The sequence below is a fragment of the Ranitomeya variabilis genome, chromosome 2 (assembly GCF_051348905.1).
Source record: "Ranitomeya variabilis isolate aRanVar5 chromosome 2, aRanVar5.hap1, whole genome shotgun sequence".
NCBI classification, from domain to species: Eukaryota; Metazoa; Chordata; class Amphibia; order Anura; family Dendrobatidae; genus Ranitomeya; species Ranitomeya variabilis.
In genome coordinates this window covers 303,853,592-303,925,680 of record NC_135233.1, presented here as the reverse complement: position 1 = coordinate 303,925,680, position 72,089 = coordinate 303,853,592, and the positions used below count along the sequence as shown (strand labels likewise).

Below are 72,089 nucleotides of genomic sequence, written 5' to 3'. Positions count from 1 at the left end.
CCAGCCCATTTTATTATGTTAGGCCTTCGAAGCCTGTCTGCGGTCCCTCCTTCCACTAGGCCTCCACTCACCTGACCACTGCTGCCTGTGTACCCCTGGAACCTTTGTTACAGTGCCTACAGCCAGCCCATTTTATTATGTTAGGCCTTCGAAGCCTGTCTGCGGTCCCTCCTTCCACTAGGCCTCCACTCACCTGACCACTGCTGCCCGTGTACCCCTGGAACCTATGTTACAGTGCCTACAGCCAGCCCATTTTAATATGTTAGGCCTTCGAAGCCTGTCTGCGGTCCCTCCTTCCACTAGGCCTCCACTCACCTGACCACTGCTGCCCGTGTACCCCTGGAACCTATGTTACAGTGCCTACAGCCAGCCCATTTTAATATGTTAGGCCTTCGAAGCCTGTCTGCGGTCCCTCCTTCCACTAGGCCTCCACTGACCAGACCACTGCTGCCCGTGTACCCCTGGAACCTATGTTACAGTGCCTACAGCCAGCCCATTTTATTATGTTAGGCCTTCGAAGCCTGTCTGCGGTCCCTCCTTCCACTAGGCCTCCACTGACCAGACCACTGCTGCCCGTGTACCCCTGGAACCTATGTTACAGTGCCTACAGCCAGCCCATTTTAATATGTTAGGCCTTCGAAGCCTGTCTGCGGTCCCTCCTTCCACTAGGCCTCCACTGACCAGACCACTGCTGCCCGTGTACCCCTGGAACCTATTTTACAGTGCATAGAGCCTATTTTTTTATTTTATTTAATATTAATAAAGCCATGATGGACTACGCTGTACCACGCTATGAGCTACCCAGTTGACAATTATTTTGCGAGAAAAGCCATCCCACCCCTCCACCAGCATGTTAAAGACCACATTGTCCTTTCATTCTGTCAATCTGTGAGTCCAAAGGTACACCTGACAACAGACACATGGAGCGGTAGGCATGGCCACGGAAGGTTACGTGTCCTTTGTGGCGCAATGGGTTAATGTATTGGATGCATGGTCCACACAGGGGACAGCCTGGTAAGTCTGTCTGCAGTCCCTAATTCAAGTTGTCCTCAACTGAATAAAGCTGAGCTTCTACCTTCTGGCTCTGATTAACTGCTGTTTTTTAAAAAATTGGTGTTTCCGGCCTACTAACGGTGTCTGCCCCTGCCTGGTGTTGTCCTCAACTGAATAAAGCTGAGCTTCTACCTTCTGGCTCTGATTAACTGCTGTTTTTTTAAAAATTGGTGTTTCCGGCCTACTAACGGTGTCTGCCCCTGCCTGGTGTTGTCCTCAACTGAATAAAGCTGAGCTTCTACCTTCTGGCTCTGATTAACTGCTGTTTTTTAAAAAATTGGTGTTTCCGGCCTACTAACGGAGTCTGCCCCTGCCTGGTGTTGTCCTCAACTGAATAAAGCTGAGCTTCTACCTTCTGGCTCTGATTAACTGCTGTTTTTTAAAAAATTGGTGGTTCCGGCCTACTAACGGTGTCTGCCCCTGCCTGGTGTTGTCCTCAACTGAATAAAGCTGAGCTTCTACCTTCTGGCTCTGATTAACTGCTGTTTTTTAAAAAATTGGTGGTTCCGGCCTACTAACGGTGTCTGCCCCTGCCTGGTGTTGTCCTCAACTGAATAAAGCTGAGCTTCTACCTTCTGGCTCTGATTAACTGCTGTTTTTTAAAAAATTGGTGGTTCCGGCCTACTATCGGTGTCTGCCCCTGCCTGGTGTTGTCCTCAACTGAATAAAGCTGAGCTTCTACCTTCTGGCTCTGATTAACTGCTGTTTTTTAAAAAATTGGTGTTTCCGGCCTACTAACGGAGTCTGCCCCTGCCTGGTGTTGTCCTCAACTGAATAAAGCTGAGCTTCTACCTTCTGGCTCTGATTAACTGCTGTTTTTTAAAAAATTGGTGGTTCCGGCCTACTAACGGTGTCTGCCCCTGCCTGGTGTTGTCCTCAACTGAATAAAGCTGAGCTTCTACCTTCTGGCTCTGATTAACTGCTGTTTTTTAAAAAATTGGTGGTTCCGGCCTACTAACGGTGTCTGCCCCTGCCTGGTGTTGTCCTCAACTGAATAAAGCTGAGCTTCTACCTTCTGGCTCTGATTAACTGCTGTTTTTTAAAAAATTGGTGTTTCCGGCCTACTAACGGTGTCTGCCCCTGCCTGGTGTTGTCCTCAACTGAATAAAGCTGAGCTTCTACCTTCTGGCTCTGATTAACTGCTGTTTTTTAAAAAATTGGTGGTTCCGGCCTACTATCGGTGTCTGCCCCTGCCTGGTGTTGTCCTCAACTGAATAAAGCTGAGCTTCTACCTTCTGGCTCTGATTAACTGCTGTTTTTTAAAAAATTGGTGTTTCCGGCCTACTAACGGTGTCTGCCCCTGCCTGGTGTTGTCCTCAACTGAATAAAGCTGAGCTTCTACCTTCTGGCTCTGATTAACTGCTGTTTTTTAAAAAATTGGTGTTTCCGGCCTACTAACGGAGTCTGCCCCTGCCTGGTGTTGTCCTCAACTGAATAAAGCTGAGCTTCTACCTTCTGGCTCTGATTAACTGCTGTTTTTTAAAAAATTGGTGTTTCCGGCCTACTAACGGTGTCTGCCCCTGCCTGGTGTTGTCCTCAACTGAATAAAGCTGAGCTTCTACCTTCTGGCTCTGATTAACTGCTGTTTTTTTAAAAATTGGTGGTTCCGGCCTACTAACGGTGTCTGCCCCTGCCTGGTGTTGTCCTCAACTGAATAAAGCTGAGCTTCTACCTTCTGGCTCTGATTAACTGCTGTTTTTTAAAAAATTGGTGGTTCCGGCCTACTAACGGTGTCTGCCCCTGCCTGGTGTTGTCCTCAACTGAATAAAGCTGAGCTTCTACCTTCTGGCTTTCGGCCTATACTATCAGATATTAAACTGCATTTGGCCTACTAGTGTGGTTGGGCCCTTGAAACAGTGTCTTCTGCTCTTGGGTTTGCTACTCCACTGAACAAAGCAATGCCGCCTGTTTAGTCCTGTTACCAATTTTGAACTGCATTTAGCCTACTTTATTCTTTGCCCCTATATCTGTTTCCTCCTCATCCTGCCCATTGCCCAGCCACTGATAGATGAGTCTGCTGGTACATTGACCTAAACCACTACATTCCCCTTGCACTCTACACAGCCAGAATCTGACCCTGCTGAAAGTAAGGTTCCCCTTCCCGCATGTTATACCACCTTACACAGGGACAAAGAGGAAGGTGCAGATGAAAGTGCAGGTTCCTTCATCACGTGGGGGGGGGGGGCATACTCGTTGGCGACGTCACTGGCACAGGGCCCCTCAGAGTACGCAAAAGTGTCGCTGCTGGTGGGAGGCGCCCCCGCCATGCAAACACACCGCCGTACTTTGAGGGGCCCTGTGCCAGTGCCAATGCGAACGAGTGGGCCCCCCCTGCTTGCTCAGGATCACAGCACTTGCAACGTTGAAATACTTACCTCTCCCTGCTCCACCGCCGTGACGTAGTCCACGTTTCCTGGGCCCACTAAAGCCTTGAACCAGCCCTACCCCCCACAACTTTTGCCAAATGACCCCCAATTTCCTATACCCAACTATTATTATAAAGTTAATTAAGATTGACAAGCTTCAGAAACAAGAATGGATGTTTTTGGCATTAAAATGGGCACTGTAGGTGTTTTCCTGGCCTCCACTCACTGCCGACTATGCTTCCCCATTGACTTGCATTGGGTTTCATGTTTCGGTCGATCCCCGACTTTTAGCGATAATCGGCCGACTGCACTCGACTCGACTCTGGACAAAGTCGGGTTTCACAAAACCTGACTCGATCTTAAAAAAATGAAAGTCGCTCAACCCTACTGCACAGTACCACTCCCCCTGTATATATACACTGCACAGTACCACTCCCCCTGTATATATACACTGCACAGTACCACTCCTCCTGTATATATACACTGCACAGTACCACTCCCCCTGTATATATACACTGCACAGTACCACTCCCCCTGTATATATACACTGCACAGTACCACTCCTCCTGTATATATACACTGCACAGTACCACTCCTCCTGTGTATATATCTACTGCACAGTACCACTCCTCCTGTCCTGTATATATACACTGCACAGTACCACTCCTCCTGTATATATACTCTGCACAGTACCACTCCCCCTGTATATATACACTGCACAGTACCACTCCTCCTGTATATATACACTGCACAGTACCACTCCTCCTGTCCTGTATATGTACACTGCATAGTACAACGTCTCCTGTCCTGTATATATACACTGCACAGTACCACTCCTCCTGTATATATACACTGCACAGTACCACTCCTCCTGTCCTATATATACACTGCACAGTACCACTCCTCCTGTCCTGTATATATACACTGCACAGAACCACTCTTCCTGTCCTGTATCTATACACTGCACAGTACCACTCCTCCTGTCCTGTATATACACTGCACAGTACCACTCCCCCTGTGTATATACACTGCACAGTACCACTCCTCTTGTATATATACACTGCACAGTACCACTCCTCCTGTCCTGTATATATACACTGCAGAATTTACAATAGCTATCACTCATGTAAGAAGTGAAATCTGTACTATACCTATATTTATCTGCTGTATCTGTGCATCATGAATCGTGGTATGCGTTAAAGGGGGGCCCACTGAGAATCTTTCGCCCGGGGCCCTCAAAAACCTGGAGCCGGTCCTGATTTACATGCTGTAAATTTTTAATCTGCACCAAATCTGTAAGTCACAAATAAGCAACGTGTGCATGAGATTTCAGGAATATCATTCACTTTGCTGACATCAGGAAACTATTCAGGTGTTGCGACATCTGTACTGAAAACACGCAGCAAAAATGCAACATGTGTACAGAGCCTTAGGATCTTCCTCTATGAGCCACAACAGTAAATTACAAACAAACCTTATCTCCGGCTCGTGTGGACCCCCACATGTCTATATATTAAATGGATTGACAATCGTTTGAATGGCCATGATTTATCACCCCCTTTGGCATTCTGCAGGGGAAGTTACATGATTAGCAGGTGTTTTCTTTCGCCAGATGTATGGCCAGGCTCGGACTGGCCCACCGGAGAACCCTCCGGTGGGCCCAGGCATTGACACCTGCTGGCATACTGGCGAGCAGCTGCCTAGGGCCCCACTGCTCCAGGGGCCCCCAGCCAGTGGCTATGGGGCCCCTGAGTCAAGGGGGCCGGCCCTGTGCCAGCATAGCAGCAGTTGGAGACAGGATCCTGTCCCCGCTGCTAAAGCAAAATGAATATTCACAGCCACAGGCTGTAGCTAACACTGCCCGCATGTAAAGCCGCACCACACACACGCACAAAGCACTGCGCACACATACACATACATGCAGGCACATAGACTCACACAGAGCAGCTCACCTCCCGACATCCTGCTTCCTGTCTGAGACAGCCCAGCTGGATGACGTCATCATCCAGCATGCTGGCTCAGTCAGAAAGCTTCCAGCGAGGAAGAGGCTGCTGGGATGAGCTGCTGCTGCGGGGAGGTGAGCTGTGCTGTGTGCCTGCGTGTGCGTGTGTATCTGCATGTGTGTACCTGCATGTGTGTGCCTGAGTGTGTGTGAGTGTGTGTGTGCCTGCGTGTGTGTGTGTGATGAGCTGCGGTGAGGTGTGTGTGTGTGGTGGTGAAGGACAATGATATTGGTGGGGGAGACGATGGAGGTGATGGACAATGATGGTGGTGGGGGAGACAATGATGAGGTGATGGGCAATGATGGTGGTGGGGGGAGACAATGATGGAGGTGATGGGCAATGATGGTGGGGAGGCAATGATGGAGGTGATGTGCAATGATGGTGGTGGGGGAGGCAATGATGGTGGTGATAGGCAATGGAGGTGATAGGCAATGATGGTGGGGAGGCAATGATGGAGGTGATGGGCAATGATGGTGGTGGGGGGAGGCAATGATGGAGGTGATGGGCAATGATGGTGGGGAGGCAATGATGGAGGTGATGGGCAATGATGGTGGTGGGGGAGGCAATGATGGTGGTGATAGGCAATGGAGGTGATAGGAAATGATGGTGGGGAGGCAATGATGGAGGTGATGGGCAATGATGGTGGTGGGGGGAGGCAATGATGGAGGTGATGGGCAATGATGGTGGTGGGGGAGGCAATGATGGTGGTGATAGGCAATGGAGGTGATAGGCAATGATGGTGGGGAGGCAATGATGGAGGTGATGGGCAATGATGGTGGTGGGGGGAGACAATGATGGAGGTGATGGGCATTGATGGTGGGGAGGCAATGATGGAGGTGATGGGCAATGATGGTGGTGGGGGAGGCAATGATGGTGGTGATAGGCAATGGAGGTGATAGGCAATGATGGTGGGGAGGCAATGATGGAGGTGATGGGCAATGATGGTGGTGGGGGAGGCAATGATGGAGGTGATAGGCAATGATGGTGGGGAGGCAATGATGGTGGTGATAGGCAATGGAGGTGATAGGCAGTGATGGTGGGGAGGCAATGATGGTGGCGATGGGCAATAATGGTGGTGGGGGAGGCAATGATGGAGATGATGGGCAATGGTGGTGGTGGGAAGCAATGATGGAGGTGATGAAATGGGCAATGATGGTGGTGGGGGAGGCAATGATGGAGGTGATGGGCAATGATGGTGGTGGGGGAGGCAATGATGGAGGTGATGATGGAGGTGATGAAATGGACAATGATGGTGGGGAGGAGACAATGATGCAGGTGGTGGAATGGGCAGTGATGGAGGTGGTGGGGAAGAATGATAAGGTGGAGGGGAGAATTCAATGATGGAGGTGGTGATGAGGACAATGATGAAGGTGGAGAGGGGCTGCATTATACTTTATGAGGGGGCTACATTATATTCTGTGGGGGGACTGCATTATTCTCAGGGGACTACACTACATTATATTATGGGGGGCTACATCATACTATATGAGGGGGCTACCGTATACTCTATGGGGAGCTGCATTATATTCTGTGGTGGAGCTGCATTCACTCAGGGGACTACATTATATTCTGTGGTGGGCTGCATTATACTATATGAGGGGGGCTGCATTATACCCTATGAGGGTGCTACATTATATTCTATGGTGGGGACTGCGTTATACCTGAGGGGGTTGCATTATATTTTGTGGGGTGCTGCATTATATTCTATGAGAGGGGACTGCATTATATTTTATGAGGGGGCTACATTATATTCTGTGAGGGGGCTACCCCAACCCTTGCTACATAATTAAGACATGAACTACCTTATATTATACCCTGATATTCGCGCTTTTTACTGCACAATTGGTGGTCTTGTATCTACTTCTATGTGGCTACATAGTGGGCCCCAAGAACGATTTTCTCTGGTGGGCCCAAGGTGCTCCAGTCCAACGCTGTATATGGCACATGGCTTCATTCGATAATGGCGTTGTCTTCAAGAAACATCTCTTTATGGAATTTGAGCCTACACGTTAATAGAAAAAAGACCTGTTTTTATTGATTTTCAAACTCCTATTAATATATCTACTTTGCAAACAGCCTATATAATTGTGACTATGTTAATGTGGCTATATAGGCAGCATAACATATTTCTCCCTCATATAAATACATTTTTTAAATTGAAATGGTTTAGAAAATCAGCTATTCTGGCATCTGACCAAAGTCAAGAAGATTACTGTATTCACAGATAGAATAGTTTCAAGTATTGTAAGATGCCTTTTTAAAATTGCAAATCTTTCAGCAAAACAAGAGCCAATGAAGATGGATAAAACCTTCTGTCTCTGGGATGTGTATAAATCTCAGACTCTTCCTCTCAAGTCTTATGAAATATTAAGCAGCTCTTTAAACTTCTAAGCCTTTACGACAATAGTTGTTTGCACAGAGCTAAAATAGATTATCATTCTCAGCCATTAGCTGCAAAATCAATACCTAGAGCTTAACATACAGTGTACTTAGTGCTTTCAATGAGAGAGCCAAATCAAACCACTAAGGGGCAGGAAATGTTATGGGTCTTTCAATTGCAAGCTCCTTAGATCCATGTTGACAAAATGCACTTATTTACAGTTATACAGGCAAATTGGACATAAAATCACACAGAACCCCAAAAATGGGCTGGACAAAATTGTTGGCACAGTCAGCTTAATATTTTGTTGCAGGGCCGGCGTCACCACCTGGCGCACTCGGGCAACTGATGAGGCTCGAAGCAAGCAGGGTGACCCACTTGCCATCGGGGACACCGGCATGCTATGGGGCCCATGATTAGCGGGGTCCAATGCCAGTGTGGGCGCTGCCACCACCCCTCCCCATCCTGCTTTGAACTGTATGAAATAATTACCTCTCCTTGATCCTCTGGAGCTCCGGTCTCTTCTGCGTCTTCTGACTCTGTGATGTCACTACAGCTGAGCACTGCAGGGATCAGAAGATGCTGAAGAGACCAAAGCTACAGCCAGCAAGGAACGAGAAGATATTAGTATTTGGTTATTTAATTTTTATGTATGCAGCATTATATGGGGCCCAGTATACTGTATGGAGTAATATATGGGGCCTATTATTCTGTATGGAGCATTATATGGGGCCCATTATTCTTTATGGAGCATTATATAGGGCACATTATTCTATATGGAGCAATATGTGGGGTGTTGTGAACTCTATTTTTGGGCTCCCTCTAGTGGTCACAAGCGGTACTGTTTAGTGTTGTCTTTCTGCAGGTTGCAGCATCAGATGGTTCGTTATCCTGGTTGGTTTCCTATTTAGCTCACCTGGATACTCAGTTCCTTGCCTGCTATCAATGTATTCAGTGCTCTTCAGATTCCTTGTGTCTACCTTGCTCCCAGTCTCTCCAAGACAAGCTAAGTTTTTGTTTGATCATTTTTTGACTATCAGCGTTCATTATGTTTTTAGTCCAGCTCGCTAAAATGTGATTTCCTTGCTTGTTGGTTGCTCTAGGGGACTGAGTTTCTCCCCCCACACCGTTAGTTGGTGTGGGGGTTCTTGAAATCTCAGAGTGGATATTTTGTAAGGGTTTTTTACTGACCGCATAGATTCCCTTTTCTATTTTCTGCTATCTAGTATTAGTGGGCCTCTTTTGTTGAATCTGCTTTCACCCCTGTGTTTGTGCCTTCCTCTTACGTCACCGTTATTATTTGTTGGGGGCCTCTATATCTTTGGGGATTATTTCTCTGGAGGCAAGAGAGGTCTTTCTTTCTCTCTAGGGGTAGTTAGTTCCTCAGGCTGGCTCGAGACGTCTAGGATTTTTAGGCACGTTCACCGGCTACTTCTAGTGTGTTTGGATAGGTTCAGATTTGCGGTCAGTCCAGTTTGCCACCTCCCTAGAGCTTGTCCTATGTTTGTTACTTAGCTGGAGTAATTTGTGATCCTCAACCACTAAGGATCATAACAGTATAGCAGGCCAAAAAGTGTTTAATGCATCGCAGAAGTGGGATAAAAAGAAGACCTGAGTACATTTTTTTTTTTTATCCCTCCCGCTTTTCCTTTGCTGCAGTCTGTTTAGCTTCTTTCATCCCCTTGAACTCTGGGTGGTTTTGAGCTCAGCTGCAGACATGAATGTTCAGACTCTGACTTCTAGTGTGGATCATCTTACTGCACGGGTGCAAAGTATTCAGGATTTTGTTATTCATAGCCCTATGTCAGAACCAAAGATACCCATTCCTGAGTTGTTTTCTGGAGATAGATCTAGGTTTCTAAATTTTAAGAATAATTGTAAGTTATTTCTATCTCTAAGACCTCGTTCCTCTGGTGATTCCGCTCAGCAAGTTAAAATTGTTATCTCCTTGTTGCGTGGCGACCCTCAAGATTGGGCTTTCTCTCTGGCGCCAGGAGATCCTGCATTGCTTAATGTAGATGCATTTTTTCTGGCTCTTGGACTGCTTTATGAGGAGCCTAATCTTGAGAATCAGGCAGAAAAAGTGTTGTTGGCTATCTCTCAAGGTCAGGATGAAGCAGAGGTGTATTGTCAAAAATTTCGGAAATGGTCGGTGCTTACTCAATGGAATGAGTGTGCCCTGGCTGCAAATTTCAGAGAAGGTCTTTCTGAGGCCGTTAAGAATGTTATGGTGGGGTTTCCCACCCCTACAAGTCTGAGTGATTCTATGGCTTTAGCCATTCAGGTTGATCGGCGTTTGCGGGAGCGCAAATCTGCTCATCCTTTGGCGGTATTTTCTGGACAGAGACCTGAGTCTATGCAATGTGACCGAACTCTGACCAGAATTGAGCGACAAAGTCATAGACGTCAAAATGGGTTGTGTTTTTACTGTGGTGATTCTACTCATGTTATCTCAGCATGCTCTAAACGCTTAAAAAAAAATCGCTAAACCTGTCACCATTGGTACTATACAGCCTAAATTTATTTTGTCTGTTACTTTGATTTGTTCTTTGTCGTCCTACCCGGTTATGGCTTTTGTGGATTCGGGTGCTGCCCTGAATCTGATGGATTTGTCGTTTGCCAGGCGCTGTGGTTTTGTCCTGGAGCCTTTGGAATTTCCTATTCCTCTGAGGGGAATTGATGCTACGCCATTGGCTGAGAATAAGCCTCAGTATTGGACACAAATGACCATGTGCATGACTCCCGTACATCAGGAGGTGATTCGCTTTCTTGTTCTGCATAATTTGCATGATGTTGTCGTTTTGGGTCTGCCATGGCTGCAAGCTCATAATCCAGTTTTAGATTGGAAAGCTATGTCTGTGTCAAGTTGGGGTTGTCAGGGAATTCATGGCGATACTCCGTTGGTGTCTATTGCTTCTTCCACTCCTTCTGAGGTCCCTGAGTTTTTGTCTGACTACCAGGATGTATTTTATGAGCCCAGGTCCAGTGCCCTGCCCCCTCATAGGGATTGTGACTGTGCTATAAATTTAATTCCTGGTAGTAAATTCCCTAAGGGACGACTTTTTAATTTGTCTATACCAGAGCATGCCGCGATGCGGAGTTATATAAAGGAGTCTTTGGAGAAGGGACATATTCGCCCATCCTCTTCCCCTCTTGGTGCAGGATTTTTTTTTGTGGCCAAGAAGGACGGTTCTTTGAGACCTTGTATAGATTATCGTCTTCTGAATAAAATTACAGTCAAATTTCAGTATCCTTTGCCACTATTGTCTGATTTGTTTGCTCGGATTAAGGGTGCCAGTTGGTTCACCAAGATAGATCTCCGTGGTGCGTATAACCTTGTGCGCATTAAGCAGGGAGATGAATGGAAAACAGCATTTAATACGCCCGAAGGCCATTTTGAGTACTTAGTGATGCCTTTTGGACTCTCTAATGCTCCTTCTGTGTTTCAGTCCTTCATGCATGACATCTTCCGAGAATATCTGGATAAATTTATGATTGTTTATCTGGATGGCATTTTGGTCTTTTCTGATGATTGTGAGTCCCATGTGAAGCAGGTCAGGATGGTGTTTCAGGTCCTGCGTGCTAATGCTTTATTTGTGAAGGGCTCAAAATGCCTCTTCGGAGTACAGAAGGTCTCCTTTTTGGGTTTTATTTTTTCTCCTTCTACTGTGGAGATGGACCCAGTCAAGGTCCAGGCTATTCATGACTGGACTCAGCCCACGTCTGTTAAGAGTCTTCAGAAGTTCTTGGGTTTTGCTAATTTTTACCGTCGTTTCATCGCTAATTTTTCTAGCGTGGTTAAACCTTTGACGGATTTGACCAAGAAGGGTTCTGATGTGACTAATTGGTCTCCTGCGGCCGTGGAGGCCTTTCGGGAGCTGAAGCACCGGTTTTCTTCAGCTCCAGTCTTATGTCAGCCAGATGTCTCTCTCCCCTTCCAGGTCGAGATTGATGCTTCTGAGATTGGAGCAGGGGCTGTTTTGTCGCAGGGAAGCTCTGAGGGCTCTGTGATGAAGCCATGTGCTTTCTTTTCAAGAAAGTTTTCGCCTGCCGAGCGGAATTATGATGTTGGTAATCGGGAGTTGTTGGCTATGAAGTGGGCATTTGAGGAGTGGCGACATTGGCTCGAGGGAGCTAAACATCGTGTGGTGGTCTTGACTGATCACAAAAATCTGATTTACCTTGAATCTGCCAAGCGCCTGAATCCTAGACAGGCTCGTTGGTCGTTGTTTTTCTCCCGTTTCAACTTCGTGGTCTCATACCTGCCTGGTTCGAAGAACGTGAAAGCTGATGCACTTTCTAGGAGTTTTGTGCCTGACTCTCCGGGAGTTTCTGAGCCGGCTGGTATTCTCAGAGAGGGAGTGATTTTGTCTGCCATTTCCCCAGATTTGCGACGGGTGCTGCAGAAATTTCAGGCGGATAGACCTGACCGTTGTCCACCAGAGAGACTGTTTGTCCTGGATAGATGGACCAGCAGGGTTATTTCCGAGGTTCATTCTTCGGTGTTGGCGGGTCATCCTGGGATTTTTGGTACCAGAGATTTGGTGGCTAGGTCCTTCTGGTGGCCTTCCTTGTCGCGGGATGTGCGTTCCTTTGTGCAGTCTTGTGGGATTTGTGCTCGGGCTAAGCCTTGCTGTTCTCGTGCCAGCGGTTTGCTTTTGCCTTTGCCTGTTCTGAAAAGGCCTTGAACGCACATTTCCATGGATTTTATTTCGGATCTTCCAGTATCTCAGAAAATGTCTGTCATCTGGATGGTGTGTGATCGTTTTTCCAAGATGGTCCATTTGGTGCCCTTGCCTAAGTTGCCTTCTTCCTCCGATTTGGTTCCTCTATTTTTCAGAATGTGGTTCGCTTGCACGGCATTCCTGAAAATATTGTGTCTGATAGAGGATCCCAGTTTGTGTCCAGGTTTTGGCGGACTTTTTGTGCTAAGATGGGCATTGATTTGTCTTTTTCGTCGGCCTTCCATCCTCAGACTAATCAGACGTTGGAAACTTATTTGAGATGTTTTGTTTCTGCTGATCAGGATGATTGGGTGACTTTTTTGCCTTTGGCCGAGTTTGCCCTTAATAATCGGGCTAGTTCTGCTACTTTGGTTTCGCCTTTTTTCTGCAATTCTGGTTTCCATCCTCGTTTTTCCTCGGGTCAGGTTAAGCCGTCTGACTGTCCTGGGGTGGATTCTGTGGTGGATAGGTTGCAGCAGATTTGGAACCATGTGGTGGACAATTTGAGGTTGTCACAGGAGAAGGCTCAGCGCTTTGCCAACCGCCGCCGCGGTGTGGGTCCCCGACTTCGTGTTGGGGATTTGGTGTGGCTGTCTTCTCGGTATGTTCATATGAAGGTCTCCTCTCCTAAATTCAAGCCTCGCTTCATCGGTCCTTATAAGATCTTGGAAATCCTTAACCCGGTGTCTTTTCGTTTGGATCTCCCAGCATCGTTTGCCATTCATAATGTGTTCCATAGGTCTTTGTTGCGGAGGTATGTGGTACCTGTGGTTCCTTCTGTTGAGCCTCCTGCTCCGGTGCTGGTCGAGGGCGAATTGGAGTACGTGGTGGAGAAGATTTTGGATTCTCGTATCTCTAGACGGAGGCTTCAGTATTTGGTTAAGTGGAAGGGCTATGGTCAAGAGGATAATTCCTGGGTTGTCGCCTCTGATGTTCATGCGGCCGATTTGGTTTGTGCCTTCCACGCGGCTCATCCTGATCGCCCTGGGGTCTTGATGAGGGTTCGGTGACCCCTCCTCAAGGGGGGGGGTACTGTTGTGAACTCTATTTTTGGGCTCCCTCTAGTGGTCACAAGCGGTACTGTGTAGTGTTGTCTTTCTGCAGGTTGCAGCATCAGCTGGTTCGTTATCCTGGTTGGTTTCCTATTTAGCTCACCTGGATACTCAGTTCTTTGCCTGCTATCAATGTATTCAGTGCTCTTCAGATTCCTTGTGTCTACCTTGCTCCCAGTCTCTCCAAGACAAGCTAAGTTTTTGTTTGATCATTTTTTGACTATCAGCGTTCATTATGTTTTTAGTCCAGCTCGCTAAAATGTGATTTCCTCGCTTGTTGGTTGCTCTAGGGGACTGAGTTTCTCCCCCCACACCGTTAGTTGGTGTGGGGGTTCTTGAAATCTCAGAGTGGATATTTTGTAAGGGTTTTTTACTGACCGCATAGACTCCCTTTTCTATTTTCTGCTATCTAGTATTAGTAGGCCTCTTTTGCTGAATCTGCTTTCACCCCTGTGTTTGTGCCTTCCTCTTACTTCACCGTTATTATTTGTTGGGGGCCTCTATATCTTTGGGGATTATTTCTCTGGAGGCAAGAGAGGTCTTTCTTTCTCTCTAGGGGTAGTTAGTTCCTCAGGCTGGCTCGAGACGTCTAGGATTTTTAGGCACGTTCACCGGCTACTTCTAGTGTGTTTGGATAGGTTCAGATTTGCGGTCAGTCCAGTTTGCCACCTCCCTAGAGCTTGTCCTATGTTTGTTACTTAGCTGGAGTAATTTGTGATCCTCAACCACTAAGGATCATAACAGTGGGGCCCATTATTCTGTATAAAACATTATATGGAGGCCATTATTCTCTATGGAGCATTATATAGGGCCAATTATTCTATATGGAGCAATATATTTTATATAGAGCAATATATGGGGTCAATTATCCTATATGGAGCAATATATGGGGCTCATTATACTGTATAAAGCGCTATATGTGGCCCATTATACTGAATATTCTATCTCCCGGGGACCACAAAAACCTGGAGTCGACGCTGTTTGGTTCCACACCCTTTAGAATAAATAAGGGAAATCTATTGCTTCCTATAACCATCAACACGCTTTTTACACCTCTCAACTGGAGTTTTGGACAACCTTTCTTTTGCTATCTGCTCCAGGTCTGTCATATTTGAAGGGTGCCTTGTCCCAACAGCAATTTTATTGCATTGTGTCTAGCTGTTTAGTCTAGTTCCAGTCTCCAGCTCCAGAATTGTCTTACCCAGACTGTTCTCACTTATCTCCGGATAGTTTCTTAGAATCTCCCAGGACTTCTATTACCACGATCTATTCCATGCTCGTGCACCTCCTGTCACTGGATTCCAGCAGTGCTACACCCATATCATAACATCTCCAGCTCTTTGTTTCCATCCATTTCTTGGTACTTCTTGAAGTATGTTTGGGGTTATTGTCCTTCTGGAAGACCTATGACACAAACCTAGCTTTCTGACACTGGTCACTAAATTGCAACTCAAAATCTTTTGGTAATCTTCAGATTTCATGATGCCTTGAACACAGTCCAGGCACCCAGTGCCATAGGTAGTAAAACAGCCCCAAAACATCTTTGAACCTCCACCATATTTGACTGTAGGTACTGTGTTGTGTTCTTTCCTTTGTAGACATCATTCCATTTTTGGTAAATAGTAGAATGATATGCTTTAACAAAAAGCTATATCTTAGTTTTATCTGTCTACAAGATGCTTTCTCAAAAGGATTTAGGCTTACTTAATACTTAAGACTTAATAATGGAAAACCACTTTGAAGCAAAATCTTTAATCAGAAAATGAGCCATTGTTTAAATCAGGTTTTTATATTAAATGTATTTTTTTACATTTATTACAATGTTTTTTCATTGTTAGATATATATGTTGTGTTTATATATTTATTCAGAACTTCTTACTAGATGCGATACTCCAAGGAAAATGTTATGATAATTCTTATCGCGAAATATGATTTATTGAATTGTCCTCAAAGTAAGTAATAATCAATTTTCTCTGGTCAGCTAATTAGATTAGTTGAGATTTATATGACCCTTCTTTTCCAGGATCCTGTGTGGAGGCTTTGAGTCAGATACTTTATCCATGCATGTTAGGCTATGTGCACACGTCCGGAATTGCAGCCGAATTTTCCGCAGCAATTCAGCAACTGTGATGGGGGTAAAACACATGGGGAATTAGCATGCATTTGCAGCGCCCCAGAGTCCTGGTCGTTGCAGTACTATGGCTCCGCCACTAAGGGGAGCTATGGTACGTCTGATGGCACTGAAGGAGTTCATCTGACCAGGTATCACAGACACCAATACATTTCACCGTCGGGCCTCCAGGGGGAGCTAAGGGTTCTATTCATTAGGCCACTCCTCACATACTGGTAAAACTGGGGGTCAGGCAGGAAGTTAGGACAGAAAGCTGACTGGGTTGGAACCAGGCAACACCTTGTGGCAGAGGGTGTTGTGGGAGAAGATTCAGTAGGGTCCCTGTCAGGGGTGGGATCCTGACAGAGGCCTGGCAACTTGAGCGAACGTAACGGGACCGTGCCTGCTCAGTATAGCGGCGGTGCCCAAGGAGGGATTGGAAGCGAGATAGATTGTGCTGAGTGAGAAACGAGATCAAAGCAAGAAGGAGAATACCAGTAGGAGTCGTGCTGTGAGACCGAGGCAACATCCTACTGAGGCGCACAACCGGCGGCCGGAACGCCGAGGGAGTATTACAATATTCAGCTTCAGGCAATACTCTAAACCAACGGCAGGACAGTCAGTCTAAGGCGGGCTGTCTCACCTACATCACCTATGCAGTCTTGGGGGGCAACTTGTGGAGAGGGGCGACTCTAGGGTCCCGGAAGAGCTCCGAGCCTACCCGTCATACGGGTGCCGTCCTAACCGTAACATCAGGGAGGGACGGAGGATTAGCAGAACATCATCTAATCGAGTTGTGAGGGAACTTAAGAAACGGACACAACAGTTGTGGGGACTTTCCGTAAGCACAGCAGGGAAGGACCGCAACACCTAGCGCTAGAAGGAAGGCACAGATTTCCACCTGTTAAGAGAACTCTGGAAGTGCCATTGGACCGGCCGGACTTGCGCAGCCTTGTTATCTGGATTCCGGACTGAAGACCCAGAGATCTCCAGTAAAGAGGTAAAGAGACTGCAACCTGGTGTCCTCGTTATTTACTACAACCTACACTGCACCGCAACACCACTATCCACATCTATCATTATACTGTGCGCCCCTCAGGAGGGTCACGGACCGGGGCCTAGCCACCGTGACAACCCCAGAGCAGAGACTCAGAGGCCCGGTACCGGGTACCCCTCGGCCCTGCGGCAGTGGGGGCGCTGCACATTTTCCCGCTAAACACTAGCGTTTTAAAAGGGTAATTAGCTTGCAGAATGCTAGCGTTTTCCAAGCGATCTGTAGCATTGCTTGGAAAACTGATTGACAGGTTGGTCACACTTGTCAAACATAGTGTTGTTAGTCCTGCCTATGCCGCATCAATAGTAAAAAGATCTAATGTTAAAAATAATAATAAAAATAATGTCATGATATTCTCACCTTCCAGCTGCCCCCACCGTCTTCCTGCTTCTCGCGATGCTCCCGTTCCCAATAATGCCTAGCGGCAATGACCTCAGATGACGTAGCGGTTCCCCGCAATTCCGCACAAGGAATGAACATGCTACGTTTTTTTCCGGAATGCGATTCCGCTGCGGAAAAAAACGCAACATGTGCACAAAAATTGTGGATTGCATTCTAATAATAGGATGCTTAATGTATGCATTTTTTTTGCGGTTTTATTGCGTTTTTATAGCGAAAAACTGCGAAAAATCCTGAACGCGTGCACATAGCCTTAAGGTACCGTCACATTAAGCGACGCTGCAGCGATATAGACAACGATGCCAATCGCTGCAGCATCGCTGTTTCATCGTTGTGTGGTCGCTGGAGAGCTGTCACACAGACAGCTCTCCAGCGACCAACGATGCCGAAGTCTCCGGGTAACCAGGGTAAACATCGGGTTACTAAGCGCAGGGCCGCGCTTAGTAACCCGATGTTTACCCTGGTTACCAGTGTAAATGTAAAAAAACCCAAACACTACATACTTACATTTCGGTGCCTGTCGCGTCCCCCGGCGTCAGCTTCCCTGCACTGTGTAAGCGCCGGCCCTAAGCACAGCGGTGACGTCACCGCTGTGCTTTTCTTTTATGGCCGGCACTGACACATTCAGTGCAGGAAGCTCTGAGCAGCAGCGCGGACGTCGGGGGACGTGACAGACATCAGAAGGTGAGTATGTAGTGTTTTTTTTTACTTTTACAATGGTAACCAGGGTAAATATCGGGTTACTAAGCGCGGCCCTGCGCTTAGTAACCCGATATTTACCCTGGTTACCATTGTAAAACATTGCTGGCATCGTTGCTTTTGCTGTCAAACACAACGATACACGCCGATCTGACGACCAAATAAAGTTCTGGACTTTCAGCAACGACCAGCGATATCACAGCGGGATCCAGATCGCTGCTGCGTGTCAAACACAACGATATCACTATCCAGGACGCTGCAATGTCATGGATCGCTAGCGATATCGTTTAGTGTGACGGTACCTTTAGTGTCTGAACTCCGGATCCAGCTGCAGCCGAAACACGTCAGCCTCTGTGTATAGACCCCTTAAGTGAAGAGATCACCCTCTATATATTATGTGGTGATATAAATATGTCCTGGTCTCATCACCTGTATCTATGCTACCATGCATGCCCTGAGCTAAGTGCACTGAAATATCTTGTGCAAATGTCAGCAAAACCTTCCATTGGGGTAACGCAATGTACTCAGTATAGAGTTGAGAGTAATTTGAATTTGATTTGACTTCATTAACATTTAACATTCATATCACAATCTGTATTAAAAATCAAATATAGACATCTTGCAATTTTCACACTGACTACTAGGGCTTATTTACACTCATACTTCCAATAATTTCAAGAAATCCAGATATACATTATCCACAAAGATAACACAACAGTAGGTGATGCCACAGCTGACCCTGCTTCCCCTACCTTCTAATTGACCTTTGCACACATTCATTAGACAATGGAAAATAAGAGATAGGGTCAGGAATCTGTTATTGTATCTATGCACATTAGTTGTTTCCTAAAACTAACAGGAAGTTAGAGCCAAAAAGCCCCAGTGGCCAATGTGAAAATTGCAAGATTTCATTTTTTTTATTCTGGTGATATGTAAAAAAAATTAAATATTTTAAAAAATACATTTAGCACAAGAACCTGATTTAAACAAAATGTCTTTCTCATGATACAGTAATTTTCCCTTAAAAGCCTTGATGATGAATTGGTGTCTTATTATTTACCTGATAGTACAAGTAGTGGGAATCACAGTGGGGGATCTAGCAATGGGTACTTTTTGCTTATGCTAATAGGTGATACATTTTGAATGAGGGTTCATTTACACTTGTAAAACACATCAGAAGATAATATCCTTTTTAGCCTATTTAGTCCTACTATGTGACTGCAGACTTGTGAATCCTCACATCCTGTGTATTACTCACTGTGTGGTTGTTTCTCTGATGCCGGCAGTGGGAGTGGGCAGTCATGTGAACACAAGAATGCAATATGAATATTTTCGGCCACATTGTGACTAGACGTGCATGGTCTCAAGCGATGGGAACAGTCTAGTCGGAATGTGACCAGGAGCATTCTATAAGCAATGGAGAATCCTCACAGCGCACAAGGTGCACAATGTGAGGATTCAGAAGTACGTAGAGTGAATGCTGACGTGTAGCTTAAAACCAGACAACCCTTTTAAAGGTTATCCATCTTGGTACGCATACAATAATGGATTCAAAATATCCTGCTGCGTTTTCATTATGGGGGCTTTTTCCCCTCTAAGCATTGCTATACGGCTGTAGCATACAGTATATTGGGACTATGTATGCATGGTCGGTAAATGCAGATTTGGAGGCAAAGTCTGCAAGGAAGGTGCAGGATTATTGGCTAAGCTTTATTACAAGGTTCTGATGATAGAATCACTCCTTAATGTTTATTACCTGCAATAAGGAAGGCCGATTCCTTGGGGTGAATATTCATTACTGTCTGATGCACCTTCTAAAATTATATTTGTAGCTTACTGGATTCTGTGATAATAAACTCCACCTCTCTGTGTAAAGTGAATTGACTGCTTCAGGAAAACTCGCCAGAAGATCCTGAAGTGCCCAGGAAGCCACAGTCCTTCTATCTGTGTGGTAAGAACAGAACATTCCTTCACCTTCATTAATTCTTCTAGACTTTATTCAGCATGCTTATTGCAATCATATAAAACCAACTCATTCTTGTGGGCACGAATAACCTGGAATACCCTACATTGAAAAAACTCTCTGATATATAATTTACATAAATGGTGCAAAATGTAATTTTGACATTTAAAATCTATGTATTCCTTCGAGGTCAATGTAAATGCAATTACCATTATGGTCTATACTGCATTAATATGTGATGTCCTTAGACAGCAAACCCAGGGGGAGCTTTGGGTTAAAATAGAAATTAACTAATGGTTTCGGATGAATTTTTTACTAGTAGCTTAAATGCTTCTTTAATGTTTGCTCAATGAACTAAATCTTATTTTAATAGTGTAAAATCATTAGAATTCTCATTCGAGTCCTCCGGTATGATAATTGTTATTTTATTAACTTCTCATCATATAAAAATGTGAGTGTGGAGTTGGAGTCACTTGGGTTCTGCATTTTAAGGATACATGCATTAGTAAGAGATCATTCCGGGTTTACGTTTATTATTTTATATTTTAAATATATGTATACACTTAAATAATATTTACATTTTATGTAAAACAAATAAAGTTACTTTTGTGTTTCAGGCATCTTTGAGGTGAGTGTGCGCAGAGGATTTAAGCAATGCTCCAAATTGGAGACACTTGACCAATATTAAGGAATTGTATAACTACAGCAGCAATCCCCTATTAAAATGAATTATCGCAACGGCTTCATTTACAAGTGGGTGCAGCCTTGTAATAATCCTGCAGTGCTGCAAGGGATGTTGGAATGGAGAGCTGTTACATAATTCTCTGATACTGTGCCCCCAAAGCAAGCATTTATTTCTATATGCGAACGTTAGTCTCATTACCAGGAGTTTCTACATTGGTAATGAGGGTTCTGGCTGAGTCAACCTTGGACGCACAAAGATTATTAAGGAAACAATTCTTGCAAACATTAATAGACGTATTTTGATACTATTTTGCTTTATTTTCATTTAGTAGTTTGGATCATGTTTCATCTTGCCAAAGTATTTGATACTTTCTTAGTAGTCAGTTTTGAGTACAGTAAAGTCATATAGACTAGAAAGATTGCCCAATAAAGTATTTTTTATACAAAGTAAGTTCCTTTAGAGGGAATATGTCAGCAGGTTTTCTATGTAATCTTACAGTACCATGAGATATGGACAGAGACCCTGATTCCAGTGATGTATCACTTAGTTTACTGGGTGCAGCAGTTGTGATAAAGTCACAGTTTTCTCTGCTGCAGATCTCGGTTGTTGAGCTGTGTATAACTCTGACACACCACAGCTCTCTGTGTACATTGTATAGTGACACAGAGCTGCTAATCAGTGCTGGGGGCGTGGCTGGACTAGGAGGCACGATGTCAGTTGTCCTGCAGTGATAATCTCCTGCTGATAAAATACTGATTGTATTGAAACAACAAAACACAGCCCAGTGAGTGACACATCCCTGTAATCGGGCCTCTGCTCCTACATTATGGAGCTCTTAGATTATATAGCAAAAACCTGCTGACAGATTCCCTTTAATAACACATCTAATAATTGGTTTCATGTGAATCTGCATTTGTGACCATGAACTGTCAACTTGCAACCCTGGTGACATCCATTAGGGTATATACAAAAGAGAATGTCTTATAGAATGTCTTGTGTTATAGAAATAGAAGGAAAATCTCTTCTGTTTTCTGTTTGTGCCAATAAACCCATCATTGAGTGATTGGGTTATGCCATGGCTTGCAGAAGAGAACAGTAGCATGGCGCTCTAGTCATGTATGCCCACTTAACTATTTTGTTGTATTGTATTGGCGGTCTCTGTGCAGACTACAGACCCTTAGACCACGTGCACACGCTGCAGATTACTCTGCTGATTTTTCTGGAATGATTTTGGTAAATCCGCAGGTAAACTGCGCTGAGGATTACCTGCGGAATTACCGTGGATTTACCGCGATTTTTTTGCGGATTTTGTGTAGGTTCCACCTGCGGTTTTACACCTGCGGATTCCTATTGAGGAGCAGGTGTAAACCACTGCGGAATCCGCACAAAGAATTGACATGCTGCGGAATAAATAACGCTATGTTTCCGCGCGGTATTTTCCGCAGCATGAGCACTGCAGATTTGGTTTTCCATAGGTTTACATGGTACTGTACAACGCATGGAAAGCTGCGGATCCGCAGCAAAATCCGCAATGTGTGCACATACCCTTAGACTATACATCAGCTGCCTTTCTTCCTTTTATCACATGGGAGCCAGGGTGTAAAAGTTAGATAAAACTATTTTCTCTTATTTTCGACACATAGATAAATGACTTTCAGATATATCCGATGCCATTTAACTTAGTAAAATTTAACTTGTCAGATATTTGTTTCTGATGTTAAATCATCAATGCAAGGCATCTAAAGAAAATGTACATAAAGTGAAGATCTATAGCTGCAGAATTGTCCAGAGAATTGTCCAGAGCACATTGTAGTGTTACTGAACCATTGGTAAGGCCGGGGACACACTTAACGTATAAAAAAACGGTCCGTTTTTCACGGCCGAGAATCGCACAAATGTTTCAAAAACAGTGATCCGTGTGCAGTGCGAGGATGCGATTTCCTCGCATCAAATGATCCGTGTGACATCCGTGTGACATCCGTATGGCATCCGTACTGCGAGATTTTCGCGCAGGCTTGCAAAACCGACATCTAATGGATTTATGTGCTCAAATGTTCGGGAAAACATATATACAGTATATATATATATATATAGATATGTCATTGAGACACATATATATATATTCTGTATTTATATTTCATTCAGCGCGATATCTGTGAAAAGTCGGTAATTCAATTGCCGGCTTTGCATTTCTCCTTCACAAACCCGACAGGATATGAGACATGGTTTACATACAGTAAACCATCTCATATCCCCTTTTTTTTGCATATTCCACACTACTAATGTTAGTAGTGTGTATGTGCAAAATTTGGCCGCTGTAGCTGCTCAAATAAAGGGTTAAATGGCGGAAAAAATTGTCGTGGGCTCCCGCGCAATTTTCTCCGCCAGAATGGTAAAGCCAGTGACTGAGGGCAGATATTAATAGCCAGGAGAGGGTCCATGGTTATTGGCCCCCCCCCGTGGCTAAAAACATCTGCCCCCACCAGATGGATTACTTCGTGGGACGTGACAGTTCATCAGAGAGGGTATGTATCTTGTGTGTTTATTGTTTTGCCAAGCGAGGGTCTGAAAATGGAATGAGAGAGCAATAAAATATTAAAACAACCGCTGTTTATTTCATTAAAATACTTTTAAATCATGTGTGTGTGTGTTTTTTAACACTTTCAAACAATTGGATTAATAATGGATAGGTGTCATAATTGACGCCTCTCCATTATTAATCTGGCTTAATGTCACCTTACAATAGCAAGGTGGCATTAACCCTTCATTACCCCATATCCCACTGCTACACGGGAGTGGGAAGAGAGTGGCCAAGTGCCAGAATAGGCGCATCTTCCAGATGTGCCTTTTCTGGGGTGGCTGGGGGCAGATGTTTTTAGCCACGGGGGGGCCAATAACCATGGACCCTCTCCTGGCTATTAATATCTGCCCTCAGTCACTGGCTTTACTACTCTGGCGGAGAAAATTGCGCGGGAGCCCACGCCAATTTTTTCCGCCATTTAACCCTTTATTTGAGCAGCTACAGCGGCCAAATTTTGCACATACACACTACTAACATTAGTAGTGTGGAATATGCAAAAAAAATGGGGATATGAGATGGTTTACTGTATGAAAACCATGTCTCATATCCTGTCGGGTTTGTGAAGGAGAAATGCAAAGCCGGCAATTGAATTACCGGCTTTTCTATAGAACACCGCTGCGTATTTCTCGCAATGCACACGCATGCTCCGTGTGTAATCCGATTTTTTCTCGCACCATAGACTTTCATTGGCGAGTCTCGGCCGAGATACGCTGACAATCGCAGCCTGATGCGAGTTCCCTCGGATCCGAAATACGGTGGAGAAAATATCGGATGATGGGAGCTGCACCATAGATTAACATTGGGCCGAGTGCTATGCGATTTTTTATCGCATAGCACTCGTCCGTATTACGGTCTAGTGTGACCCCGGCCTAAGAAACATAAAAATAGTGACAACTATTATACATGAAGGTGAACAGATGACAAGAAATAGTTATTAAATGGCCATCAAGCTCTGAATATGTCTCTTTTGTAACCTTCTGAATGTTACAGAGGATAAAGACAATTGTAGGTAAGGGATGTGCTAATATTCAGTGCTATTACCACACCTAAGTTGATGAGGACAACAAAAGCCGACCCGGGTGTGGTAATAAGTTTCCTTCCAGTTCCCATACCTCCTTTGTTGATGAAGTAACTTGAAACAGAATTAATGACTCTGTGTCTGATTTGCTTTGTAGTAGACATAACTTTGTACGGCTTAGTTGCCATATTTCAGTTTTCTGTTCCATCACGGAAACAGAAAACTGAAATTGAACTACAATATAATGGACTCTGACCCACAATAGGGTCTGTTGGGTTCCATTACAGAGTCCATTAATTACTTTGACACTTCCGACGGAATCTGCCGTGGAGCCTCCGGCGCAAATGTGAATTCAGCCTCATTCTTGTAAATACGAACACGAGAATACCAATATGTCAGGTAAGTAGGCGTCACATTCTGTGCTGAATGTGTCTTCTATACCCTTCCCGTAGTAGTAGTGGTAGAGTTTTGTTTCCTGATATAAGCTCCACATTTCCTGCATAGGCATAGAGGCAAAATATAGCATATTGGCCACACGCCCCTAGAAGAAGTTGCATGCTGAAATCCATTTAAAGGGATTGTGCGGCTTGGGACAAAAGTCTCTGCCACTGACTTTCTGCCACTGTTCACACTAGGTAGGTTTTAACATTAGAGAGTGTAGTTACTGTCCCAGTTGGGTATACCTTGTTGCGATGGGACAGCTTTATGCTTTTTATGATCCAAAACAGTGTTTACTAAATACCCTGTGTTATTTAATGCAGTTGCTTTTGTACTTATTTATTTTCATTAGGGTATATGCACACATTGTCTTTTTTTTGGTCTTGTTTGGGACAAAAGTCTGCAGTCAATTCCATTGCTTAAGCATGACACTTAAAGTAACAAGCTTGGCTATATGTAGTCTCTACTATGCTTGGCGGCTTACTGCATGCAATACTTATTTTTCAGTTAAAAGTGTTTGTCTAAGCATGAACCAAAAGTCTGCAGACATTCCATGTGACTGCAGAGTCCTGAATTGTGACTGCACGTGGTGCGTATGCTGCTACTATTCCCCGGTATTCAGCATGTGGGTAGGCAGCAGCTCATGACTGATTGTACGTAATTTGCGGTCACAAGCAGACTAGACTCATCCAGGTCTCTCCATTCACGCCTATTGAGAGAATCCAAGCACATCTAGTCTGCACATTACTGCAAGTATACAAATTGGATACATGCTCTCACATGACCTCCAGCTATCATGGGAAATACCAGTAAATCATGACAGCATGTGTATGTAACACCCCAGGGGACCGGTTGTTACAGTGCTGTTGTCTTCCTTTCGGGGAGGGCGATATCATGCTTGGAGGCAATGGGAATTTCATTTTACCAGTTAAGGCACTCACATGCAACTCATTTCAAATCTAGGCCAGGAGGGGGAGCTCAGGACCTGGATTCAGGGGAGCTTCCCTGAGCTATATGTATCCTGACCTGGAGGAGAAGTTAGCCAGTCTGAGAGAGACAGTGGACAAGTTCAGTTGGAGAGAGACACTGAGACGGAAGGACATCTGGAACAGACGAAGAGGCCTGGCAGCCACGTGGGAGCTGCAGCCTCTGGAAAGAGCGATAACCTGAAGGGTTGAATATGGTGGAGCTACAGAGGGAAGGAGCAGAGGAGAGACAAACAGGGCTCAGAGGGGAACTGTGACTGGGCACCCTCAGAGCCACAGCGCAGAAACCGGGAATCGGGAGCCCGAGGCTACGGGGAGCTGCAAGCCCCATAGCAGAACCGGAGGGCACAGAACTACACGTAAATTGCCCAAATTTAGCCTGTGGTACAGCAGCATTCTGGAGCCTGGAGTCACCATGCAGAGACCCCAGAAGGAACTGCTCAAGCTGCCTACCATACACGTACATGTCCCAGGACAGGGGAAAGAATCAGGACCTTGTTAGGACACTTCAGGCAGCAAGGGACTTATAGCGAGCGCAAAGTGGAAGGCTCCAACCTGACTTGCCAAGGGGATTTCACTTGTTTCCGGGCTGCCTGAACTCCTTCTGTACCTGTTGCCGGTACCCTGGACTGAGGCCTGGTACATCTTCAGTAAACCAGGTAAAGACTGCAATGGTGTCCTTTACTCATTGACTGGCATACACCATCATCGCCATACACCTTGGGAGCCCTGGGGACCCCGCTTCACCTGTGGAAAGCGTCACCATCATTGCTGCAACAACATCCCCCAGAGGGCCCCTTTAAAGCAGCGTCGGTCCCCCTGTTGACCGAACTCCACAGGTGGCATCACGACAGACTTTATCACAATTCCCTTTAAAGACCGTTCCCCTTTAATTGAGTCCCAGGGCCACGGACCGGGTCACAGCCACGTGACATCGTCTTTAACAGCAATCGGACCCTGTGCCGAGTACCCCGCTGCCCTGATGTCACATAGAATGTCTGCAGACTTCTGTCTCGAGCTGGTACAACCTCTTCAACTCAAAAATAAGATAGTATTCAGTAAACTCCCAAGCACAGGAGTGTCTACATGCACCACGCTTGTTGATTTTAATGTTATCTCTATGCAGTGGAAGATTAAATTATAAAAAAAATGGCTCCTATTGCTAATGAGATGGAAAAGCGTCATGGTCTTAAAAAAATTGAAGATTTGCTTTAAGCTATCCAAGTAAATTACATAACTGCTGGACACGAGGATCAAAGAGCATTGTGAATTTTTTATATTTCACTGGAGGTATGCTTTTTTATTATTTCAGATCTTTAAACAAAGTATAATATATGGCAAAGATAACCTGCAGTAAAATTGAATAAAAAATAACCAAAACTGTAATTACTTGTGAAAACTCAAGAGAAGAATGTAAGAAATCTGGGCTATAAAGTGAGGGATGTTTAAGTTTATTCTAGAAGAGCTGGCTTTTGGGTAATAAGGGATATGGGCTGTTGACTTCCTAAGAACAGCATTTTTGGGACCTCTGCATTATATCATAGCATTGCTAACCATTTCTAACTCTTGGAATTATAAAAGGACTTTTAACGACATTTTGATCCAACGTAATCATTGCAAGAGGAAGTAAGACATTTCCCTGCGGTAACGCCAAACGACACATGGTGACTCCCCTCGGAGTATAATAAAGAGTATACAGTATATTAGTCTGACTGCTCCTATAGAGACTGCACCTGCAGCTAATGCTCCTCTGTGTGACTAAGCAGTCATTTAACCCATTGTCCTTATATTTCTCCTCAACAGGAAGAGTCTGTTCGTGATTACAATAAAACAGTTCACAGTAGAGCGCTGGGGAGAAGATCCACCACCAAAGTCTCCAAGATTGCGATGAAGTGACAACAATCAGGTGGTGAAGAATAGATATCATAAGTTCTTTATAACTTTCAAATTCTTCAAGATCCGACATTCAGATGAAGAAACAAAAAAGTGGAAGAGAAGATTGTTGTGTAACACTAGGAACAAGCAAAGACAAATGATTGCAGATCAAGTTCTCTAACAATGCCAACTCTTGTTCTAAGGATCTGAAATTCTGTGAATGATGGCAAGCAGTCTGACACTACTTGGTGCCCTCTGGGCGCTTCTGTCTTTTCTATCGGCTGCTGCCAGCTGCACCAGTTTCTTCATGCCTTATTGGCTGTATGGCTTCCAAATGGGAAAACCAGTTTCATTCAGCACTTTCCGGCGCTGTACTTATCCTGCTCAAGCTGATGAGAAGAGCTTGGTGATGGTGGAAGAATGTGGAAGATATGCCAGCTTTAGCGCCATTCCAAGTCTGTCATGGCAGATCTGCACCCTTGTGACGGGCATTGGTTGCGCTTTACTCCTTTTAGTGTCTTTAGCTGCCATCCTTGGCTGTTGTATCGGGGATCTCATCTCCAGAATGACTGGTAGAGTCCAAGGAGCTATACAGTTTATTGGAGGTAAGTAAACTGCCTACTGTATATACATGGGGCAATTCTCTCTATTGATTTAATAAATGCCAAGACTAATATTTATGCAGCATAAACTTAATATTTATGTATTGTAGATGTAGGGCTGAGTATAGGCATAATAATATGGGGGGTGCAAAACATGCAGGTTCAATAATTACAAAAATAGTTAAGAACACACAGTTAAAAAAAGACCTGAACCAAATACTAACTGAAAAAAATGATGGAAACTTACATTAGGACTACGTTCACATGCAGCATTTTTGTCAGATTTCAGAAATCTCATGTACAAGCTTCTTTTTTTTCAGATTGAATTTGAGAACTGCAGCATTTTTTAGATATGCAGTATGTCAATTCTTTCAGTGTTTTTGCAGCATTTTTTCACCATAGAAAGCAATGAGAAAGTGTAAAAAAATTTTTGCACAAAAATGCAACAATCAGGTTTTGCTCCACTTTTTGATGCATTTTTGGTGAATAAAACTACATCTATTAGGCTGTGTGCACACGTTGCAGATTTGGATGCAGAATTTTCTGCACAAAATCTGCATCTCCTGGCAGAATCCGCAGCTGCGTTTTTGATGCGTTTTTTGTGTGGTTTTGATGCGTTTTTTGCGCGGATTTTCTACAGTTTTTACCACTGCGGATTTCTATTAATGGAGGGGTGCAGAAACGCTGCAGAAACACACAAAAGAAGTGACATGCACTTCTTTGAAATCTGCAGCGTTTCTGTGCGGATTTTTCTGAGCCATGTGCACAGCTTTTTTTTTCACATTGATTTACATTGTACTGTAAATCACAGTGCAGTTCTGCAGCGTTTCTGCAGCAGAAAAAAACGCTGCAGTTCTGCACTAAATCTGCACCAAATCTGCATCGTGTGCACATAGCTTTAAACATGTACTGTAAATAAATCACACATATAGTTCACACCCAATAAGAGCAGCTAAAAAAAAAAGAGTTCAAAATACCCAACATAACCACAGCAAAACCTGCATTTTGAACACAGCATTTTTCCTGCCAAAACAGCAGGTTTCAGCTGCAGAAAAAAGCACTGCAAAAATGCGGAGTTACAAGTTTCATTCATTTGGTGAATTTTCCCATAGAACAAATCCAGCGTGTATTCGTGGTGGACTCGATATCAGATGTCCAAGGCTGATCTTTAGATTTCTGCTGCAGATTTGAATGAGGCAAATTCTACTTCTTCCTAAAGGACCAGGTCACTTTTCGAAGTGCCTTTTTCCGTTCTGCTGCATATAAATTGGCCGCACTGCAGATTTTACATTGAAAACAATCAGAGGTAGTTTGGGGCACTTTGGATGCAGATTTAAAATTTCAAATACCAAAAAACACTGTGAGTATACCATTATTTTATGCATAATTGGGCCCATCAATATAGATCAGTTGTGCAGAAAATTAGAAAGGATGTGGAGCGCCCCCAGATGCAGGGCCGCGGGGTACTCGGTACCGGGCCTCTCTGTCTCAGTTCTGGGGTTGTCACGGTGGCTAGACCCGGTCCGTGACCCTGCTAAGGGGCGTCCAATGAAAGGTGTAGATGGTGGTGCGTGGTGCAGTTCGCAGTGAATAACGAGGACACAGGGTTGCAGTCTCTTTACCTCTTTACTGAAGGCTTCAAGATCCTCAATCCGGAGTACGGTTAACAGGGCTGTCGTCTGAGACCGGCCGGTCCGATGGCACCTCCAGAGTTCCCTTTGCAGGTGGAAATCTGTGCCTTCCTTCTAGCGCCTGTGTGTTGTAGTCCTTCCCTGCTGAGCACCATGGGATAGTCCTCACAACTGTTGTGTCTGTTTCTGATGTCCTTTCCCACAACTTATGTCTATTCTGATGTTCTTCTCCGTCCCCCAGATGATATGGATAGGACGCACCCGTATGACGGGTAGGCCTGGAGTTCTTCCGGGATCCTAGTGATGCCCCTCTCCCACAGTTGCCCCCTATGTCTGCTTAGGTGATTTAGGTGAGACAGCCAACCTATAATTAACTGTCCTGCCGTTGGCTTGAAGTAATGCTTGGAGCCCAATACTTCCTCGGCGTTCCGGCCACCGGCTACGCGCCTCAGTAGGATGTTGCCTCGATCTTACAGCACGACTCCTACTGGTGTTATCTCCTTTTTGCTATGATCTCGTTTCTCACTCATCACAATAAACCCCGCTTCTTGTCCTTTCTTGAGATACCTGTTGTGAACTCTATTTTTGGGCTCCCTCTAGTGGTCACGGGCGGTACTGTGTAGTGTTGTCTTCTGCAGGTTGGCTGCATCAGCTGGTTCGTTATCCTTGGTTCGTTTCCTATTTCACTCACCTGGATACTCAGTTCCTTGCCTGCTATGAATGTTTTCAGTGCTCTTCAGATTCCTTGTGATTACCTTGCTCCCAGCCTCTCCAAGACAAGCTAAGTTTTTGTCCGTTCATTTTTTGATTATCAGCATTCATCATGTTTCTTGTCCAGCTTGCTAAGATGGGATCTCCTCGCTTGCTGGTTGCTCTAGGGGACTGAGTTTCTCCCCCCACACCGTTAGTTGGTGCGGGGGTTCTTGAAATCTCAGTGTGGATATTTTGTTAGGGTTTTTTACTGACCGCACAGACCCCTTACTATTTTCTGCTATCTAGTATTAGTAGGCCTCATTTGCTGAATCTGTTTTCACCCCTGTGTATGTGCCTTCCTCTTACCTCACCATTATTATTTGTTGGGGGCTTCTATATCTTTGGGGATTATTTCTCTGGAGGCAAGAGAGGTCTTTCTTTCTCTCTAGGGGTAGTTAGTTCCTCAGGCTGGCTCGAGACGTCTAGGATTTTTTAGGCACGTTCACCGGCTACTTCTAGTGTGTTTGGATAGGTTCAGATTTGCGGTTAGTCCAGTTTGCCACCTCCCTAGAGCTTGTCCTATGTTTGTTACTTAGCTGGAGTAATTCGTGATCCTCAACCACTAAGGATCATAACAGTATAGCAGGCCAAAAAAAGTGTTTAATGCATCGCAGAAGTGGGATAAAAAAAAGACCTGAGTACATTTTTTTTTTTTTTTCCTGCTTTTCCTTTGCTGCAGTCTGTTTAGTTTCTTTCATCCCCTTGAACTCTGGGTGGTTTTGAGCTTAGCTGCAGACATGAATATTCAGACTCTGACTTCTAGTGTGGATCATCTTACTGCACGGGTGCAAAGTATTCAGGATTTTGTTATTCATAGCCCTATGTCAGAACCAAAGATACCCATTCCTGAGTTGTTTTCTGGAAATAGATCTAGGTTTCAGAATTTTAAAAATAATTGTAAGTTATTTCTGTCTCTGAGACCTCGTTCCTCTGGTGATTCCGCTCAGCAAGTTAAAATTGTTATCTCCTTGTTGCGCGGCGACCCTCAAGATTGGGCCTTCTCTCTGGCGCCAGGAGATCCTGCATTGCTTAATGTAGATGCATTTTTTCTGGCTCTTGGACTGCTTTATGAAGAGCCTAATCTTGAGAATCAGGCAGAAAAAGCGTTGCTGGCTATCTCTCAAGGTCTGGATGAAGCAGAGGTGTATTGTCAAAAATTTCGGAAATGGTCGGTGCTTACTCAATGGAATGAGTGTGCCCTGGCTGCAAATTTCAGAGAAGGTCTTTCTGAGGCCGTTAAGAATGTTATGGTGGGGTTTCCCACCCCTACAAGTCTGAGTGATTCTATGGCTTTAGCCATTCAGGTTGATCGGCGTTTGCGGGAGCGCGAATCTGTTCATCCTTTGGCGGTATTTTCTGAACAGAGACCTGAGTCTATGCAATGTGACCGAACTCTGACCAGAATTGAGCGACAAAGTCATAGACGTCAAAATGGGTTGTGCTTTTACTGTGGTGATTCTACTCATGTTATCTCAGCATGCTCTAAACGTTTAAAAAAAATCGCTAAACCTGTCACCATTGGTACGATACAGCCTAAATTTATTTTGTCTGTTACTTTGATTTGTTCTTTGTCGTACTACCCGGTTCTGGCTTTTGTGGATTCGGGTGCTGCCCTGAATCTGATGGATTTGTCGTTTGCCATGCGCTGTGGTTTTGTCCTGGAGCCTTTGGAATTTCCTATTCCTCTGAGGGAAATTGATGCTACGCCATTGGCTGAGAATAAGCCTCAGTATTGGACGCAAATGACCATGTCCATGACTCCCGTACATCAGGAGGTGATTCGTATTCTCGTTCTGCATAATTTGCATGATGTTGTCGTTTTGGGTCTGCCATGGCTGCAGGCTCATAATCCAGTTTTAGATTGGAAAGCTATGTCTGTGTCAAGTTGGGGTTGTCAGGGAATTCATGGCGATACTCCGTTGGTGTCTATTGCTTCTTCCACTCCTTCTGAGGTCCCTGAGTTTTTGTCTGACTACCAGGATGTATTTAATGAGCCCAGGTCCAGTGCCCTGCCCCCTCATAGGGATTATGACTGTGCTATAAATTTAATTCCTGGTAGTAAATTCCCTAAGGGACAACTTTTTAATTTGTCTATACCAGAGCATGCCGCGATGCGGAGTTATATAAAGGAGTCTTTGGAGAAGGGACATATTCGCCCATCCTCTTCCCCTCTTGGTGCAGGATTTTTTTTTGTGGCCAAGAAGGACGGTTCTTTGAGACCTTGTATAGATTATCGTCTTCTGAATAAAATCACAGTCAAATTTCAGTATCCTTTGCCACTATTGTCTGATTTGTTTGCTCGGATTAAGGGTGCCAGTTGGTTCACTAAGATAGATCTCCGTGGTGCGTATAACCTTGTGTGCATTAAGCAGGGAGATGAATGGAAAACAGCATTTAATACGCCCGAAGGCCATTTTGAGTACTTAGTGATGCCTTTTGGACTCTCTAATGCTCCTTCTGTGTTTCAGTCCTTCATGCATGACATCTTCCGAGAATATCTGGATAAATTTATGATTGTTTATCTGGATGACATTTTAGTCTTTTCTGATGATTGGGAGTCCCATGTGAAGCAGGTCAGGATGGTGTTTCAGGTCCTGCGTGCTAATGCTTTATTTGTGAAGGGCTCAAAATGCCTCTTCGGAGTACAGAAGGTCTCCTTTTTGGGTTTTATTTTTTCTCCTTCTACTGTGGAGATGGACCCAGTCAAGGTCCAGGCTATTCATGACTGGACTCAGCCTACGTCTGTTAAGAGTCTTCAGAAGTTCTTGGGTTTTGCTCATTTTTACCGTCGTTTCATCGCTAATTTTTCTAGCGTGGTTAAACCTTTGACGGATTTGACCAAGAAGGGTTCTGATGTGACTAATTGGTCTCCTGCGTCCGTGGAGGCCTTTCGGGAACTGAAGCACCGGTTTTCTTCAGCTCCAGTCTTATGTCAGCCAGATGTCTCTCTCCCCTTCCAGGTCGAGGTTGATGCTTCTGAGATTGGAGCAGGGGCTGTTTTGTCGCAGAGAAGCTCTGATGGCTCTGTGATGAAGCCATGTGCTTTCTTTTCAAGAAAGTTTTCGCCTGCCGAGCGGAATTATGATGTTGGTAATCGGGAGTTGTTGGCTATGAAGTGGGCATTTGAGGAGTGGTGATATTGGCTCGAAGGAGCTAAACATCGTGTGGTGGTCTTGACTGATCACAAAAACCTGATTTACCTCGAATCTGCCAAGCGCCTGAATCCTAGACAGGCTCGTTGGTCGCTGTTTTTCTCCCGTTTCAACTTTGTGGTCTCATACCTGCCTGGTTCGAAGAACGTGAAGGCTGATGCACTTTCTAGGAGTTTTGTGCCTGACTCTCCGGGAGTTTCTGAGCCGGCTGGTATTCTCAGAGAGGGAGTGATTTTGTCTGCCATTTCCCCAGATTTGCGACAGGTGCTGCAGAAATTTCAGGCGGATAGACCTGACCGTTGTCCACCAGAGAGACTGTTTGTTCCGGATAGATGGACCAGCAGAGTTATTTCCGAGGTTCATTCTTCGGTGTTGGCGGGTCATCCTGGGATTTTTGGTACCAGAGATTTGGTGGCTAGGTCCTTCTGGTGGCCTTCCTTGTCGTGGGATGTGCGTTCCTTTGTGCAGTCTTGTGGGATTTGTGCTCGGGCTAAGCCTTGCTGTTCTCGTGCCAGCGGTTTACTTTTGCCTTTGCCTGTCCCGAAGAGGCCTTGGATGCACATTTCCATGGATTTTATTTCGGATCTTCCAGTATCTCAGAAAATGTCTGTCATCTGGGTGGTGTGTGATCGTTTTTTCCAAGATGGTCCATTTGGTGCCCTTGCCTAAGTTGCCTTCCTCCTCCGATTTGGTTCCTCTATTTTTTCAGAATGTGGTTCGCTTGCACGGCATTCCTGAAAATATTGTGTCTGATAGAGGATCCCAGTTTGTGTCCAGGTTTTGGCGGACTTTTTGCGCTAAGATGGGCATTGATTTATCTTTTTCGTCGGCCTTCCATCCTCAGACTAATGGCCAAACCGAGCGAACTAATCAGACGTTGGAAACTTATTTGAGATGTTTTGTTTCTGCTGATCAGGATGATTGGGTGACTTTTTTGCCATTGGCCGAGTTTGCCCTTAATAATCGGGCTATTTCTGCTACTTTGGTTTCGCCTTTTTTCTGCAATTCTGGTTTCCATCCTCTTTTTCTTCGGGTCAGGTTGAGTCTTCTGACTGTCCTGGGGTGGATTCTGTGGTGGATAGGTTGCAGCAGATTTGGAACCATGTGGTGGACAATTTGAGGTTGTCACAGGAGAAGGCTCAGCGCTTTGCCAACCGCCGCCGCGGTGTGGGTCCCCGACTTCGTGTTGGGGATTTGGTGTGGCTGTCTTCTCGGTATGTTCCTATGAAGGTCTCCTCTCCTAAATTCAAGCCTCGCTTCATCGGTCCTTATAAGATCTTGGAAATCCTTAACCCGGTGTCTTTTCGTTTGGATCTCCCAGCATCGTTTGCCATTCATAATGTGTTCCATAGGTCTTTGTTGCGGAGGTATGTGGTACCTGTGGTTCCTTCTGTTGACCCTCCTGCTCCGGTGCTGGTCGAGGGTGAATTGGAGTACGTGGTGGAGAAGATTTTGGATTCTCGTATCTCTAGACGGAGGCTTCAGTATTTGGTGAAGTGGAAGGGCTATGGTCAGGAGGATAATTCCTGGGTTGTCGCCTCTGATGTTCATGCGGCCGATTTGGTTCGTGCCTTCCACACGGCTCATCCTGATCGCCCTGGGGGTCTTGATGAGGGTTCGGTGACCCCTCCTCAAGGGGGGGTACTGTTGTGAACTCTATTTTTGGGCTCCCTCTAGTGGTCACGGGCGGTACTGTGTAGTGTTGTCTTCTGCAGGTTGGCTGCATCAGCTGGTTCGTTATCCTTGGTTCGTTTCCTATTTCACTCACCTGGATACTCAGTTCCTTGCCTGCTATCAATGTATTCAGTGCTCTTCAGATTCCTTGTTATTACCTTGCTCCCAGCCTCTCCAAGACAAGCTAAGTTTTTGTCCATTCATTTTTTGATTATCAGCATTCATCATGTTTCTTGTCCAGCTTGCTAAGATGGGATCTCCTCGCTTGCTGGTTGCTCTAGGGGACTGAGTTTCTCCCCCCACACCGTTAGTTGGTGCGGGGGTTCTTGAAATCTCAGTGTGGATATTTTGTTAGGGTTTTTTACTGACCGCACAGACCCCTTACTATTTTCTGCTATCTAGTATTAGTGGGCCTCATTTGCTGAATCTGTTTTCACCCCTGTGTATGTGCCTTCCTCTTACCTCACCGTTATTATTTGTTGGGGGCTTCTATATCTTTGGGGATTATTTCTCTGGAGGCAAGAGAGGTCTTTCTTTCTCTCTAGGGGTAGTTAGTTCCTCAGGCTGGCTCGAGACGTCTAGGATTTTTTAGGCACGTTCACCGGCTACTTCTAGTGTGTTTGGATAGGTTCAGATTTGCGGTTAGTCCAGTTTGCCACCTCCCTAGAGCTTGTCCTATGTTTGTTACTTAGCTGGAGTAATTCGTGATCCTCAACCACTAAGGATCATAACAGATACCGCCGCGATGTAGTGCAGGCACGGTTCCTTAATGTTCTCTCTTGTTCGCTAGGCCTCTGTCAGGATCCCACCCCTGACAGGGACCCCCCTGAATCATCCCCTGCAACACCCTCTGCCACAGGATGTTGCCTGGTTCCAACCCAGTCAGCTTCTGTCTAACTTTCTATCCAACCCCCAGTTTTACCAGATTGTGAGGAGTGGCCTAATACATAGTACCCTTTGCTCCCCCTGGAGGCCAGACTATGAAGTGTATTGGTGTCTGTGATACCTGGTCAGGTGAACTCCTTAAGTGCCATCAGACGTACCATCACTCCCTTTAGTGGCGGAGCATCAGTACTGCAGCGACCAGGACTCTGGGGCGCTGCAGATGCATCCAAAGAAAACAAAATAAATCACATTTTACATAAGGTTTTTGTCCTATTTAATAGGTGGAATGTGACAGGATGCTCGATGTGCTACAAAAGCATTCCCTGTATAGTAATAATATTTAAGCATACAATTCTGACAGCAGCCATTAGACAAAATTATACAGCTCCCACTGAACTTATTAAAAATCTGTCTTCCATAAGCGGTAAAGATGCAGTTATTTTTTTAGGGCTAGGTCCTCTGCAAGGCGCTGTGCTTGGTTTCTATAGTCATTTTATGATGATAGACTCTATTTAAAGGGAACCTATGAGGTTGGAAATACAATCTGATCTGCCAGGATCATGGTTTAGGGAAAGAAAAGCTGTGTAAATTAATGTAACTTGTAACTTTTAGATTGTGGACCAAGCAGGCAACCCCTAATCAGTGACTGACATTCTTCCCTGAATTATCATTCATAGAGAGATGGCTGTCATTCACTGATTATGACCACCCAGTGGACTCCTAAATGTAGCATCCATTTCAGTACTTGCCTCTTCTGCTTCTTCTTCAGTTGCAGGGCAGTCCTATTGGTTTTACCTTTCAAGTACTGACCACATTCTGAATGTGGCCTAAATCTTGTCCATACAGTGGCATGTAAAAGTCTGGGCACCCGTGGTCAAAATGATTGTTATTGTGAACAGTTAAGCAAGTTTAAGATGAAATTATCTCAAAAACTTCTAATGATAATGATATATTTTCTTTGTATTTTAGGCAAAAATAATAAATACAAATATTTTCATCTCTTACATTTTAAGAAATTACAGAAAGGAAAATGGGCCAATGCAAAAGTTTGGGCACCCTGCATGGTTAGTACCTAGTAGCACCCTGTTTTGCAAGTATCACAGCTTGTAACTGCTTTTTGTAGCCAGACAAGAGTCTTTCAATTCTTGTTTGAGGGATTTTCATCCATTCTTCCTTTGAAAATCCTTCCAGTTCTGTGAGATTCCTGGAACATCTTGCATGTGCTGCTATTTTCAGGTCTAGCCACAGATTTTCAGTGATGTTCAGATCAGGGGACTTTGAGGGCCATTGTAAAACATTCAACTTGTGCCTTTTGAGGTAGCCTTTTGTGGATTTTGACGTGTGTTTAGGATCATTATCCATTTGTAGAAGCCATTCTCTTTTCAACTTCACTTTTTTTTTACAGATGGTGCTATGTTTGCATCAACAATTTGTTGAAATTTCATTGAATTCATTCCTCCCTCTATGAGTGAAATGTTCCACGTGCCATTGGCTGCAACACATCCCCAAAGCATGATTGATCTACCCCCATGCTTAATGGTTGGTGATTTTTTTCTCAACACATATAGCTATGATCATCGGGGTCAAAGAGTTATATTTTAACCTCATGGGTCCACAGGACTTGTTTCCAAAATGCATGAGGCCTGCTTACATGTTCTTTTGCATATTTTTGAAACTGAATTTTATGGTGAGGACACAGGAGAGGTTTTCTTCTGATGACTCTTTCACGAAGACCATATTTGATCAGGTGTCTCTGAACAATAGAACAATGTACCACAACTTCAGAGTCTGATTTGAGTCTCTAGCAATATTACAAGCAACTCTCATTGAAAATTTGCTTTGTCTTCCAGACCTTATATTGACCTCCACTGTTCCTGTTAACTGCCATTTCTTAATTGCATTTCAAACTGAGTAAAGGGCAACTTGAAAATGCTTTTCTATCTTCTTACAGCCTTCTCCTGCTTTATGGTCCTTCACCATTTTCATTTTCAGAGTGCTAGGCAGCTGCTTAGAAAAACCCATGGCTGCTGTTTTTGGTACAAGATTAGAGGAGGTTGGGTTTTTATACAGCTCAGAATTTTGCAACACCTGGCCTTTCCTAACGATGATAGTGAACAAGCCAAAACCCGAACAGGCTAATTAAGGTCTGAAACCTTGATTAAAGTTATCTGAGTACACAAATCTCCAAGGGAGCTCAAACTTTTGCATCAGCCCATTTTCTTTTTTGTAACTTTTAAAACGTAAAAGATGAAAATATATAGATATTTTTTGCCTAAAATATGAAGCAAACTTGTCATCTTTAACTTTAGGCCTTTTAGAGATCATTTCATCTTCAACTTGCCTAACTGTTCACAATAACGGTAATTTTGACCACAGGTCCCCAAACATTTATATGCCACTGTAAGTGTGCTCAGCTCTGGTAGTCCTAGTATTTTGTCCTGTTTAACATCTCAGCCCTTTTACTGACCATTCTTCTGACTTAAGATTTTGTTCCTAGTCTGTAACTCTCGATTCTAACTCAGCAATCTGACCATTCTTGCCAACACCCTTCACCGGTCAGCAACTACTACAAGGACCACCAGGGTCCCTGTGTAAGTTTACATCCTTGCTCAGGGGTTAAAGAGCGAAGGCCATGGCTCCCCAGGGTTCTGATACTTAGAGTAACTAGGGCAAAGCCTGTCTTTAGGTGTCGTATTTAGAACTGCCACGTGAACACAGTAGAGCCACTTTACCCTAAGCATAGAAATGTACAAGCTATACTATATACACTCACTGGCCACTTTATTAGGTACACCTGTCCAACTTCTTGTTAACACTTAATTTCTAATCAGCCAATCACATGGCGGCAACTCAGTGCATTTAGGCATGTAGACATGGTCAAGACAATCTCCTGCAGTTCAAACCGAGCATCAGTATGGGGAAGAAAGGTGATTTGAGTGCCTTTGAACGTGGCATGGTTGTTGGTGCCAGAAGGGCTGGTCCGAGTATTTCAGAAACTGCTGATCTACTGGGATTTTCACGCACAACCATCTCTAGGGTTTACAGAGAATGGTCCGAAAAAGAAAAAAAATCCAGTGAGCGGCAGTTCTGTGGGTGGAAATGCCTTGTTGATGCCAGAGGTCAGAGGAGAATGGGCAGACTGGTTCGAGCTGATAGAAAGGCAACAGTGACTCAAATCGCCACCCGTTACAACCAAGGTAGGCCTAAGAGCATCTCTGAACGCACAGTGCGTCGAACTTTGAGGCAGATGGGCTACAGCAGCAGAAGACCACACCGGGTACCACTCCTTTCAGCTAAGAACAGGAAACTGAGGCTACAATTTGTACAAGCTCATCGAAATTGGACAGTAGAAGATTGGAAAAACGTTGCTTGGTCTGATGAGCCTCGATTTCTGCTGCGACATTCTGATGGTAGGGTCAGAATTTGGCGTAAACAACATGAAAGCATGGATCCATCCTGCCTTGTATGGAGCATCTTTGGGATGTGCAGCCGACAAATCTGCGGCAACTGTGTGATGCCATCATGTCAATATGGACCAAAATCTCTGAGGAATGCTTCCAGCACCTTGTTGAATCTATGCCACGAAGAATTGAGGCAGTTCTGAAGGCAAAAGGGGGTCCAACCCGTTACTAGCATGGTGTACCTAATAAAGTGGCCGGTGAGTGTATATGAGTATGCTATATAATACTATATGTATAACACAGGAGATAAGATAGCATTGTCATGGTGATAGGATTTCTTTCATTTTATATCTTTGAGAAGGGTGGGGAGTTGAAGCTTTTGGATTTGAAAAAAAAAATGGGATCTATGGGGTAACGTTTCTTCTTCTGGAGAGTGACAAGCCATGCCTATAATGTCAGAGTGAGGAGACTTACAATGGGGAAAATAAGTATTTGATCCCTTGCTGATTTTGTAAGTTTGCCCACTGACAAAGACATAAACAGTCTATAATTTTAAGGGTAGGATAATTTTAACATTGAGACATAGAATATCAAAAATAAAATCCAGAAAATCACATTGTATAAATGATATAAATTTATTTGCATTTTGCAGAGAGAAATAAGTGTTTGATCCCTCTGGCAAACAAGACTTAATACTTGGTGGCAAAACCCTTGTTGGCAAGCACAGCAGTCATACGTTTTTTGTAGTTAATGATGAGGTTTGCACACATGTCAGAAGGAATTTTGGTCCACTCCTCTTTGCAGATCATCTCTAAATCATTAAGATTTTGAGGCTGTCGCTTGGCAACTCGGAACTCCAACTCCCTCCATAAATTTTCTATGAGATTAAGGTCTGGAGACTGGTTAGGCCACTCCATGACCTTAATGTGCTTCTTCTTGAGTCAATCCTTTGTTGCTTTGGCTGTATGTTTTGGGTCATGCTTGAAGACCCAGCCACAACCCATTTTTAAAGTCCTGGTGGAGAGAAGGAAGTTGTCACTCAAGATTTTACGTTACATGGCTTCATACATTCTACCATTGATGCGGTGAAGTAGTCCTGTGCCCTTAGCAAAGACACACCCCGAAAACATAATGTTTCTATCTCCATGCTTGACAGTGGGGACTGTGTTCTTTGGGTCATAGGCAGCATTTCTCTTCTTCCAAACACGGCGAGTTGAGTTAATGCTAAATAACTCAATTTTTTGTCTCATTTGACCAATCACTCACAGAATCATCCAGTTGTTCATTGGCAAACTTCAGACGGGCCTGCACGTGTGCCTTCTTGAGCAAGGGGCCTTGCAGGTGGAGCGCCCCCACGTTAAGGGCAATGGGGTACTCGGTACCGGGTCCCTCTGTCTCGGTTCTGGGGATGTCACGGTGGCCCGACCCGGCCCGTGGCCCTCATGAGGGGCGTCCAATTAAAGGTGAAGTTTGTCTGGTGTTCGTGACGCCACCTGTGGTATTCGGTCAGGGTGACCGACGCTGCTAGGGGTCCGCTGGGGTGATGGAATGGCAGCTAGATGGTATACCTTCCCACAGGTGAAGTATGTCCCCAGGGCTTCCCAGATGTGTAGGTGGTGATGGTGGACGATGTAAGGCGCAATGAATAACGAGGACACAAAGGTTGCAGTCTCTTTACCTTTTACTGAAGACTTCAGCATCCACAGTCCAGAGTACCGTTCACAGGGCAGGCAGAGTCTGGCTGGTCCGAAGGCATAGCCAGAGTTCTCTTAACCAGGTGGAAATCTGAAGCCTTCCTACTAGCGCCTGTGTGTTGTAGTACCTCCCTGCTGAGCACCACGGGATAGTCCTCACAACTTTCGTAGATGTTTCTGATGTTCTCTCTCTCTGTCCCCCAGATGGTATGGATAGGACAACCCGTATGACTGGGATAGCCTGGGGCTTGTTTGTAGGGACCCTAGAGATGCCCCGACCCCCACAATTTGCCACCGGGTCTTCTTAGGTATTAAGGTCGGGCAGCCAACTTCGAATTGACTGTCCTGCCGGTCTCTGAAGTTATGCGTAGAGTTAATTACTCCCTCGGTGTTCCGACCAACGGCTATGCGCCTCAGAAGGAGGCTGCCGATCTTGGGGCAGAACTCCTCACGGTATTATCTCCTTGTGCTGTTACTTCGTTTCTCACTCTCCACAATACACTTCTCTTCATGTCCTTTCTTAGGATGCTGCCGCACATGGGGCAGGCGCAGCTCCGTAGCTTTCTATCTCATGCTAGGCCTCTGCCAGGATCCCACCCCTGACAGGGACCCTCTGTCTGCAGCTCAGATGTTCCTCCTTCTCCCCCTGTCTGCCTGACAGGTCCTCTCTGGGTCAAACCCAGGCAGCTTCGGACTCACTTCCTATCCAACCCACCAGTTTTACCCGTGTTTGAGGAGTGCCCTAATAGATAGAAGCAAGGCTCCCCCTGGTGGACTGGAGTGTGAGGTGTAGTGTGTGACTTGTGATACCTGGCAAGGTGAACTCCTTTAATGCCATCAGACGTAATATCACTCCCCCTGGTGGAAGAGCGACATTACTGCAGCAACCAGGACTCTGGGGCGCTGCACTGGCACTGTAGGATTTTAAACCTTTACGACGTAATGTGTTAGCAATGGCTTTCTTGGTGACTGGGTCTCAGCTGCCTTGAGATCATTAACAAGTTCCCCCCATGTAGTTTTAGTTGGATCTCTCACCTTGCTCATGATCAATGATACCCCACGAGGTGAGATTTTGCATGCTGCCCCAGATGGATGTCGATTGACAGTCATTTTGTATTTCTTCTTTTTTCTTACTATTGCACCAACAGTTGTCTCCTTCTCACCCAGCATCTTACTTATGGTTTTGTAGCCCTTTCCAGCCTTGTGCAGGACTATGATCTTGTTTTTTGGCTCTTTGGTCTTGCCCATGTTGTAGAGGTTAGAGTCTGACTGATTGAGTCTGCGGACAGGAGTCTTTTATAAAGGTGACCATGTAAGACAGCTGTCTTTAATGCAGGTAACGAGTTGATTAGGAGCGTCTAACTGGTCTGTAGGAGCCAGAACTCTTAATGGTTGGTAGGGGATCAAATACTTATTTCTCACTGCAAAATGCAAATAAATGTATATAAATTTATACAATGTGATTTTCTGGATTTTATTTTTGATATTCTATCTCTTAATGTTAAAATTAACCTACCCTTAAAATTATAGACTATTCATGTCTTTGTCAGTGGGCAAACTTACAAAATCAGCAAGGGATCAAATACTTATTTCCCCCACTGTATATGCCATACATGCTCCTCTGGGAAATTAAATAAGCAAATTGCCTCTTCAGAGAGGAAGATTACTAGAACTCTAGTGCCACCTATTGGAAGTAGCATTCCTAAAAGTCAATATGGACTCTTTAATGAGCCTTGCCGAATGACTTAGCATAAAAGCCAATCCAGAATCGAAAAAAAGTGTTAAAAAAATGATAAACGAAGAAAAAGAAAAAAAAAAGTAATGATCATTGCAACAGAAATAGCTTTCTTGCAGTTTTAATTTTACAAAATGCATATAACATGTTACAAATTTTGCATCCAAAAGGCCTAATTTATGCTTATGATAATTTGACTGAATGTGTGGCAGTTTAAAGTAAGTTATAGCGTAACAAGCAAAACTAGGTCACTTAGAAAACAGGTCTAGGAGCAATACTATCTCCTCAACATCTTGGCATGAACTTAGCCTCTCTGTGCTTGGATTATCCTTTGTCATTGTGTAGGTGTACTGTAGAATTTCAATAGAGGACAGAGAAAATAATGGTGCATTGAAAAGCTTGTTCTGGTGCTAAAAAGAACATTTCCATGTAACCGTACTTTCACAGTGATTTAATCCGTCCCTACGGACACTGTTCTGTCTGCATTTTTGGGTTTGCTTCATTGCTTATCAAAACCAAAAAGAAAGGAAACCAATGTTTTTGAAGTCTATGAAATTTTCCATTGCTTGTCACTATTAGGCTATGTTCACACCTTGCATTTTTGCTAAAGTTTTTTTTTATGTAAAGTTTAAGCTGCTTACAAAAAGCAGGTTTTGCTTAGTTTTTGCTGCTTAGTTTTTGTCAGGGTGCATTTGTCTCTTGTGCATGCTGATTGTTATTATTATTTATTTATATAGCACCATTAATTCCATAGTGCTGTACATGTGAAAGGGGTTATGTAGCGCCCCCACTGCCGCAGGGCCGAGGGGTACCCGGTACCGGGCTTCTGAGTCTCTGCTCTGGGGTTGTCACGGTGGCTAGACCCGGTCCGTGACCCTGCTGAGGGGCGTACAGTAATAGATGTGGTGGGTGGTAGTGGTGCGGTGTAGTGCCGGTCGCAGTTAATAACGAGGACACAAGGTTGCAGTCTCTTTACCTCTTTACTGAAGGCGTCTGGGTCCTCAGTCCGGAATACGGTTAACCGGGCTGCGCAAGTCCGGCCGGTCCGATGGCACCTCCAGAGATCCCGTTGCAGGTGGAAATCTGTGCCTTCCTTCTAGCGCTTGTGTGTTGTGGTCCTCCCCTGCTGTGCTTACGGGATAGTACCCCACAACTGTTGTGTCTGTTTCTCGTGTTCCCTCACAACTCGATTCTGATGTTCTTCTTCTTCTCGCCCCCCAGATCTTATGGTAGGACGCACCCGTATGACGGGAAGGCTCGGAGCTCTTCCGGGACCCTAGAGTCGCCCCTCTCCAAAGGTTGCCCCCTATGTCTGCGTAGGTGATGTAGGTGAGACAGCCAGCCTATAGCTCTCTGCCCTGCCGTTGGTTTGAAGTAATGCTTAGAGCTCTGTACTTCCTCGGCGTTCCGGCCACCGGTTATTTACGCCTCAGTAGGATGTTGCCTCGGTCTAACAGCACGACTCCTACTGGTATTTCTCCCTGTTGCGTTGATCTCGTTTCTCACTCAGCACAATAAATCTCGCTTCTTATCCTTTCTTAGGGCACCGCCGCTATGAAGTGCAGGCGCGGTCCTGTAGCTTTCTCTCCGTTTGCCAGGCCTCTGTCAGGATCCCACCCCTGACAGGGACCCTACCGAATCTTCCCCTACAACACCCTCTGCCACAAGGTGTTGCCTGGTTCCAACCCAGTCAGCTTTCTCACTAACTTCCTGCCTAACCCCCAGTTTTACCAGACTGTGAGGAGTGGCCTAATGAATAGAACCCTTAGCTCCCCCTGGAGGCCAGACTGTGAAATGTATTGGTGTCTGTGATACCTGGTCAGATGAACTCCTTCAGTGCCATCAGACGTACCATAGCCCCCCTTAGCGGCGGAGCCACAGTACTGCAACGACCAGGACTCTGGGGCGCTGCACTCCCCCCCGGTTAAATCCAGTACTCCTGGACTGGGAAGAAAACAACAATACATGTCAGCAAAAAGACATGCAATTTTGAAAATGCAAGTACAAGTCAACTTTTTAACAGAGCTTCCCTTTATGGGAGGTGAGGACACTTGAACGTTACAAACATGGTTAAATACTTTTAAATAACTTTACTATAAATAACTTTCCTTACCCAACCGGGTATTCTACTAAGTGCAAAATTTTGAACACTAATCCAACTTTGCCTTTAAGGACGTACCTGCTGAATCCACTAAAGACCTTCTTATAATCACATTATAAGGTTACTGAACATTTTTACATTCTCCTACTTTAAGTCTGCAGGACCGCCTGTCCTACCCGCTCCAGGCCTACTGCCTCTCCTTTCTGTTACAGGACCGCCCCTTTCCGCCCGGGCCTACTGTCCTTCCACTACTATACACAGTATAGAACATATCATTTTTCTTTCAGTTTAAGATCACTGAGCCATCTCTGTATGGCTCCTAGGAGGACTCACTAACTAACCCCGTACGGGTTCACTTTCTGTCCTCATTCTCTAACACCTTATCAAACATTTCTTACAATCAACTAGTTGGCTACATATAACTTCTTCATATTAGCATCATTACTTTTTCTTTCAAGACATTATTGCCATCTAAGCATCTTAAGGCAACACTGTACATAAGTGCAAGATGTGAACATCCCCTTTAAGAGAGGACCAAGTCTCTACGAGGTAGTGCAACTTCTCAAGCCGCAAGTCCGTATGCAGCAAGGACTCCAGTGCAGGTTCCAAGAACCGTATCTTCGCAAAGAGTCCGTCTTTTATGTAAAACCAGTAGAGAGCACCTTTAAGAAGGTGCAAACTACATACAAGGAGTTTGTATCATGCATTGTTCATGATTCAGCAGTTCTTGATAACTGGTGCAAAAACATAGAAAACAAACAAAAACAATAGGGATCCCGGGTCAACAAAGGGATCCCTTTAAGAGTTAACCCTGGACGGGTTTTAGCAGCAAAATAGCAGAGAAACAAACAGTTAACTATTTACATATCCATGGCATCGAGGTTTACTCTCGCTCTGGCGGCCGTAGCTCCGCATAGACCTCACTCGGCAAGGTGATCGGCGAGATCGGGGCCTTTAAGAAGTGCTCCATACCCGGGGCCTGATCCCAGGGTGTAAGGCGCTGGAGTCTATAGGTCCCAGGGAGAGGGGGTGCCGCGACGGGGCCTATCAGCAGGTCCTCTGCTGGCGGGGCAGGGTCGTTCTTCATACCTGCTTCAGATGTGGTCCCTCCGGTGCCGACCTGCTCCGTCTCTGCTGGGGTCTGGAACGCTGGTTGTCATCTCCGTTTGCAGCATCTCGCTTTCCGGCAGGGCCTTGCTTTCTGGCTTCGGAGCGCTGGAACTTCTTTCCTGCTCCGGACCAGACGAGGCTGCCGACAGACGTCTGGTGAGGCTCCCGATGAAGGTCTTCTTCCACCCGGCCTCAGTGCTCAGCTGCGTCCGCAGGAGTTGGTGAATCAGCTCGTCCGCTCCGGTCTGCAGGAGGTCAGCGTCAACTGTGGAGGTCTGGCTGCGGTGCCTCTCCGGGTAGCTGGGGGAGTCCTCGGCTCCGACCCCACGCTCCGGCTCCAAACGGCTGGCCATGGCGTCCTCCATGTCGCTGACTCCTTCTTCCTCCTTTTCCCGCTCTCTCCTTCGTGGGCGGTTTTGTTTTCGTTGTCTCCGCCCTCCATTGAGGATTAGGAGGCGGATCTCGGCTGCTGACGGACACGTCCTCACGGTGCAGAAATTTATAGACTGGGCGACCATTGTCTTTCGCGCTCTCCAGCTTGTCTACGCCCACTCCACGCCCCTCTTCTTCTCCTGCGCTCTCCTCAGCGCTGTAATGGCGGCGGATTTTGGCGGCAAGTGGCACGGCACAGTCTTTGCAATAAATCACAGTCCGAGTATAATAAATCACATTAGTTCCAAGGCACACATGACCCGATTCTTCAGGCTTAAGTAGATCCTGTTCGTGACGCCAAGTTGTAGCGCCCCCACTGCCGCAGGGCCGAGGGGTACCGGTACCGGGCCTCTGAGTCTCTGCTCTGGGGTTGTCACGGTGGCTAGACCCGGTCCGTGACCCTGCTGAGGGGCGTACAGTAATAGATGTGGTGGGTAGTAGTGGTGCGGTGTAGTGCCGGTCGCAGTTAATAACGAGGACACAAGGTTGCAGTCTCTTTACCTCTTTACTGAAGGCTTCTGGGTCCTCAGTCCGGAATACGGTTAACCGGGCTGCGCAAGTCCGGCCGGTCCGATGGCACCTCCAGAGTTCCCGTTGCAGGTGGAAATCTGTGCCTTCCTTCTAGCGCTTGTGTGTTGTGGTCCTCCCCTGCTGTGCTTACGGGATAGTACCCCACAACTGTTGTGTCTGTTTCTCGTGTTCCCTCACAACTCGATTCTGATGTTCTTCTTCTTCTCGCCCCCCAGATCTTATGGTAGGACGCACCCGTATGACGGGAAGGCTCGGAGCTCTTCCGGGACCCTAGAGTCGCCCCTCTCCAAAGGTTGCCCCCTATGTCTGCGTAGGTGATGTAGGTGAGACAGCCAGCCTATAGCTCTCTGCCCTGCCATTGGTTTGAAGTAATGCTTAGAGCTCTGTACTTCCTCGGCGTTCCGGCCACCGGTTATTTACGCCTCAGTAGGATGTTGCCTCGGTCTAACAGCACGACTCCTACTGGTATTTCTCCCTGTTGCGTTGATCTCATTTCTCACTCAGCACAATAAATCTCGCTTCTTATCCTTTCTTAGGGCACCGCCGCTATGAAGTGCAGGCGCGGTCCCGTAGCTTTCTCTCCGTTTGCCAGGCCTCTGTCAGGATCCCACCCCTGACAGGGACCCTACCGAATCTTCCCCTACAACACCCTCTGCCACAAGGTGTTGCCTGGTTCCAACCCAGTCAGCTTTCTCACTAACTTCCTGCCTAACCCCCAGTTTTACCAGACTGTGAGGAGTGGCCTAATGAATAGTACCCTTAGCTCCCCCTGGAGGCCAGACTGTGAAATGTATTGGTGTCTGTGATACCTGGTCAGATGAACTCCTTCAGTGCCATCAGACGTACCATAGCCCCCCTTAGCGGCGGAGCCACAGTACTGCAACGACCAGGACTCTGGGGCGCTGCAGTTACATACAGGGTTATAAATATCGTTTACAGTAAAGAAGTTTACAGTGACAGACTGGTACAGAGGGGAGAGGACCCTGTCCTTACTGACTTACATTCTATGGGATAGTGGGGAAGAGACAGAAGGTCGGAGGTGCAGCAGCTCTGGCGGTGGTGAGGTGGCTGCTCTGGCGATGGCGAGGTGGCAGAATGGTTATTGCAGGCTGTAGGCTTTCTTGAAGAGATGGGTTTTCAGGTTCTGTCTGAAGGATCCAAGGGTGGTGGATAGTCGGACGTGTTGAGGCATGGAATTTCAGAGGATGGGGGATATTCGGGACAAATCTTGGAGGCGGTTGTGTGAGGAACGAATAAGTGTGGAGGAGCGTAGGAGGTCTTGGGAGGATCGGAGATTACCTGAGGGAAGGTATTGGGAGATTAGTTCAGAAATATAGGGAGGGGACAGGTTGTGGATGGCTTTGTAGATCAGTGTTAGTAGTTTGAACTGGATTCGTTGGGGAATTGGGAGCCAGTGGAGGGATTTGCAAAGGGGAGAAGCAGGGGAGTAGTGAGGAGAGAGGTGGATTAGCACCAGAGTTGAAGACAGACTGGAGTGGTGCAAGAGAGTTAGCGGGGAGGCCACAGAGGAGGGTGTTGCAGTAGTCGAGGCGGGAGATGATAAGGGCATGTACAAGAGTCTTAGTAGATTGTGGGGTGAGGAAGGGATGGATTCTGGCAATATTTTTGAGTTGGAGGTGGCAAGAGTTTAAACGTGCGGTTTGAAGGACAAGGCAGAGTCGAGAGTTACCCCGAGGCAGCGGATTTCCGGTGCGGGAGAGAGCGTGATGCCGTCTACCATAATAGATAGATCAGGTAGGGGGGATACGTGAGATGGTGGAAAGATGATGAGTTCGGTTTTGTCTACATTGAGTTTTAGGAAGCGAGAGGTGAAGAAGGAGGATATGGCTGACAGACACTCCGGGATTCTGGACAGAAGAGAGGCGACATCTGAGCCAGAGAGGTAGATGTGAGTGTCGTCCGCATACAGGTGGTACTGGAAGCCATGGGACTTTATGAGTTGCCCTAGGCCAAGGGTATAGATGGAAAAAAGTAGGGGCCCTAGGACAGAGCCTTGAGGGACTCCAACAGAGAGAGGGTGGGATGAGGAGGTAGTGTGGGAGTGGGAAACGCTAAATGTGCGGTCGGAAAGGTATGAGGCAATCCAGGACAGGGCAAGGTCTTTGATACCAAGGGAAGAAAGAATCTGTAGCAGTAAGCAGTGGTCGACTGTGTCGAAAGCAGAGGACAGGTCAAGAAGGAGGAGGATGGAGAACTGTCTGTTAGCTTTGGCTGTGAGTAAGTTATTAGTAATTTTTTTCAGGGCAGTTTCGGTGGAGTAGTGGGGGCGGAAGCCAGATTGGAGGTTGTCAAGGAGAGAGTTAGATGAGAGGTGGGAGGAAATTAGAACATGGAGATGCTGCTCAAGGAGTTTTGAAGCAAACGGGAGCAGTGATATGGGGCAATAGCTGGGCATAGCAGTTGGGTCAAGGTTAGTTTTTTTGAGGATGGGTGTGATGGTGGCATGTTTGAAGTCAGAGGGGAAGGTACCAGAAGATAGCGATAGGTTGAAGAGATGGGTTAGGGCTGGAATGAGCATGCTAATGAGGTTGGGGAGCAAGTGGGAGGGGATGGGGTCAAGTGCACAGGTGGTGAGGTGTGATTTGGAAAAGAGGCGAGTAAGCTCTCCTTCAGTGATGTTGGAGAGGGAGGTTATTAGGGAAGGGCAGAGGTCTGGTATATGGAGTGGTTGGGGTGGTGGAACAGTTAGGGTTTGCCTTGTTTGGTCGATCTTGTTTTTGAAGTAGGTGGCAAAGTCCTCGGAGGAGATGAGGGGAGTTGGAGGTGGCAGTGGTGGGCGGAGAAGGGAGTTAAATGTGCTGAACAGTTGTTTTGGGTTGTAGGATGAGGACTAATTTGAAGTCAAATGTAGCTTGTTTGAAAGCAGTGAAGTCGTCTGGCAGGCGTGTTTTCTTCCAACGTCGCTCTGCAACCCTGGATGCTTGTCGAAGTTTAGTACATAATAAAGTTTAGTACATAAAAAAATAATCTGATTCAACTTAATCAGGTTTTTTGCACCACCAATTGCTTTCAATGGGTGAAAGATGCTGTAAAAACACTGGAAGAAGTGACATGCTGCATTTTGCAAAACTGCAGCTTTTTGACAAAACAGTTAGGGAAAAAAAAACCAAGGTGTGTCCAAGAGATTTCTGAAATCTCATAGACTTTGCTGGTACTGTGAAACGCAGCTGCAAATTTGCATTAAAAAAGGAACAAAAAACGCTACTTGTGAACATAGCCTTAAAGTCCTATAGCAGGGGTGGGGAACCTTTTTTGCCAAGGGCCATGTGGATATTTATAGCATCATTTGCGTGCTATACAAAATCATCAACTTAAGGACTCGCTCACACTTATGTACAGCATCATGAGAGAGAATCGGATGCTATATGCAAATGTCAATGTACTATGATCCGAGTCTCTCGCATGCGAGAATTGGATCACAAGTTCGAAGAAGATGGAAAACTTAATAGTTCCATCTTCTCCATTCTGCAAGTTGGGGTATATCAGGCTGCACTCGTATGACATATGAGTTCAGTCTGATGTTTTGCACACACCCATAGACTTGTATGTGTGTGCGCTGTCTGATATACGCTGCCAATTGCAGCATGCAGCGACTTTTTCTCATGCCAACTCTGCATGAGAAAAAAAAATGCTACTCGGCACTGCTTCATACTATAACATTGGAGCGAGTGCTATTCAATGAAACATCAGATAGCGCTCGTCCGAGTTATACGCTGGCTTCTTGCCAGTGTGATCAAACCCTAAAAATTACCCTTGCTACATATATTTAGTCAAACATTTAACTAACTCACCCCTAATATGATGGCCGGAACTGTTTCTCCTTGGTAAGGCTGTGATGTTCGGTGGTATTGATACTACTAGAAACTGCTTTTCCAGGTTTGTGTTGGTGAGTCTGGAGCACAGTTGACTATTGACGATAGTGTGTTTAAAAAACAACTCTCTTAATTCAATAAATTAAATTTATTAATAAATAAATACAAGTGAATACAAAGTGGTAGGGAGAGGTCAGACTAAAAGACACAAAACAGGAAAAGATTATGGAAAATGATCCATAATAGGACCAAAAATCGCTGGTGAGAGGCAACCCCCGCATACCTTTGATCTTTTGTGATAGTAACATACATATGAATCACTTAAAAAAAACATACAAATAGACATGATGCAAAACACTGGCAAAAAAGTAGATGTAAAAAATTAAAGGTTAACTTGCTAATATTATACTCAATGGATATATATATGACAGCTTTATATGCAAACAAATCCCATAACTATGTAAGTTTCAATAATAGTAGCACACAAATGTCAAGATTGCATTAAAGCCCAAAACATAGACATCACATAGGATACACTGAGACGACTGTATATACATCACGTAGGAGACACCGAGACTGCTATATACATCACATAGCAGACACTATGACTGCTGTATATATATCACATAGGATACACTGAGAAATTGATATGAACATCATATAGAATACACTGAGACTGCTGCATGCATCATTTAGGAGATATTGTGACTGCTGTATATACATAACGTAGGAGATTTGAGACACTGCTGTATATACCACATAGGATACACTGACACTGCTGCATAGATCACTTAGGAGACATTGTAACTGCTGGATGGCAGGGCTGCCATCAGGGCATTACTTCCCTTACTAGGGACCGGTGAGCAGAAGCAAAGAAAGGATACAGCGTGTCTGATTCAGTTTTAACCCCACCTCTTTTGCTTCTGCTCACCGGGCCACAGGGGCAGGTTGGGCCCGTTCAGTATTTAAGTTCAGTTGAAATATATTGTGGGGCAGAAAGCCACCGGATTCATGCGTTCCAGTACATCATGCACTTCAGTATGTGTCCATGGCACTGCGTGACGACGTTACTTCCTGCTTATATGCTTCACCATGTGTGTCACTCGCACTACAGCTGCCAGAAGTGTCGCCTTGCTCTGCAGTACACGTCCCATGGTCATTGATGCCTAATAATGACGTCTCCTCTTTGGTATGCGTTCCACCATGGGGTTCATCCACATGGTGGTGCCCTCTGTTGACAACATACACTTCTTTTGGCATTCGGAAATTATACTATTATCTCTATCATGACCCGGGCTCTCAGGTTACTGCTTCACCTCAGAGTTGATGCGGGCAATTGACATACAGTCCTATGCCCTCCGGTTCTGTCGCGCGTCCTGGAGAACAACACGACCTTGGGCTCCCGGTACCCGGTTTCTGCGCTCTGGCTCCTAGGGTGTCCCTCCGCTGTTCCCCTCCTGAGCCTCTTCCTCCTCTGTGCTTCTTCCCTCTAAGCTTCTTCACTATTCAACTCCTTTAAGGTATCACTCTTTCCAGGGGTTGCAGCTCCCTCATGGCTGCTAGGCCCCTCTGTCTGTTCCAGACATCCTGCTCATCTCCTCACTCCTCTGCTACTCTTCACAACTGGCTGACTCCTCCTCCAGACCAGGATACATAAAGTCTAAGGAAGCTCCCCTGAATCCGGGTCCTGAGCTCCCCCTCCTGGTCTAGATTCAGAAGTGTTGAATGTGAGTGCCTTACCTGATAGAATCTCCCTTGCCTCCAAGCATGACATCACCCTCCCTGAAAGGAAGGTAACATCACGGTAACAACCGGTTACCTGGGTTGTTACATGATCACATGATATCTGCATCAGAGCACCATGCATGCATACAGCTGGTGTGGGAGGAGCTATCAACCCCAAATTGGATGCAACAATGCATAATGCATTGACATGGCAGTTACCTCTAAGTCCAAGAGATATTCCCTGATTGGTGTTTCCATAATAGGGATGTTCTCCCTTCCTTTTTTGAATTATGGGACCAATATACTACAACAGGATCATGAATATAGTATCCAGATGACAAGGCGCTCTGCATCACTAATGCCTTTCTTACTTCACTATGTGATTTTATGTAAGTGTTGCTTTTAAATTGTATTATGTTTTTAACTCTATGTCTTTCAATTGTATATAGTCTCCATAGTAACATAGGAAGAACCTGCGGGAGGAGTCGGAAGGAGTGGCCCAATGGTTCCCCGATATAAATTGCTCTGTGTACTGCATGTACGTTAGTTTTATCTGCCATTTTGTTTATGCTCGAAAAAGGCTGGTTGTTAGCTGAAACGTTGCTTTTATCATGCATAAAGGAATAGAACCATCTCTCTGGTGCCTTGGAAGCGATCTGTCTTTGAACTTACTGGTAAATCGGTGTAAAGTTGTCCCAAGAAAACACAGAGCCTGTGGAGGGGTGCAAAGGGAACTACCATTACAGACACTGTAAGGGGTGGCGCAATGTCATCTGTGTGACATAACACACAGATTTCGTTGCCCTAGCTACTCAAAAGTCGCTATGATGAATGCATCAATTGAAGTGTCATTTATGTGATACAGTATATACAACAATCATAGTGTTTCCTATGTGATGTAAATGCAGCAACCTCTGTTTCCTACGTCATATATACAGCAGTCTCAGTGTCTCCTATGTGATGTATACAGCAGTCTCAGTGTCTCCTCTTTCTCTGCGCCAACCCTTTCAAATCAAATGCTGTGCTGGGGATGGCGGCAAAACAGATATGTGGGCCTCCCATTTAACCACCAGGTACTGCTGACCTAGATGCTGGACCGGAATCTTGTGAATCAATCTGCTCATCTCTATTTGTAAAGTGCATGCATTTACATCCTCTAAGGTAGAAGATGTTTGTCCTATAGACTTTTTCAAATTTGTCTTATTATTTGTTAACAGGAAGTTTTGATCATTGTTTGCCATGTCACAGATACTGTGCAGCTGCCGCCCAGTCACCTTTCACTGTCAGATTGCCTGCATTGATCAATGCCAGTGCTGCTGTGATCACAAAACTTACTCTGTGTTCCAAATTATTATGCAAATTGGATTTAAGTGTCGTAAAGATTTAATGGTTTTGTTTTTCAAATAAACTCATGGATGGTATTGTGTCTCAGGGCTCAATGAATCACTGAAATCAATCTTAAACAAGTGATAATTAGTTTTCCAGGTGATTCTAATTAAAGGAAAACTACTTAAAAATGATGTTCCACATTATTAAGCAGGCCATAGTTTTCAAGTAACATGGGAAAGAAAAAGGATCTCTCTGCTACTGAAAAGCATCAAATAGTGCAATGCCTTTGACAAGGTATGAAAACATTAGATATTTCCTGAAAACTTAAGCGTGATCTTTGTAGTGTTAAGAGATTTGTGGCTGATTCTGAGCACAGACATGTTCGTGCTGATAAAGGCATAATGAGGAAGGTTTATTTCAGACAAATTCATTGGATTAAGAGAGCAGCTGCCAAAATACTATTACAAAGCAGCAAACAGTTATTTGAAGCTGCTGGTGCCTCTGGAGTCCCTCTAACCTCAAGGTGTAGGACCCTTCAAAGGCTTGCTGTGGTGCATAAACCTACTATTTGGCCACCCCTAAACAGTGTTCACAAGCAGAAATGGTTGCAGTGGGCCCAGACATACATGAAGAATAGTTTTCAAACAGTCTTGTTTACTGATGAGTGTCGAGCAACCCTGGATGGTCCAGATGGATGTGGTAGTGGATGGTTGGTGGATGGCCACCATATCTCAACAAGGCTGCAACATCAGCAAGGAGGTGGAGGAGTCATGTTTTGGGCCGGAATCATGGGGAAACAGCTGGTAGGGTCCTTTAAGGTTCCTAAAGGTGTGAAAATGACCTCTGCAAAGTATATAGAGTTTCTGACTGACAACGTTATTACATGGTCTAAAAAGCAGAAACGTGCCTTCAGGAGCAAAATAATCTTCATGCTGACAATGCACCATCTCATGCTGCAAAGAAAACCTCTGAGTCATTGGCTGCTATGGGCATAAAAGGAGATAAACTCATTGTGTGGCCACCATCTTCCCCTGACCTCAACCCTATAGAGAACCTTTGGAGGATCATCAAGCAAAAGATCTATGAGGGTGGAAGGCAATTCACATCAAAACAGCAGCTCTGGGAGGCTATTCTGACTTCATGCAAAGAAATACAAGCAGAAACTCTCCAAAAACTCACAAGCTCAATGGATGCAAGAATTGTGAGGGTGATATCAAAGAAGGGCTCCTATGTTAGCATGTAACTTGGCCTGTTAGGAGGTTTTGGAGTTAAATAGCTTTTTTGTTCAGTGAATGTGACCTCCTAATGCTGCAAATTCCACAAATGAGCATTTTCAGTTCTTTAAAACATATCAAATGTTTAAAAATTCTGTGCTTAATAATTTGGAACAGTGCATTTTAAGTTTTTATTCATTTTGGAGATTATACTGTTATCATTGGGAGGTTTCTTCAATAAAACTCGATGTATACTCTAATGGGTGATGACTTTTATTAAACTGACTGTCATTTGCAACCGACCATTTAGGAAAATCCGAGAAAAATATTATTTGCATAATAATTTGGAACATGGTGTACTTATCAAAAGACTTTGGCTCTACAGACTACAAATATCTTGTAATTCCCTATTCCTTCCCCTACCCTGCTACAAATTTGGCAATGGAGTGTGCAAGCTAAATGCGAATAAAGAGTTAAAACAGCAGAGAGCACTTAATTTTAACTGTACATTAAAAACAGTCATTTACACACTAAGATAAATCTCATTTGTGGGACTCTAAGTTTTGTTCGCTGGAGTTATCGTACCTATAGTCTCTATAAGGAGGTTTGTTTACTGGTGAAGACGCATTAATTTGCTATTAACTGAGTGTTAAATAACCAGCTCTTAAATGTCCCAGGCGGCATCCGCTACAGCGAAATTCACAGCGATGATCGTTTTTCTGTTTTTTTTCAGATGTTGCAGGTGCAGTTGATAATAACACAACATTACAGGCTAATAACCTTGCACTTTAGGATTAACACTTTTAATCTGTCTGAATGTTACTCATTAAAATAAAACATTCATACAGAACCGGATAAGGCATCATTATATCAGCTTTGATGGCTTTAAGTGCATGTAGTTCTAAAGAAGAATATATTTCAACATAATTTTACCCTAGTGACTTACAGGAAATTTATAAAAAGAATTTGTAAATCAAACTGGCTGAGATCAGATGTTCAAAACATTCAGAACTCTGCTGGCTTCAGAGCAAAGATCTCAGCATTATTTATAAATGCATTCAGCTGCTTATTTTGTACAGATTCTAATTTACAGTCCTTATTATAGCTCAAAGAAGCATTAACTATTTTTCAAAGTTCGGAGCTGAAATCTTCCAGAAACTGAAAATAAAAAACGAGTTGTCCCATTGCATCAGAATTGAGCTTTAGGCCGGATTCACACGTGACTTTTGCAGTCTTAAAACTCCAGCTGCTGCAGATCCATAGGTCATCCGACCAATACAATGGATTTGAGAGAGGAAACATGGATATTCCTGCACTGCTGATGAGTAGACTGAAAATCCAAACCCAGGAATTTGTATAATTGCGTTTTTTAATCTATGCATTTCGAAGTACACACATTTCTTCTTCAGGAAATAACCACATTGTGTTGTGTACTTCGAAATGCGTACATTAAAAACAATAAATTATTTTGTTTCCTGGCTCTGGATCTACAATTTATGCATCAGCAGAGCAGAAATATCCACGTTTCCTCTCCCAAATCCAGTGGACCAATCTGCACATTGTGGTTCATTCTTGCACTATGAAAGTCGAATATGTGAAACCACCCCAATTGTTGATGACTGCTTCCAATACCTTCCAGCGAAATTGTTAATACACCTTTTGAACAGTAATAAAGGCTGCAAATTAAGATCAGTACAAGATGGTCTCTCGCCCTCACTGATCGCCTCTACATATTGAGCATTTAGGTTGCATAGCATCTCTGCCCGGTGCTCTTGGGAAAGGTGTATCAAAACTGCTGCAAAGAAAAAATGGAGTAAAATAGTTGCCAATAGTGATCAATCAGATTTCATCTAATTTTTCATTGGGTGTTTAGAAAATGAGAGCAGGGACCTGATTGGTTGCCAGTTTCACACAATGTAATGTGGTTTTAACCCCCCCATACACTCTGGATAGCTGACAGCCGAACAATGGTGTGGGGGACCATTCGGCCAGCAGCCACCTCGGCCGGCTCTTCCGTAGACAGGAACACTCGCTCTGCCAAGATCTCCTGTGTTCTTTATGGGAAAGCTGCTGACAAACATATCTGGCGATAGCTTATCTCTTAGAGCAAAAAGATTGTCAGCCTGAATTCCAAAAAGCTGGATTCTTCTATTACGTGATATCATCTGTCCAGACCCCCCATACACATTAGACTGTCAGCTGAACTCACCAATATCAGCAGGTTCAGAGAACACTAGTCTAAAGTGTGTGGAGGGCTTTCATTTTTGTTTTTGATTTATAGGTTAAAAATGCAGATCGATATGAATCTGGATCGACCTAAGAACGGTCTGCGAGCAGGCTCCATCTCTGACTCACCTTTTATGGCTCTATTTCTATAGTAGTCAAAGCATCTGTGAACTTCTAGAGCAGCTGGACTACCTAACAGATTTATTCTTGATGTTCATTGTCACAGAAGCATCCAAATACTGCAGTTCCCATTTGAATACCCAATACTTGCTTTGAGTATTCATGTGTAGAGATGAGTGAATATGTTTGGGTTCCCTCTCATTTGGCAAGCGCTTGCCGAATAAGCTGCAGTGGAAACCCACTTCCTGGATCGCGCCGGCCGATCAGCTGCATGTGTTGTGGCTGGGTCACAATCATGATACATGCATGGAGAGCCTGTTTGTTGGGCTCTCCAAGCATGTGTAGTTGTGACTGTGACAAAAGACGTGACACATGCAGCTGCAGCACCGATCAGCCGGCACGATCCAGGAAGCCGGGTTCCCTCTGCAATGTTTTCGGCAAGCGCTATAGCGGAATATAACATAACATATAACATTTTTTCTATTTCGCCTCTCAGTTCTGGAGATATTAGTAATCTGACTATTTGGCACCTAATGAGTTAACTTTTGTTAAGTTCAAGGGGGTTTAATCAGGCAGTTTTCACTGGAGGTGTGTGCTTCTTCTCCCTGTATGATGCTTGCCAATCATAAGCAGGCAGAAACACTCAGAGAAAAGAACAATACCCCTCCACAGCATAGAGCAGGATCCTCAGTATGTGAGATGTAATTATACTTCTATCTGCTGTGATACTGGCTCTACAGTGAAATCAGAGCTGTTATTATGTCTTGCACAGGAGTAGTCTGTTCTGGTCTATTTCTCTGTGACATATAATGAGACCCTGATCTGTGAATACATGTTGCCTGGAGCACAACAGATATAAGTGAGATTACTGACACATCATTGTACTGGCAGTGTAGGGGAAGGGGCAGTACAGCAGGGGTGACAATGCTATGAGAGGAGGAGAGCTGATAGAAGTGTTTGTAATGTGACACAGCTAAACTCAGTTGCCCCCACCAAGTACTTTTTCTAAAAAGTGTTGGTCATCTGTGTTCTACTCCCAGAACATTGTAATCATGCAGGAAGTTATACCCAGGAGATCAGAGCTGTATCTCAAACACTGAGAAACCCGCTCTAAGCTACATCAGCTGTGTTGCTGCCAGCTTATAATTGGTCAACTTCATTCAGAAAGAAGTACCTGCCCCCCTACCCTGTGAAAACTATCTGATAAAACCCACTTGGACTTAAAAGTTAACTCATTGGGTGCCATATACTTTGATTGCTAATATCGCTGCAAACATTTTATTCTGTTCTGCAGCCAATATTTCATACTGTGTCCAATTCAACATGAAAAACGTGGTCCTCTTTAATCACAACCTTTCCTTCTCAGCTATGCCCCCTTGCTGAATGAGGCACACAAATAGGCAAATTGATCATTACTGTTTAAGTTTTAGACTGTGCAAACGTCGCCTGGACAGTCTTAAAATGAGTCTGATTTTTCTTAGTGGTTCATGAGGTTTGATAAATATGGCTCCTCTCTAGACTGTCTTGTCTCAGATTACACAACCTGTCAGTAGGGTTAGATTGTCTCAGAAATTTGTGCCACCATTTTGGCATATTTTTTATGCAGGTACATTTTAGGTCATGCCCCCCCTCTCTGTTAAGCCACGACCTCTCAGCAGTGTTGTCCCCTTGCTGGACACGGTTCTGAAAGTCTTTAAAGCAAAAATGCTTAAAGTGCTACTTTAATAAATGTGGTGCAAAGAATGTATTCTGGGTTTCTAGTGCATTTGTTTAGTAAATATCTCATATTTTAAAAGATATAGTGGTATGAGCACAAAAATGGTAAGTGACAAATCATTTTACGTGTTGTGTGTATCCTTCTCTTTTTTGACCTTTCACTGAGAATCTCGTTTACCTATTATATATAATTGGATTTTTTTATTGTAGGATTGTTATATTTTTTTGTTCTTATTTTTATATGTTTTAATTAAAAATATATATTTAATTATTTGGAGGTTGTGACTTCATAATTATATACTTTTGGGAGTCCTCTCCTTTTTGACATGGTTTTGATCCAGATATATCTTTTCTTAAATGCATATGTATATTTGTCTATTTTTTGTTCATTTTGTGTGACCTTATGTTCTCTGAAGCAGTAAATATACAAGACAAGAATATTCTGTATAAATGTAAGAGTGTAATTGGTCGTAATGAATAGCGCAGAATGCTGCGTGGCTCACGCTGAGTAAACAAACATGTCCTTTTTGTCTCTGTGTGAATCTCTGTAGGACTCCTCATTAGCTCCGGATGTGCCCTGTACCCACTGGGGTGGAACAGCCCTGAAATCCAGCAGGCATGTGGCAATGCGTCCAGTCAGTTCCAATTAGGTAACAAGTGACTCACAATCGCGGATCGTGGCCTATACTCTGTCTATGAGAGGCACTAGCTGTGCATCCGCGTAAGATTCATTAGGGCCAGGAGAGATTGAAATCAATGCAGCAGTCTTTTCATGTGCGCAGTACGCCATACTCAGTATAGTTGTGTCTATATGACACATTATAGACTTGTATACTAATTTGAAACACGTTAATCATTGAGGGTTAACTTTTTATATGTAATGTATGCCGTAGATAAAATAATAAATCATAATAAATAAACCTAAATTGAAATTTGGATTGGTGCACTAAACTAAATGAAATCATCGTTTAGAGCAGAGGTAGATCTAGATTTTTTGGCACCAGGGGAAAGAATTCAGGTTGGCGCCCCCCTCCTATACATAGTTAAATCGGTCTGAGTAGTCATCATGTAACCATTCATATTTGATTTGCACACTTACAGTCACATTTGGATTTGCTGCTCTTCATTGTTCTCTTAATTTTCAATGAAAATCTGCAGCTCCGGTTTCATTGAATTTGTCAGGAAGAAAAGCTAGTCGGCATGTGACCGGAAGTATAAAAATCACATAAGAGCGGTCATGTGATGACCGCTGGACCTGTCAGGCAAAGCTGAATCCTGACAGTAAGCATTCCACACACTGTTAGGATTGGACATGCTATAGTGCTGAATTTTATAATTAAAGGGGTTGTCTAGGTTTGTGATGAAAGTCTGTAGTCACTCTATGTGACTGCAGAGTTCTGAATCTTCACAGCTTGTGTGCTGAGTACTGTCAAGATTATCACATGTGACAGCTAGTATGCGACTTTCATACTTCCAGCCGCATTTCGATTAGATGCGTGCAACCTTGCAAAAAGTGAATTGTGAACATACTTGCGGTTGAGTGACCTCTTACTCTTACCACTGGCAACGGAGAATCCTGACAGTGTGCAGTTCTTCTCAATCCTGGACACCTTTAATGTTGGTAACATAAATACAAATGTAGTAACGCTTAACTTATTTTTTATGCTTTGCTTATATAGCACTATCATATTCCACAGCATTTTACATACATTATCATTGCTGTCCCCAATGGGGCTCAATCTAAATTCCCTATCAGGATGCCTGTGGAATGTGGGAGGAAGCCAGAGAACTTGGAGGAAACTCACAAAAACACAGGGAGAACATACAAACTCCTTGCATATGTTTTCCTTGGTGGGATTTGAACCCAGGACTCCAGCGCTGCAAGGTTGCAGTGGTAAACCACTGAGCCACCATGCTGCCCATTAACTTGTCAGGTGGCACAATACTTTATTAATATAGACATGAATTCTTTACAAGTTATGGATTGTTACATGCGTACAGGATGAGAACTAATAACAGCACAGGAATAGATCACTAAAACCCCAATCAGTAAAAAAAATACATCACCAGAACCACCATCATACAGAAATCCATTACCTGAACCACTATCAGTACATGAAAACTGCACCAGAAACACAATCAGTACATGTATACATTCCTAGAAACATAATTAGCACATGAATATGGCACCAAACTAACTACAGCAATCAATTGTAATGTTAGTTCAGCCCCATATACAATTGTATTGCATGAACCTACAATTCCCAGTATGTCTTTAACAATGGTAAGGTAGATGCTTGGAGCTGTTATCAGTCATTATCAGACCGTGGACCATACAGGAATCCCAGAACTGATGAGGCATAGTATCATAAATAAACATTTACCGTATTTTTTCCGACTATAAGACGCACTTTTTTCCTCAAAATTTTATGGGAAAATGGGGGTGCATCTTATAGTCAGAATATACATACAAGTAGAGTTGCGGCAGCAGGAGTTGGTCGATTCTGCGGTGGTCTGACGCTGCAGGGCGATGATCACACTCTCTTCCCAGGCTGATGTAGCAGGATTTGGCAGTGTTCTGTGGTGCGGGGGCTCCACCGCCATTTTCTGAAAGCCCGGAGTCCCTGCACTTCCATTGCTGACATGGGTGACCTCCGGGAAATGGCTGCTGGAAGTGGCGCATTTGCAGACTGAGATCTCGGCAATGAGAGAGGCCACCGCATTACAGCAATGGATGTGTGGGGGCTCTGGGCTTTCACAAAATGTCGGCGGAGCCCACACCAATGAGCACTGCCAAACCTGCCGCACCAGCCTGGGATGGGATTTCCTGGAGGCCACTACATCGCAGCAATGAATGTGTGGGGGCTCTGGGCTTTCAAAAAATGTCGGCGGAGCCCCCGCACATTGAGCACTGCCGCACCAGTCTGGGATGGGAGTCATATCACTGGACCACCAAACACCCTCTGTGACCACGCTTCACCAGTGCTGCCGATCCCCCCGGTAAGTTGAATTCGGACTGTAAAACGGACCCCCATTTGACACAATTTTTTTCCCTATTTCCCTTCTGAAAATTTGGGGTGCATCTTATGGTCCGAAAAATATGGTACATCAATGTGCATTATAGATGACATCTTCTCTGATTGGAGTTGTTCTTCTTTACTTCTCCATCTGGTCCAGATATCATGATATCTTTTCACTGCCACAACTCATCTCTGCAGACTTCTCTTCTCTAGTCTTCTGTTGTATTTCCAGACATAGTGCCCTTAAAAATTAATAGTCATTATAATGCTCTTGAATGAAAATATCAGCCCTGTGCTGAGCCCCTGAATAAATAATTGCCCCTCTCTGTGCTCACTGTAAAAATATGATCTCCACACCATCTCTCTTATGTTACATGGCTTCTGCATCAAGTTATCCTTTCGATACTGGCCCCTCTTCAAACTGTTCCCTCACACTGTGTCCCCCTATACTGCCCAGTCTCTATATTGAGCCCCTGTCTCACACGCTCCCTCCTCATCATACTGTCCCCTCATTGCTGTGAACTCACATTGTCGCCCCATGCTGCACATTCTCTATACTGACCCTCACATCACCTAGTCTTTATACTGTGCCCCTTCATAATTCTCTCACCCATACTGTCTCCTCACACTATTCCCATCAATATAGTCCCCTCACACTTTTATCCTACCATACCATCCCCTCACACTTTTCACCCACCATACATTTCTCCCCTACAGTCTCGTAACACACTAGCACCCTCCCTTCCCATACTGTCTCCTCAGACATTCATCCTCCCTTCCTATACTGTCTCCACACATATTTCTCCTTCCCTCTCCATAGTGTCTCCTCACATTCCCCGCTCCCCATACCATCTCCTCATACATTTGTTCCCTTCTCCCAATACTATTTATTCACACATCCTCATCCTCCAAAAAATAACAGTGCTCCAAAATAAAAATAGAGCTGCAATAATGCCTATATAAAAGTGCTTTCTCACAAAATTAGACTATCAAAGTGTTAATTTTTCAGTTCTTCAATACAAAAAGTGAAAGTCATATTATATAGCATCATTATAAACAGAGTGATCTGTTTCAAGTGTTTATTTCTGTTAATGTTGATGATTATGGCTTACAGCCAATGAACACCCAAAAATCATTATCTCAGTAAATTAGAATAATTAATAAAAAAAACACCTGCAAAGGCTTCCTAAGTGTTTAAAAAGGTCCCTTAGTCTGTTTTAGTAGGCTCCAGAATCATGGGGAAGACTTGACAGATGTTCAGAAGGCAGTCATTGACAAAACTCTACAAGGAGGGTAAGCCACAAAAGGTCATTGCTAAAGAAGCTGGCTGTTTACAGAGTGCTGTAGCCAAGCATATTAATGGAAAGCAGAGTGGAAGGAAACAATGTGATAGAAAAAGGTGCACAAGCAACTGGGATAACCGCAGCCTTAAAAGGATTGTTAAGAAAAGTCCATTCAAACATTTGGGGGAGATTCACAAGGAGTGGACTGCTGCTGGAGTCATTGCTTCAAGAGCCGCCACCACACACACACACACACACACACACACACACACACACACACACACACACACACATCCAGTATATGGGCTACAAGTGTCGCATTCCTTCTGTCAAACCACTCATGACCAATAGACAATGCCAGAAGCGTCTTAACTGTGCCAAGGAGAAAAAGAACTGGACTGTTGTTCAATGGTCCAAGGTGTTGTTTTCAGATGAAAGTAAGTTTTGCATTTCATTTGGAAATCAAGGTCCCAGAGTCTAGAGGGAGAGTGGAGAAGCCACAATCCAAGCTGCCTGAGGTCTAGTGTGAAGATTCCACAATCAGTGATAGTTTGGGGAGCCATGTCATCTGCTGGTGTAGGTCCACTGTGTTTTATCAAGACCAAAGTCAGCGCAGCCATCTACCAGGAAATTTAAGAGCACTTCATGCTTCCCTCTGCCGACAAGCTTTTGGAGATGGAAATTTCATTCTCCAGCAGGACTTGGCACCTGTCCACACTGCCAAAAGTACCAATACCTGGTTTACAAACAACTGTGCTTGATTTGCCAACTGACTCGTCTGACCTTAACTCCATAAAGAATCTATGGGGTATTGTCAAGAGGAAGATGAAAGACACCAGATCGAACAATACATATGAGCTGAAGGCTGCTATCAAATCAACCTGGGCTTCCATAACATTTCAGCAGTGCCACAGGCTGATCGCCTCCATGCCACACCGCATTGATGCAGTAATTGATGCAGAAGGAGCCCTGACCAAGTATGGAGTGCATTTACTGAACATACATTTCATTAGGCCAACATTTCAGATTTTAAAATCATTTTTCAAGCTGGTGTTATGATTTATTGAGATAATGACTTTTGGGCTTTCATTGACTGTAAGCCATAATCATCAACATCAACAAATAAACACTTGAAATAGATCACTATGTTTGTAATGACTCTTTATAATACACGACTTTCACTTTTCGTATTGAAGAACTGAAATAAATTAACTTTTTGATGATATTCTAATTTTGTGAGAAGCACTTGTATATTTATTACTATTTCCATATATTAGTGTTACCATTTTGACCCAATATTGTATTATAGCTTCCGCTGTCCCGGCGTGATAAGGTGATGTTATTGCGCTGCCAACCTTCTTTGCGTGAAATTTATGGCAACCTACAGGATGAATTGTCCTGTGGCTTTCCAGAGTGAGTAATCAATGATTCCCTGCTCTACCACACTTTTATATGGTATCCACATCCTGAAGACAAGAATAATGTTAAAATTGATGTGCATCCAAAATGAACTGGACCATCTGGCATTTGCCACAATTACTAGATAGGTTGCCCAGTCCTTGTCTTCTATGATGTTAATTAGCCCCAATGTGACATACATTAAATATGTTTTTGTGGCGAGGCAAACCTATTAATTGCACACCGATGATTACTTAAAAAATAGTATTGTAGACAGATACCGCTATGCATAAGGATGAATAAAACTCTTGTTCTCAGTGAATGCTATCTCTGTGAGCAGGTCATTTATACAGAATAGGCTGTTTAAATGCCACAATATATTCAGGTATCAACTCACAATCACAGGTGAAGCAGAAGACAATTGTAAAACATTAAAAATTAATTGTGCAGTTTCCAGGCAGGTACATTATTCCCATCCCCTGAAACACATTAAACCTCCTCTACATAATTACCGAGGAGCCTGGAACACTCTGGACCTTGTAAATGGCCTCCTCAGGGATGATGCAGTAATGTAATTCCACTCTCAAACTGCTCCTGGTCTTGCCAATTTCTCTAGGTTACCTTTAATGCACATTTTTAGATATCTGCTCATTTACAAAGTGGTTAAATCAGTTTGTTGTAAGGTCAGCTGTTATAATGATTCCAGGAAATACTGAATTAGTAGTGATATCTGCTATTTTCTCCATGGTACCTAAGAATTTCGCTAAACACTCAACATGACATCCTTGATTCATACAAGTTTACATCTGCTTCAAATGAGCAACTCATCCGAATAGGGTGAGATATGCAGTATCCCGCCTCGGCCACTATGTAGTTAACGGAGCTGTGCAGCTTCACAACTAATCACATTCAGCTGTTGCTGGCACCAAGAACAGCTGTTTAGCAGGGGTGGAATGTCATCCCCCACAGATTTGGTATTGATAACCTAAAGTACTGGACAACTCCTTCAAGCTCTCTAAGAGTATCAACGCACTTTTCAAGCCTCCATTTGGAAAGTGCTGTGACACTCCCAGAGCACTTAATCCTCATTTGCATATAACGTAAAACAGCAATTTTGTTTGCCATGGAGCAACATATCTCATAAGTAAAGGTGTGAATGACATTATCTTTCAGAATGCAACATGACCATATACAGTGTTGGATTCGGGTGTTTTAGGGGCCTACCAGTAACATTGATACTGGGGGCCACTGTTCAGCTGCATTCAATATTATCTGTCCCCTGTCCACAAATTCATCTATGCTTCTACATACAGTGGGAACGGAAAGTATTCAGACCCCTTTAAATTTTTAACTCTTTGTTTCATTGCAGCCATTGGGAAATTCAAAATAGTTAATTTTTTCTCATTAATGTACACTCTGCACCCCATCTTCACTAAAAAAAAAAAACAAATGTAGAATTTTTTGCATATTTATTAAAAAAGAAAAACTGAAATATCACATGGTCATAAGTATTCAGACCCTTTGCTCAGACATCCATATTTAAGTCACATGCTGTCCATTTCCTTGTGGTCCTCCATGAGATGGTTCTACTCCTTCATTGGAGTCCAGCTGTGTTTAATTAAACTGATAGGACTTGATTTGGAAAGGCACATACCTGTCTATATAAGACCTCACAGCTCACAGTGCATGTCAGACCAAATGAGAATCATGAGGTCAAAGGAACTGGCCAAGGAGCTCAGAGACAGAATTGTGGCAAGGCACAAGGTTACAAAAGAATTTCTGCAGTACTCAAGGTTAATAAGAGCACAGTGTCCTCCATAATCCTTAAATGGAAGAAGTTTGGGACCACCAGGAGTCTTCCTAGACCTGGCAGTCCAGCCAAACTGAGCAATCGTGGGAGAAGAGCCTTGGTGAGAGAGGTAAAGAAGAACCCCAAGATCACTGTGGCTGAGCTCAAGAGATGCAGTAGGGAGATGGGAGAAAGTTTCACAAAGTCAACTATCACTGCAGCCCTCCACCAGTCGGGCTTTTATGGCAGAGTGGCCCGACGGCAGCCCCTCCTCAGTGCAAGACATATGAAAGCCTGCATAGAGTTTGCTAAAAAAAACACATGAAGGACTCCCAGGCTATGAAAAATAAGATTCTCTGGTCTGATAAGACAAAGATAGACCATTTTGGTGATAATTCTAAGCGGTATGTGTGGAGAAAACCAGGCACTGCTCATCACCTGCCCAATACAATCCTAACAGTGAAACATGGTGGTGGCTGCATCATGCTATGGGGGTGTTTTTCAGCTGCAGGGACAGGACGACTGGTTGCCATTGAAAGAAAACATGAATGCGGCGAAGTACAAAGATATCCTTGATGAAAACCTCTTCCAGAGTGCTCTGGACCTCAGACTTGGCCAAAGGTTCACCTTCCAACAAGACAATGACCCTAAGCACACAGCTAAAATGAAAAAGGAGTGGCTTCAGAACAACTCTGTGACCATTCTTGACTGGCCCAGCCAGAGCCCTGACCTAAAACCAATTGAGAGACCTGAAAATGGCTGTCCACCAACGTTCACCATCCAACCTGACGGAACTGGAGATGATCTGCAAAGAAGAATGGCAGAGGATCCCCAAATACAGGTGTGAAAAACTTGTTGCATCATTCCCAAGAAGACTCATGGCTGTACTAGCTCAAAAGGGTGCTTCTACTCAATACTGAGCAAAGGGTCTGAATACTTATAACCATGTGATATTTCAGTTTTTTGTTTTTTAATAAATTTGTAAAAATTTCTACATTTCTTTATTTTTTCTGCCAAGATGGGGTGCAGAGTGTACATTAATGTGAAAAAAATGAACTTTTTTGAATTTACCAAATGGCTATAATGAAACAAAGAGTGAAAAATTTAAAGGGGTATGAATACTTTCCGTACCCACTGTATTAAACTGGGTAGTTTGTTAACTGAATGAGGAGATGCTGCTTTTGTCTGTGAACAATGCAATAATTGTACTATGTAAGAGCGCTCATGCGCCACTTCTGCACAAGGCCCACTGTGGGAGTCACCTGTATTTTTAATTTTTTTTTTGGGGTGGGGGTAGGTAGAGTGGTAGATTCCTTTTAACTGAACTGCAAGTTTATGGGAATTATTTCACATTGCCACTTTTATTAATATATTTGCATCTTTTATAAAAGACCACTGAAAACTAGACATATACGGACGAAAAATTTGGTCCGACAGGGCACACACTGACTCAGTCTGCAGCATAAAGTCAATCAGCGCATATGCCCAAAACCTATTTTCCAGCTTCAGACGTAAGTCCCAATGGAGTCAATGACTGTATGCTAAAATGTGATGTGATAGCCGTACAGAGAGCAATGAGGTTACCTTTCCCTTACATTTTCCAACGAGGTCAGTGGTCCAGTGGTAAGATCTTCCCCCATTTTCCATTCATGATGTGTTCTGTGGATTATGGGGATAATATTCTATGAATAGTTTGGAATAAATGGACTGTAAGCCATGCTTTCTGCCTGTTGTCCACAGAAAATAACATTTTATTCTTTCATCTTGTGCTAGGAACCTGCAAGATTGGCTGGGCTTATTACTGCACTGGTGGTGGAGCAGCAGTCGCCATGCTGATCTGTACATGGATGTCGTGTTTTGCTGGAAAAAAGAATAAGCCATCCCCCTATTGACAATGGAGTATTGCTGGTCATAACTAATATGGATGATTCACTTCCTATTATTGCCACACCTTTAACTATAAATGATGGTGAATGATTCTCTCCCCCAACAGGGAGATGGTCTGCATACATTATACACAGGGGGCTTCACATGAGCGTATATGAAAGCACAATGGTAAAGACTCACAAATGGATTACACTGAAGTAAAGGACTACGAGTCTGTGCGGTGCATGAAAGAATGTCATACATAGATATACGTATATATAAAAAATGATTGAAATTAGAAATCATGGAAATTTTATATACAAGGCTCTTTTCAGTACCAGTTCATTTTTGACTTTTTTTAATTGCTTACTTCCTTTGGTGCATTGTCATTTTAACCTATTACTGAGAGAATCGTGGCACCAAATTCGAGGAGCAGTGATCAGGGTTGTGACAGAGAATGCCACAGTGGGCCAAAATGTGTGACTCCGTTACTTAAAGGGAGGATTATGGAATAGTACAGATTTAGAGTAGTTGTCCAATCCAATTCTTGTCTGCCATGGACAAGTTCTTCACTTTTCCTCTGTGCAAATTGTAATAAATCTCCTGTCAATCAATTTTTAGGCATCTGTTGATGTATGTTAGTGATGCATCCATGTGGTCTGTGTGTATTTTGTGGCTTTTACCTTAGTTTTTCTGTATATTATCCATCTCTAGGTTCGTATCTTAATTTGTTGCGTTGTGTGATGGATCAAATGTCATTTTGGCTTTCCCTCCCCTTTCATAGGATACAGTGTGAAGCACACATTACTTTTGCAGATTCATCCCCTTTTTAAATATAATAGAAAGAAGATATATTGAAACAGTTTCATAATTAGGCAAAAAAGTCTTTATTACAAAAATCACACAGTGATAAGTTGACAGTACAAAAAAGCCGCTTAAAAAAAATCTTAATACCAGTTAGGGCAGCGTGGTTCATACATGGAATAGAAGGCATGTACAAATATGTTGCATATTATTACATTAATTGTATATCACAACAAATACATGGCCATATTGAAATTATATCAAGGCAATAGAATTTACTAGAAAGAACCTTTAGGTAATGCGGCTTGATATCAAATGCCTGCAACAGGACAGTGAGAACCTCACATCATAATACAGCAAAACATATACAGTATATATACCAGAAGGATATAGCTCAAAGATTCAGACCATTTGCCATGATAGTAGATAGAACCACACTACCCAGCACTCCAACACACTCACAAAGCAATCAGAGAAAACCCTGCAGGGTAGAGCACAAAAGTTTAAAATGTTATATGGGCTCATAGAGGGAGAAAACAGTCCCGAAATTAATCTGTGCTGACAAATGAGAGCTAGTGAAGTCAGAAGCATCCTGGACACACAGACATCACATTTTTCAAGTGCAACTGGAAGGGACATTGCCAAGTGAGAAACGTTTGAAACTAGAAATAGGTTATACACGTCATATAAAGACTGCATGTAAGGGGATATAAAAATAAAGATGAGGATTTCAACCACTCAAGGTAAGGTATATGTCATGTATATATTCTGAGAAAGTCACCGGCAAAGTACTAGAGAGGAGATATGTATCACTGAAGCTTCCAGCACACTATTTGCTGAGAGGGGCTGATCGGCCATGTTAAGTGCAAGGTTTAGTGAACAGCTCAACAGTAGGTGGGAGGCTGTTCACCATATCTCCACCCAAGGGTGAAGTCCAGAGGATAGATACACAGCCTTCTGGCTCACTCGGGGTTGGGTGTGCCTGGAGATGGGAGCTCCACAGCTGTGTTTGAAAATAAGGAAAGTTGAATCTTGTTTATTTGTTTCCTGAGCGTGCGTATCCCCGCAACAACACATAGTACTGTGTCATTTGTTTTTGCTTTGTTTTACCGTTAGGCCAGAAAGGTTGCGCTTATGCTGCTAACCCTGCCCTGGTTTATACTGTAGCTCAATAAATTAATGCAAAATTTAAAGAGACAGCATTCCAGTGTCTACCTCTATAAGCAGCTGAGTCAACCGATCTACCACTATATATTTCTGTAATTAAAATAATTAAGTGTCCTTTCACCGTAGATAACCAACTTCCTTCTGATACAATTCCTTATGTGTTTTCAATCTCCTTTAAGTTGGCCTTCTACTTCCCCTTGAGTTAAGTTCCGTTTAAGTTTCTCTATCCTGGGTTCCAAAGCATCAAATGTTTTATTATGTTTCCTAAGTCCTTATGTAACACCCCAGGTAACCAGTTGTTACAGTGATGTTGCCTTCTTTTCAGGGAGGGTGATATCATGCTTGGAGGCAAGGAGGATTTACTTTACCAGGTAAAGCACCTACATGCAACACATTCTGAATCCAGACCAGAAGGGGGAGCTCGGAACCCAGATTCAGGGGAGCTTCCCCTGATATATGTATTCTGGTCTGGAGGAGGAGTTAGTTAGTTGTTCAGAGACAGTGAAGGAGACAGGAGTGAGAGCAGAGAGTGGGGCCGTGCAGCCACGTGTGAGCTGCAGCTCCAGGATGGAAGAGAACCTGAAGGGTTGCAGTGTTAGTGAGCATTGGAGGGGAGAAGCAACAGGAGAAGAAAGGAGCTTGGAGGGGAACTGTGACCAGACACCCTCTGAGCTGAAGCGCAGAAACCGGGCACCGGGAGCCAGAGGCCATGTGGAACTACAAGTCCCACGGCAGAACCGGAGGGCAGGAAGCTGAAAGTGACTTGCTCACACTACACCTGAGGTACAGCAACATCCAGAGCCTGGAGTCACCATGTATAGAGACCCCAAGGGAATGGCTTGCGTTGCCTACCATGCAGGGACTGTCCCAGGACAGAGAGTAAACGAGGACATTGTCAGGGAGCCAGAGGCAGCAAGGGACTAGTAACCAGCGCATAGTGGAAGGCTCCCAAGCTGACTTGGCAAAGGGATTCCCACTTGTTTTCAGGCTGCCTGGACTCCATTGACACCTGTTTCCGGTACCCTGGACTGAGACTGTCTACAACAGTAAACCAGGTAAAGAAACTGCAACCCCATGACCTCCATTTATTACCGGCACCACACCATCCCTGCCCAGCACACCGGGAGCCCTGGGTTCCCGGCTTCACCTGTGGGAAGCGATACCATCTTGCTGCCTTACCATCACCCCAGAGGACCCCTTTAAGCAGCGTCGGTCACCCCTGACTGAGTACCACAGGTTGCGTCACAAACTTTTATTATTTCACAAACCCCTGTAAAAACTATCCCTTTTACTTGGGCGCCCAGGGCCAAGGACCGGGTCGCTGCCACCATGACCACCCCTTTAACAATGACCGGACCCGGTACCGAGTACCCCTAGGCCCTGGCGGGCGACTCACTTATGGCATATTATCTGAGGTCCTGTGGTCCTCCGTCTTTGCACACAACACACTGAAACATGTCAGTCTACCAACTGTCAGACCTTAGGACGTTCTCTACTGAACACTGAGCTCTA

At 44.3% G+C, this 72,089-nt stretch overlaps 1 protein-coding gene across 1 annotated transcript; it reads left to right on the top strand.

Moving 5' to 3' along the window:
* The first annotated feature begins 19,659 nt into the window (after positions 1–19,659).
* On the top strand, positions 19,660–70,594 carry LHFPL1 (LHFPL tetraspan subfamily member 1). The gene is made up of 4 exons (XM_077292447.1): positions 19,660–19,791; positions 27,315–27,991; positions 59,802–59,900; positions 68,514–70,594. The coding sequence occupies exons 2-4, from the start codon at positions 27,607–27,609 to the stop codon at positions 68,630–68,632; spliced, it is 603 nt and encodes a 200-aa protein (XP_077148562.1). The 5' UTR covers positions 19,660–19,791; positions 27,315–27,606; the 3' UTR covers positions 68,633–70,594.
* Positions 70,595–72,089: the final 1,495 nt, after the last annotated feature.

Excerpts from the sequence above, each read along its gene's own strand:
- LHFPL1 (XM_077292447.1), top strand. The coding sequence starts at position 27,607 with ATGATGGCAAGCAGTCTGACACTACTTGGTGCCCTCTGGGCGCTTCTG. Across the intron at positions 27,992-59,801 it reads AGCTATACAGTTTATTGGAG|GACTCCTCATTAGCTCCGGA; the intron begins GTAAGTAAACTG and ends GAATCTCTGTAG. Across the intron at positions 59,901-68,513 it reads GTCCAGTCAGTTCCAATTAG|GAACCTGCAAGATTGGCTGG; the intron begins GTAACAAGTGAC and ends ATCTTGTGCTAG.